This window comes from Notechis scutatus, chromosome 2 (assembly GCF_049901735.1).
Source record: "Notechis scutatus isolate UNSWTSFEM ecotype Mainland chromosome 2, rNotScu1.2, whole genome shotgun sequence".
NCBI lineage: Eukaryota > Metazoa > Chordata > Lepidosauria > Squamata > Elapidae > Notechis > Notechis scutatus.
This window is the reverse complement of record NC_142010.1, coordinates 20,063,356-20,135,444: the sequence shown is the minus strand read 5'-3', so window position 1 is coordinate 20,135,444 and position 72,089 is coordinate 20,063,356. Positions and strand designations below refer to the sequence as shown.

The following is a 72,089-nucleotide window of genomic DNA, read 5'->3' as shown; positions in this document are numbered from 1 at the left end:
TGTTATAGAAATGGCTTGTACATACTTTTCTGTAAAAAAAGCAAAAAGTTGTGGTTGTACTGTTATCTTCTACTGTGTCAAAGAGAGTCGGAAATTGATGCCTTTTTCTTTTTTTCAACTAGGTCTTTTTTTCAACTATTTTTACATTTTCTTTGCATTTTATATTTTGAAAACCTATTAAAAATCATATATGATAAAATTCAGCAGGAATTTTTGGAAATCCAACTGGGAACAGTATTTTGGATTGCTCTTGTATAGTCATGGCTTGGATATTTCAATCCTTCATTTTGGAAGATTGGCTTCCAGAGTTTGATGTTATTATTACCTGTTTCTTCTTCCTGTACACAATCATATCTACAGCTAGGACGATCATATCCATTGCTAGGATGGGCCTGCTCACCACGTTTACCGCCTGCCATTGTTCTTGGATTTGTATCACCTGGAATTACAAAGGGGGCTATCAACAGAAGAAAGGTCAAAAAGGTTACAGAAGATGGAAACTGCTACTAATTTCAAGGAACCTCTTTTTAGATATAGGACACAGTCTTTTAAGAAGTGTGCAACACAAAATAATAGCTAACAGTGGTGTCCCCCCAAGGCAGGACCCACACTCTTTATACTCTATATAAATGACCTTTGCAATCACCTTATAAGCAATTGCGTCTTCTTCGCGGATGACGTAAAACTATTCAACACCACCAACAATCCTACTGTCCTTCAAAGCAACCTTGATTATGTTCCTGAATGGTCAAACAATGGGCAAGTCCAAATCTCAACCAACAAATGCTCAGTCCTACACATTGGTAAAAAAAAAAAAATCAGCACACCAAATACAAACTAGGTGGATATGACCTCATTGATGACCCTCACTCTGTCAAGGACCTCTGAGTACTCATATCTAATGACCTAAGCGCCAGAGTTCACTGTAACAACATTGCCAAAAAGGCATTAAGAGTTGTAAATCTAATCTTACGAAGCTTCTCCTCTAGAAATATTGAATCGCTAACTAGGGCATACAAAACCTTTGCTAGACCAATACTCAAATACAGCTCATCTGTCTGGAATCCGCACTGCATATAGGACATAAAGACAATTGAGCGAGTCCAGAAATATTTCACAAGAAGAATATACACTCCTCTGCTCACAACAGAATACCCTACACCACCAGGCTTGAAATTTTGGGGTTGGACCACCTTGAACTACGCCGCCTACGGTTGGACTTAAGCGTAGTACACAACATTATCTGCTACAATGTCCTACCAGTCGATGACTACTTCAGCTTCAACCGCAACAATACAAGAGATACAATACGCAACAGATAAAAACTCAATGTTAACCGCTCCAAACTTGATTGCAGGAAGTACGACTTCAGCAACAGAGTGGTCAACGCCTGGAATGCACTACCTGACTGTTGTTACATCCTCAAATCCCCACTCCTTTAAGCTTAAAACTATCCACTATTGACCTCACCCCATTCCTAAGAGGGCTGTATCGTGCATAAGTGTCTACCTCCCTGACCTATTGTCCCCATTTATTCGTACCTGTTTATTTATTCCCATTTATTCGTACCTATTTCCTGTATTCTTACTCATGGTTATACTTATACCTATTGTCTTGTAAGCAATTGACAAATCAAATAAATAAATAAATTCTGGGGGTTGAAGTCCACAAGTCTTAAAGTTGCCAAGTTTGGAGAGACGGCTGGTCTGTGGCTGCCCAACTCCCTTTTCCTGCCGCTCAGAGGCCTCCGCTCTCACCGCCCGGGCTCCGCTCAGGTGTCCGGCTGGGGCTCTGCGCGCCTCTGCGGCTGTCCGTTCAAGGGGTCGAGGTTCTCTTTAAGTATCCATGGACCGAAAGGTGCCAGGAGGAGGAAGAAGAAACCCGGGAGCCGCTGCGCCTGAGCCTCCGGTGCCGCTGCTGCCGTTGCAAAGCGCCGCCGTGGCTCTTCCTTTTTGCCTTTCCCTTCCCGAGGCAACGCGGGACTGGAGCCGAGCCGGCTGTAGCAACTCCTGACTCAGGGGGCCTCCGAGGGGAGGGGAAGGAGGAGAAGAAGGGGGGGAAGGGGGGGGGCGATTCCCCCAAAAATAGGAATTCCGATTTTAATCGGAAGAATATCATGTCTGGTCAGAGAAACACATCTCCTGACATACAAGAAAGTAGGTAGAGATTCCATTCCCTGAGTCGTAATAATTTCTACAGGGGAAAAAAAAACATGGAGACCCAAGCACGAGTTCATACATTCCGTGTAATTTTTCTCTATGCACCAAAACTTTTTATACGTTTATTACTCACTTCAGGGACTCGCCGACTATCTCCACTATCCACGGCTTGTCCCGAATCTTCTGAAAACCGAATGAACTGATGCCAACACTTTTCGGATGGACACGTGAAAAGAGCGGCAAGGCCACTTTTCAGCAATTCTATCCATCCCAAATCCTGCAACCCGCAGACAGAAACGTTTCACTATCCTGAGCTGCTTTACTAGAAAGCAGGCAGCAGAGTCCTTTCTTCAATAATACGGTAATTCCACTCCTCCGAAAGGCGCAACCACCCGCTTCCCCCCCACACTTCGGAGCCGAACAGCGGGGTCACTTTCCCAACGGGGCCGAAGTAGCCCCACGGATAACTCCCAATGCTGGGAGGCTCCCAAGGGCGCGAAGCAGCTTCCCGCCCAAACCCCGAATACTTAGCAATTTTCAAGCCCAGCCGCCCTCATTGCTCTGAACCGCACCAACTAACCTTCGGGTTACCAGACAAAAAATTCCCGTGAAGCTGCGTTACAGCAGCCTTTTAAAGTGCCGGTTTTCCAGTTACTGAAACAGGACTGGAGCAGCGGACGATACAAAACAAACATGAGGGAAAAGAGCTGGCCTATCCACTGCTTGTAGGCGTTTCCCCTGTTTTGTCCAAAAAAGGAGTTCCTTTGCGGCTGCGACTGTGATAGGATAAAGTTGAGAACCTATTTTGAATTCTGAACATAAACTTCTAAACTTAGGCCTGTCCCTTTAAAAGCTGAATTTCTCTGGTGAATGCAGGCTCTTGATTCTGGGGTGAGTTTTGCAGGGTTTTTTGGGTGGGGTGGGGTGGGTGGGTTTGTGAGTATATTGAGTGCATATTAGAAGAAAGTTGTTTTTATTATCTGCCGTTTATTTTATTTTTATTGTTTGAAGTGTGTGTGTGAGTTTTGCCTATTACAGCCTGGCTTATTCCTGGAAATTTCCAGGACCCATCACAAAAGATCTCCTGCCATCTCAGTGCATTCTTGGTTGGGCAGGAAATGAACTAAATGTCAGTTTTTCTTGTTACAGAAGAAGCAGCACAAAAGCTCTGGGAGTCAGTCAGGTGCCAATTCTTCTGATGCCAGCAGTGAGAAGTGCTGCTTTTAAAAGTTCCCTTGCAAGGATTTCAAATACAACCTGGGAGGATCCATTCCAGGTATTGCTGACTAGCCAAAGATTTGGGAGGTTGGACTAGATGACCTAGAAGTCCCTTCCAACTCTGATTATCTGTATCTATCTGTATTTGTCACAAGTGGAGATTGTTACCTCGGTCAGTTTCATGGAAGGTTCTTGGAATTTTTGCTTTTTACAAAAAAAAAAAAAACCTTTGTAGAATTATTATTTTCAAGCAACCTTGAGGTTGGACTTTTGCTGCTGTTGCTTCTTTTACATTCTTTTAGGTTGCAAATGCGGGTGGGTAGGGCAGGCTGGGGAACAAAATTCTTTTCAGAAGCAAGCAATTAAAAATGCTGGCTCATAAAATAGCATTTTTTAATTTCCTCTTTGCAGATTCCATGGAGGTAAGGGATGTCCTCTTTTTCCTTTGCTCTTAAGTACCGACTGGTGGGTAAATCACATTATTGCATTTGATTTTCACTATTATGCAGTAACACGCCAATACCTCATTCTGCTTATGCATTTGCCCAAATACACAAGTAGTGTTTCCATCCTACTTGTATTAATACTTGTATTAATTCAACTAATTACAAGGCAGTTTGGGATATTAAAAACAAATGTGGGAAGCCCCCCTCCTAGAAGAATGAAATATTTTGGGAAATATTAAAAAGGCAAATTATTATATTTCCCCAAAGGAAGAAATGGAAAAACATGCTCACTCTTTCTTAATAGCCGCTCTCCCCCAACAGATATTCTGTGCCCATTAAGCAAGACTGGGCCAGCCTATCTACAGACCATAAATATTAACAATAGATTATGTCTTATAGAGTATGAACAATAGATAACCTATAGGATACAGAAAATGATTGCCACATAATATCAATTTTGAAATATTTAATTCACTATCAAATGTATTGAAGAAAAGTTTAATTAGTTTTAACATAGACATTGTTCTGATATTTGCTTGTATGACTTTCTGTCTTTTGATTCTGTGTATTTGTATATTTTAACTTTTTGTATTTAATAAAGTTTTTTTTAAATCTAAACAAAAAAAAGAAAGACTGGGCCAGCCTATCTACAGACCCCTCACATCCTAAACATAAATTGTTTCAACTTCTACCCTCAAAACCACTGGGCACTGCACACCAGTCCACTGGAGAAGGAAATGCCAACCCACTCCAGTATCTTTGCCAAGAAAACCCCACGGACAATAGCAAAAGTCAAAAAGGTATGACGCCAGAAAATGAGCCCCTCAGGTCAGAAGGTGTCCAATATGCTAGTGGGTTTGAGCAGAGGGCAGTTACACATAACTCCAGAAAGAGTGAAGCGTTTGAGCCAAAGCCGAAAAGATGCTCAGCTATGGATGTGTCTGGTGGTAAGAGGTTGGCAACTGGTTCATATTTATGACGGTCGCAGTGTCATGTGATCATCTTTTGCAACTTTCTGACTAGCAGAGTCAATGGGGAAGCCAGATTCACTTAACAACCATGTTACTAACTCAATACCTGCAGTGATTCACTTAACAATTGTGGCAAGAAAAGTTGTAAAATGGGGCAAAACTCACTTAACCACCATCTCACTTAGCAACAGAAATTTTGGGCACAATGGTGGTCCTAAGTGAAAGACTTACCTGTAGACTAGCCTTAGATCAATTATTAGTGGAGCATGGGGAGATTGTATGCATACTACAGAAAGCTGCCTGCGTGTTTCATGAACGCTTAGTTACACAACAACTGAAGTTAGCTGCAATAATTCCTTTCCTTAACCAGGGACTTGAATTTGGAGGCAGCATTACCTCCGTCTGCATCTGCCTTGGGTTTTCAGGAAAGCCCCAACTTCGGTCTGGATCTTTGCTCTGGGGCCAGTTCTGCACACTCTGATGATGACTCAGCATCTGCTCAGCAAGGTCCCTCCAGTCACCCACTTCCTACATTGTCACTTCTAAAAATAAAATGGCTGGGCCAAAAGGCATTCAGCTGTGGCTATGCCTGGTGGTGAAAGGAAATGATGATGTAAAGAACAATATTGCAAAGAAATACAGGAAACAATAGAATGGGAAAGATCAGAGACTGCCCAAGAAAATTGGAGATATCAAGGGAATTCAAAGATGGGCATGATAAAGGACAAAAATGGTAGGGAGCTAATAGAAGCAGAAGAGATACTGACAGAGGAATGTCAGCATTAGAATGGTAGAGGAGTTGTCATATTATATGATGGTCAGAAATTTTTGTACAAAAATTTCTATATATAAATTTATTATTATTTTGTTTTTCACTTCTGTTTTATGGCAATTGGAATGCCATGTCCAAATACACTATTCAATATATTTATATATAAACAATACAAAATATATTAAAAAAGAAGAAGAGGTGGCAAGAATATACAGAACTATGCAAGAAAGATCTTTATGACCATGGTAATCCCGATGGTGTGACCTTGAGACAGACATCCTAGAGAACAAAGTCAAGTGGGCCTTAGGAAGCATATGCCACCCAATTTGGAAAAACCCACCACGGCCACAGGATTGGAAAAGGTCAGTTGGCATTCCAATTCCAAATAAGGGCAATGCCAAAGAATATCCACACTACTCTACAACTGCACTGATTTCACATGCTGGCAAGGTTATGCTCAAAATCCTATGAGCTGGGCTTCAGCAGTATGTGAACTGAGAACTACCAGAAGTACACGCTGGGTTTCTAAGAGGCAAAAGAACTAGAGATCAAATTGCCAACACTCCCTGGGTTATGGAGAAAGCGAGGGAGTTCCAGAAAAACATCTACTTCTGCTTCAGTCACTACTCTACTCTAAAGCCTTTGATTGTGTGGATCATAGCAAACTATGGCAAGTTCTTAAAGAAATGGGAATACCAAACCACCTTATCTGGAAGACGAACAGGTGAAAGACACAATGATAGCATAGGCAAAAAAAAATGGATATAATATAGAACTTATATAACTGGCAAAAACTTTAGGAAAGCAACTATAAATTGACGATGGCAACCACGTATAAAGAAAACTTGTATAAAATGTTTTATATGTGGCACCTACCACCAGCAAGGCTAGCAAAAATGTTCAAAAATATGTCTACCAAATGTTGGAAATGTAATCAAAAACCAGGCAATTGTGGTGGACGTGCCCAAAAGCAAAAAAAATTCGGACGAAAGTACGTACTTGGATAGAAAAAATGTTAAGACATCATATACTGTAGATTGTAAGCCAGAATTATTTTTGTTAAAAGGCATAATACCAGAAAAATATGATAAAGGGAATGTATATTTGATATTGCATATTTTAACAGCAGCAAGGATTGTATTTGCACAACATTGGAAAAGTGAGGAAACACCTACGGAATTAAGAAAATTAATTAAGAAAATATTGGACCGTGCAGAAGTGGATAGATTAACACTGAAGATAAAAGAAAAAGAAAACAGAATATTTTCGAACTTGGGACTTGTTTTATCAATGGCTGGGTAAAAGAGGTAAAATTTGGAACTTAATAAGTATTACTATGGCACCTACCACTGGCAATATATATGAACACTGCTATCATGTCACCCCTAGTCCTTCTTTTAATTAAACTAGACATACCCAATTTCTGCAACCATTTTTAATATGTTTTAGCTTCCAGTCTCCTAATCATCTTTGTTGCTCTTCTCTACACTCTTTCTAGAATCTCAACATCTTTTTTACATCGTGGCGATCAAAGCTGTATGCAGTACCCCAAGTGTGGCCTTACCAAGGCATTATAAAGTGGAACTAACACTTCAGTATCTTGATATTATCCCTCTGTTAATGTTGCTTGGGATTGTATTGGCTTTTTTTGGTCACTACAGCACACTGCTGGCTCATATTTAAGCTATTGTCCACTAGGACTCCAAGATCCCTCTCACAGTTACTGCTACTGGGCCCAGTTTCACATAATCTATACCTGCATGCCAGACTGGATGAATCTCAGGCCAGAATTAAGATTGCCAGGAGAAAAATCAACAACCTTAGATATGAAGACAATACCACTCTAATGGCAGAAAATGAAGAGGAACTCAAGAGTCTTTTGATGAGGGTGAAAGAGGAGAATGCAAAAGTTGGCTTGAAGCTCAGTATTAAATAACGAAGATCATGGCATCCTGTTCCATCACTTCCTAGCAAATAAAAGTGAAAGAATTGGAAGCAGTAACAAGTTTTATTTTGGGGAACTCCCAAGTTCACTGCAGACAGGGACTACAGCCGTGAAACTAAAAGATGCTTGCTCCTTGGGAGGAAAGCTATGACAAACCTAGGCACATATTGAAAAGCAGAGACATCACCTTGCTGACAAAGATCTGTATAGTCAAAGCTATTGTTTTCCCAGTAGTAATTTATGGCTGTGAGAGTTGGACATAAGGAAGGCTGAGCGCCAAGAATTAATGCTTTCAAATTGTGGTGTTGGGGAAGACTCTTGAGAGTCCCTTGGACTGTAAGATCAAATCAATCAATGCTGAAGAAAATCAACCCTGCTGACTGTTTTTTAGAAGGACAAATACTAAAGCTGAAGCTCAAATAAACACTTTGTCCACCTAATGAGAAGAGAGGACTCACTGGCAAAGACCCTGAAGGCAAAAAGAGAAGGGGATGGCAGAGGGCAAGATAGATAGAGTCATTGACGCAATGAACATTAATTTGGGCAAACTCCAGGAGACAGTGGAGGACAGGAGGGCCTGGCATGCTATGGTCCATTGGGTCACGAAGAATGGTTACAGGAACTGGGCTTGGCTAGTCTAGTAAAGAGAAGGACCAGGGGAGACATGATAGCAGTCTTCCAATATCTGACACAGAGAGGAAGGGGTCAAGCTATTTTCTAAAGCTAGAGATTTAACCTGGAAACAAGGAGAAACTTTCTGACAGTGGGAACAATCAATCCATGGAAGAGCTTGCCCTCGGAAGTTGTGGGAGCTTCATCCCTGGATGCTTTCAAGAAGAGATTGGACTGCCATTTGTCAGAAATGGTGTAGGGTCTCCCGCTTGGGCGGGGGGTTGGACTAGATGACTTACAAGGTCCCTTCCAACTCTGATTATCTGAACAACAATGACAACAGAAAACTAAGAAGGATGGGAGCCTGTAAATCAGGGGTGTCAAACTCGATTTGAGGGCCGCATCAGGGTTGTGTTTGACCTCAGGGGGAGGCGGGCGTGACCAGGGTGGCCAGCAGTTTGCTAGTAGTTTGTTTTGCTAGCACTCTGCCAGCAAAAACAGAGCTCATGTGTGACCCTCCCAGGCTCCGTTTTCAGCCAGGACAGCCTCCTGCAGCCCTCTGTCAGTGAAAATGGAGTTTGGGGGGGGGGGGACAGGTGGCCCTTCCAAGCTCCATTTTCGCTGGCAGAGGCAGCAGGGCGGGTCTTTCGCTGTTTCCAGGGCAGCCTCGCAGGCCAGATCTAAGCACCCCGTGAACCCGGCCTGCGGGCCTTGAGTTTGGCACCCCTGCTGTAAATTAATCTGGACTGAGTAATGGAAAAGCTTCATATATATATATACCAACATACACAAACACCCATCGACAAACAGCAGAGAGAGAACCGTGTTTCCTGAAATACTTGCAAGAAATTAGGTCCAGATTCATTTCCCAAGTCACATGTTCCCATTTTAGTGGAAGAAGACTAAAAGATATATAGAAAGGACATCATTATTTCTGTGTAATTTTTCCCTATAAACGGAAACCTTTTCTTTTTCATTCACTTCAATGACTCATGTTCTATCTCCTCTATCCAGAGTTTGTCCTAATCTCCTCAAATCCTCTCCTTGGACCTTTAGAGAAATGTAGCAGAACATGTACCACTATTACTATTAAGCACTATATCTGTCACCTATAGAGTTTCAAAGGAAAATTGAGAGAAATATAGATTGCACTAATACGCTGCTTAATGATTGCTGCTTAATGATTCCATTAAACACGGCTTTTGAAAAAGATTTTGCTATTCGTGCTAATAAAGAAGTATACCAACAGTTTCACTCTTTGACAGGAGTGAGAAGTATTGAAAGGCTATTTTTTAAATTAGTACCAGTAATACAGAGCCTCTTTCAGCAATGCTATTTCCTCAAGCCCTGCTATTTATCAATCAATCAATCTTTATATTTAAATATTAAATATTTATGAATAAATATGTATTTATTTATATGCCAGCCATCTCACTGTAAGTAATTCTGAGCCTCTATCCTGTCAAGAACGTAAGGCGTTTCCGGGAGGGATAAGCAAAGAATGCTTGGAGTGTACGCATAGAGTACACAAGTCATCCTTGGGTTATGACCATTTCATTTACAATTACGGCAGGGGTGGGATTCAAATTTTTTAACAACCGGTTCTGTGGGCGTGGCTTAGTTGTTGGGCGTGGCTTGGTGGTCATGTGACTGGGTGGGCATGGCTTGGTGGTCATGTGACTGGCTGGGCGTGGCCAACTCAATATCACTCACATCGAGGCATGCATCTCCTCGCCTGGCCTCTCATGACTGTGGGGATGCTGCAACAGTTGTAAGTGTGAAAAATGGTCATAAGTCACCTTTTTCAGTGCCACTGTAACTTTGAATGGTCACTCCACACAAGCAAAGTACCAGCAAAGGAGGGGGAAAAAACTCCAGAGAAGTTCCTGAGACAGGAAGTCTAGTCCTGCCAAGAATATAATAAGGATTAACAGAGAGGCAGTTTCTGTAAGCAACTCCAGAATGTTTCCTTCCTACCTTCCTTACAGGATTAGGCCAGTAACTTCTTCTAACAACCACTTCTCCGAACTGCTTAGAATGTTAACAACCGGTTCTAGTGAATAGGTGTGAACTGGTAGAATCCCACCCCTGAATTACGGGTGTCATACCCACCACACCTGCATGGTTGTGTGATCAATGTTTGGGTACTCGGAAGCCCACCTGCATTTACAATTGGACACGGTTGCTCCAACTCTCCAGAAAATATTCTCTAACCATGTTTTAAAATGTTGTATTTCCAGGACTCCAGGCAGAAATTATTACACAGGAATAGGGTTTTTCTCTGAATGAGATGGAGGACAGTGATACGGAATCCCAATTTCCAAAGGATTGCACCTTAGAGAAATAGATAACAGAATGGCAGAGCTGGATGGGACCTTAGAGGTCTACTAGTCCAACCTCCTGCTCAGGCAGGAAAACCCTGTATCATTTCAGACAAATGATCGTCCAATCTCTTTTAAAAAACTTCCAGTGTTGAAGCATCCACAACTTCTGGAGGCAAGTTTTTCCACTCAGGAAATTTCTCCTTAGTTCTAGATTGTTTCTTTCCTTGATTAGTTTCCATTCATTTTTTCTTGTCAGGCCTTCAGGTGCTTTGGAGAATAGGTGGACTCCCTCTTCTTTGTGATAACCCGATAACATAACAGGGATAAAAGGATCGTCGGAGTATTCCGTGTACAAGCAGTGCTCCGCTTAGGAACATTCTGACAGGCTGTTTTTTTGTAAGTCCTTTTTTTTTTTTTTTGCAACTTCAACATGGGGGGGGGGGGAGAGGAGGAAGCCGGCGTTTCAACTCTCCAAGGAGTAATTGCAGGCGCTAGGGACCGGGCGGGGCGGGTCAAGGCAGGAGCTCAGAAAGTTCCATACTGAAATCTATATTGTTGCACGCAAGAGAAACAGGTCTCCTGAATGACTTGCAAGAAATTAAGTGCAGGTTCCTTTTTCAAGTTGTGGAAAGGGAACTTCACGAAGACAGTAGTGTCACAAAAACAGGAAAAGCCCAAGGGGAACATCAGGTCAGCCATAAAACAATCTTACATAGGAAAAGGAATCAAATAAAAAAGGTATTAAAGAATCCCTATAGACAAAAGCCTAAGTAATTAAGAAAACTAGACAAATAAGGAAAGGAAACAAAAAGATAATTTAGAAAACCCTTACAAACACAGGACATACCAAATAAGCAAAACAAACAGACAAAAGACACAAAATATAAATTACAAAAGGGACAGACAGGAGATTGCACAGAACAAATATGAAAAACTATCTTAAAGCTAAAAGAGATTAGAGAAAACCAATAATACAATCTAGCCACCCCCGCGAAGTTTGCCTTCCGCACCCCCCAGAGTTTGCCCTCCGGTGGGAATTAAAGACAAACTCAAACAGGATTTGAAACATTAAGCACAAATACATTCACACAAAATCAACTTACAAAGGGAGAAAAGGGTATAAAAAAACCCAGGGACTTACCATAAAACTGTGCAAATACATTCAACGTATCATAAAGATTCTAAAACAGAAGGTTTCTATGATAAACTGACTGATTTAGATAAGATTTTGACAGGTACTGATGAAAAGGTGATTAAAAAATTGTATGGATATTTATTAGAAATTAAACTAGAAGAAGAACAAGTTAAAGAAACTATGATTGCTTGGGGGAAGAATTTTGGATATGGGATTGATCTAGAGAAATGGCAGAAATTATGGTCTCAAAATTATAAAATAACAATGTCAACAGCATATAATTTTTTTTTGTACAAGATGTTTTACAGGTGGCATTTTCCCCCGACAAGAATAGCAAGAATGTTCAAGAATAAATCTGAAAAATGTTGGAAATGTCATCAGACACCTGGCTCACATTACCATATGTGGTGGACTTGTGCGGATGCTAAAAAATACTGGACTAAAATCCAGAGTTGGAAGGGATCTTATAGGTCATCTAATCCAACCCCCGCCCAAGCAGGAGATCCTACACCATTTATGACAAATGGCAGTCCAATCTCTTCTTGAAGGTCTCTAGTGATGGCACTCCCACAACTTCAAGCACGTTCAGATAGAGTCGCTTCCGGAACTTCCGGTTTGAAGGGCTTCGGCGACAGACAGAAATCTGCGATCGTGCGCGGTTTCTGTCTGGGCTCGCCGCTGGAGCGCCCTGAGCTGGCTGGTTCGGGGCTAAGCCACCCTGTAGAGGTGGTGAAGAAGGGGGAGACCGCCAGCAGGGTTGAGGAGAGCCGCATCTCTCCTCTTCAGCTGGCCATTACTCCCTTTCCTGAAGGCCGTTGCAGCAGTGGTCAGAAATGGCCACCACAAAGGAGAACTCGACCGGAAAAGAATGTGCAGGAGGAAGATAAGAAGTGAAAGTTTTGGCTGACTGGGTTAAATTGTAAAAGCAACAACTAAGGTACCCTGGAATTTAAACTTACAAAAAATAACATCGCTCCCAAAGAAGAGTTGGAAGCAGCGAAGGAAAGTGAAAAGGGAAAGGTTTGGCTTTTTTTCCCTTCTCTCTCCTTCCCTATACTGACAACTAAGAGACTTAAATAAGTAATTGGAAAAATCCGCTTTGGCATCAATAGGAAATTAAGCTGAAAATAAAACAAAATGCCAAAGGGATAATAAAGATTTCTAGACATTAAAAATTTTCTTTTTCATAAGCAGGAAGGGAGAGAAAAAGAATAAGGGCAGGATCTGGAAGAGGGAGGAGACTGCCTGGAATTAAAAAGAATCTACAGTAAAACTTCAACAAGACTTTTAAAAGATACATTTTAACTGAAACTTTGCAACTAAATAGCAACCCCAGGAAGAGAAAGTGAAAAAAGAGAGCAAAAAAGAAACAGCTTGCGTGTATTTGGATTATTTGGTGATCTTTGGATTCTTGGTTATTATATTTGAATGACTAAAATCAATCCGGTGGTTGTTTAAAAATTTATACAATGGCACCACTTGGATGAATTGAAAATGGAACTTAAAAAGTACAAAGAAGATGCACAAGAAGGGAAGGGTTCTTTTGGCTTCATTTTTCAATTCTTAGAAATGGAGATTTGGAACTATGAGAAACAACAAGAAAAGACTGCAAAACAAGAAGACTGGGACAAAGAAGAAGCCATCTTTAATGAACAAGCAATTTTATGTGGGGAAGAAAAAGGAAAGGGGGGAAAGAGAATGGAGAATTTAAGACTTAAAAAAACAACCAAAGAAAAGAAAAATAATTTGAAAAATAAGTATAATACTGGAAAGCAACAGAAAAGGGGAATACAGAAGAGAGAAATAGAGGTAGAGAGACAAGGGGGTAAAAAGGGGAGAGAAGAAGAGAGGGAAGAAGGAAAGGAAAAGAAGTTATAAAGGACCGGAGCAAGATATAGAGAAACAGGACCTATTTAGAGATAATGGCTGAAAATCTAACTGAAAAAGGGATTCTGTAAAGGTACATAAGATTGTATTGTTATATTAGTAATAGAAATAACTTTAGAAAATTAGAAACAACGTATGATTAAAATGAGGGATAAAATAGTTAGTGTAATTTAGTGAAATGTTTGTGAATAAAATAAGTGAAATAAAATAAATGAGAAAATTGAATTAGGAAGAAATGGGAACATTTTAATTAGTTAATGTTTTATAAAATATAAGTGAGGGGGGGGAATTAACTATGGAAAGCTTATAATTGTTCCCATAGAAGTATGATATTTAATTGAAAAGTAATGTTAAAGATGTTAAGACTTTAATGAATATCAATATTAATGATAGAATTGAATTGGTATGAAATGTTGTTTTAATTACGGTATATACATTTATAATTTTTTCTTTTTTTAAGAATACAGTGTGTATTTTAAGAATGTACCAAGCAGAATCCGAATGGAAGTTATGTATTATATTGAATGTTACAACTTTAGGGAAAAGATATAAAGGCGTCATACTCCAATCAGTAACTACAGGAGAAATTTTGTTTAATGAGAAAAGATAATAGATAATTGAAACAGGACAAAAAATATAAATACAATGATTTGAATTGAGATGAGATAATTAAAATAAAATTGAGAAAATTAAAAGAGGGGAGAAGCTATGCAGAAAATGTAAAATATTAATAAGATATGGAATAGAATATAAAAATGAGCATGAACCTGAATTTGTGTCTGTACAAAGAAATGTAACCCAGGATTATGCTGCTTTCAAAAAGATGTTTTATTGGTATTTTTTTTCTCTTTGTGAAAACTCAAATAAAATTTACAAAAAAAAAAAAAAAAAAAGCCAAGTAACTCGGTCTCTTTCTTTGAGGGATGCAAACCATCTCTTTTGCACAGTTTTTCATTGGACCTGTTAAGCCTGGATTCCCCAACGGGTGTTAAGGAAAACAAACTAAACAGAACCTGCAGCGAAGTCAGATAGGAAGACAGGTAAATGTGTGAGATAAGTTTTCTAGTTAACACACAGTAAAAATACAGATACGCTTGTGCTATCAAAAATATAGTTTATTCCATTTAAGAATTATAGCATAGTCAAAATAAACGGTCCATTAGTCATATATCAATTTCAGTCAAATCTTGTCGGGGATACTCTATTTGCAAAGTCCGTGTTGAATAGCCAATGTCAGTTCACTTACAATATATCAGTCCAATCTTTATCTTCTCTCCATTGAGAAAATCAACACTCCTTTTTCTCTCCCCGTTCCAGCAATAATGCAGTCATCAATCCATCCAGTAATTAGGGATCAGTAAGCCAGAGAGAGCGAGCTGCAATTGCTTCGCTTCTTATATTGTGCTTTTACAACCACACCCTTAATTACATTCTTGCAGTTAAAGTTACACACACTTTAACTAACAAACCATGATACCATATTTATTATTTTTACCCAAACCAGTTAGGGTAAACAATGTTATCCCTAACAGGACCAGCTGCAGACAATGTGACTAATATAACCAAAGCCTTCCCTTTTACACCACTCTTTTAACCACACATTAAACCCCACTTTACAGTGGCCTTTTCCTTTTTGTTCCTTCTATACTGGTAAAACCTTGGAAAAGATAAACCTATAGCGTACTAATTTCCTGCCCCAAAGCTTTGGAAATCATTCTGCACAGAAAGTATATCTTTTTGGGACAGATCATCCATGCCGAGACGTACAGTGGCATCCACATCCTTACTGGCATTCTTGATTATCTTAAAAATACACCTCTTGCCTCTGCTGGCAGTAGCACCTGGCAGACAGATGAGCTCTTTCAAAACCTCCGTATTCTTTCCTAAATTTACATCCCTTACGATTAAATCACCAATCAGAAGATGGCTTCTCTTTTTGGATATTTTGCTCTTCTTGCATGACTGATGTGTAATACCTGATTCACAGCTCTCCCCCATCCAAAATAACTTCTTTGTCTCGGACCACTATCTCCTGCCAATTTGAGTTATCATCGTCATCACAGCCAGCCACCTTAGTATCCCCATTAAGGTCATCAAGGGCACTTTATCTGTTATGTAGGGGCATAGCGAAAGCTTTGTGTTTGTGGTTCACCGCTCTCACTCTGCCAGGTCCTACGGATGTCCATACTGCTTTTCCCCTGCACGATCTTTGTGGTAGAGAGGGCTGATAGAGGGGCAGCTCAATAGAACTGAATGGCTGGGCTGGACACCTAATTTCTGCCTGAAGAGCACAGACTACAGCAGTGGTGGTGAACCTATGGCACACATGACAGGTGGCACGCAGAGCCCTCTCTCTGGGCATGTGCGCCATTGCCCCAGATCAGCATTACCATGCATGCATGTGTGCCTCCCACTGGCCAGCTGGTGTTCGGGTCTCTGCCATGCATGCACGGGGGCGTGACGCATGCAGGGGGCATGGTGCATGCACGTGGGTGCACATGCATTGCATTTTGGAGGTACACGCACGCTTTGGGCACTCAGTGTCAAAAAGGTTCGCCATCACTGGACTAGAGACTCTAGATAAGTAATCTTGCCATGTAGACTAGCAATTTGTTTACAAATAGGGTAAGTGTCCAATTTGAAAAGAGTCCCACGAAAGACAGCTACAAAAAAAGTATTGCACTGAAGTAAGCCAGATGTTCTAAAGTAAAACAGAATCTATAAATAAAATAGAATCACAAGGAAATATTGATTTCCCTGCAACCAAGTGTTGGAGAGAGGTGGGAAAGACAGAGGAGGAAAAGAATTAATGGGCATATTGATATATTAGGGAGGGAAAAATGAGGTTGGTGGGAGAAGCTAGCGTTCATACATAGGTCTTCAATCCTCTTTTTTTCATGCTAAAGACAGCTCATGTTTCAAAGATTATGTTCTTTCGTTTAGAAATAGAATTGTACCATCTTTAAGACAAACAGACTTATTTTGAAATCGACAGACTTATTCTTAGAAATGTAACAGTGGGGGTTAGGGTTCAGCTCAATCTTGACTTTTGGTGACTGCATGAATGAGCTGTTGCAATTGCACAACATTATTAGTCAGGGGTTGGGTTCTGACTTTAGGGCCAGTTTTTATTTTCAGATTACAGGATGAAACAATGGTGGAATTCAAAAAAATTTACTACAAAAAAAGTATTGCACTGAAGTAAGCCAGATGTTCTAAAATAAAATAGAATCTATAAATAAAATAGAATCACAAGGAAATATTGATTTCCCTGCAACCAAGTGTTGGAGAGAGGTGGGAAAGACAGAGGAGGAGAAGAATTAATGGACATATTGATATATTAGGGAGGGAAAAATGAGGTTGGTGGGTCATTTTTTTAAATGAGCATGAACCTGAATTTGTGTCTGTACTAAGAAATGTAACCCGGGATTATGCTACTTTCAACAAAGATGTTTTATTTGTATTTTTTTTCTCTTTGTGAAAACTCAAATAAAATTTACAAAAAAAAAAAAAAAAAAAAGATAGAGTCGTTTCCGAAATCATAAGTCCACTTTTCCGAAGTTGCAAAGGCGCAGCACTAAGAAAGCCATCCGCCCCGGTCGCCCCGTCCGAAACACCGAGAAAGTTTGCTCAACGGAAAATTTGCTCAAATTTGCTCAAAGCATTTGCCCTACGGGAAGATCCCAACGCCGGGAGACCCCAAGAGCGCAAAGCAGCCCCCCACCCACCCCAAAGCCCCAAATACCTGGGGAACTCCAACTTCAGCCGCCCTCGCTGCTCCGCGCCGCTTTGAACACTTCAGGCAGGCCGGCCGGCGAAGAATCTGACGCGCAGAGCTGCCCAGCGGCCGCCTCTTAAGGTGGAGTCGAAGGCTGGCCTGACGGATTGTGCCTGGCGGGAGGGAGGAGGGAAAAAAAGTTAGAGGGGGGGGAGCTGCCGTCATTTTTGCTATGTTTCGTTACTTTGAATCATCTCACACACACCCCTCCGCTCCTCCTTTTTCGCCCCGGTCTTGGCGTTTAATCCTTGGCTGGTTTAAAAAATAAGAGGGTAAAGGAAAGATTCCTTCAAAGGAAAGATTTAGGCTATAGATCAGTGTTTCTCAGCCTTGACAACTTTAAGACCCATGGACTAGAATTCCTATGGGGAATTCTGGGAGTTTAAGTCCACGGTTCTTCAGGTTGCCACGATTGACAAACATTGCTGTGGGAAGCCTCCCACCCCACCCTCGCCTCAGAAGAATGAAATATTTTGGGGGGGGAAAGGCAGAATATTATATTTCCCTAAATGAGAAATGGAGAAACATGTTTTTAAGAGGCAGGAAGCCACCCCCAAGTCTTTCTTAATAGCCTACAGCAAATGCCAGCTCTTAAAGACTTTATTGAAAGAGGAAGACAACAACTATCCAGATAGCTCTATTCATAAGCAAAGCAAATACTGCAGGCAGAAATCCATTCCAAGACAGGATATTTTGAAACTCCTTGCAGACAGCTAACAAAGGCAGAATGGTAGGATTAGAAAGCAGCCCCTCACCCAAGATCCAACATGGGATGAAAGCCATTGAGCCACAATAGGAATGGCCCGAAAACACAAGCCCCTTCATTGCACCACTTCCAGAGCAGTCCAAACTCAGATTAGCTCAGACAAGCACCTAGGATTTGCATTTCCCCTTTTGCTTATAGAGCCAGCTATGACTTCTACAGAACCCCGACATCACCCCCATAGGAAGCTCCCAACAGTCAATAGAATATTAAAGGACATGTTCCTGCACAGGAAGAGGAAGCTCACATACAAAGCCCAAAGGTATAAAAATCCACCCACTCTTTCTGTTAGCTGCACAGAATCACATGTGGTTCTGCTTCATCAGATGTAACAGATAACCAGAGTTGGAAGGGACCTTGTAGGTCATCTAGTCCAACCCCCCACCCAAGCGGGAGACCCTACACCATTTCTGACAAATGGCAGTCCAATCTCTTCTTGAAGGTCTCTAGTGATGGCGCTCCCACAACTTCCGAAGGCAAAGCTGTTCCATTGGTTGACTGTTCTCACTGTCAGAAAGTTTCTCCTTATTTCCAGGTTGAATCTCTCCTTGTTCAGTTTCCAAGGAGCAAAACGTAAATCACCCAACCGGTAGTTACACCGGTTGAATCACACCCCTGCTTCCTTGATTCGTGTTTCTTGCATTGCCGGAGACAAATGTGTTAAAATCTTCACTGACTCTACATATGTTTTTGTTGTTTGCCGTGCTCTAGGTGCCTTAGAGAACCTGAGAAAACTCTTCCCCCCAGACTGCAAGATCGCTCGCACAGATCTGGTTGTTTCACTTTGGGATGCACTTCTTTTAAAAATCATCAAGGGCGCAAAGGGAGGGCCTTTTAGTGGAATGATTTATAGCAGGGTTGTCTCGACCTTGGCAGCTTTAAGACCTGTGGACTTCAATTCCCAGAATTCCCCAGCCAGCCATGTTGGAATTCTGGGACTAGAAATCCACAGGTCTTAATGTTACCGAGGTTGAGAAACACTGAGTTATACGGTAGTACAGGTATAATCCTCGAGTTATGACCATAACTGAGCCCCAAATTTATTTTGCTAAATGAGAAATTTGTTAAGTGAGTCTTCTCCCATTTTATGACCTTTCTTGCCACATTTGTTAATTGAATCACTGCATTTGTTAACTTAGTAACACGGTCGTTAAGTAGATCTGTGTGTCAGAAGGTCACCAAAGGGGATCAGGTGACCCCGGGACACTGCAACCGTCATAAATATGAGTCACTTGCCAAGCATCTGAATTTTGATCATATGACCACGGAGATGCTGCAAGTATCGTAGGGGTGAAAAACGGTCATAAGTCACCTTTTGCAGTGCCGTTATTAACTTTGAATGGTCACTAAATGAACTGTTGTAAGTTGAGGATTACCTGTATAAATCATTCCTCTGAAGCTGCCTACCATTGCGGGCTTGATGATTTTTAACCCAGCTAAGTCCAAACGAGGCACGCCTAGGCTAGGAAGAAAAGGGGGCAGGGGCAGAAACACAGCCTTGGAAAAATGAGATCATTGGTATAATTGTTAATGTCAATCTTTCTCTTCTTTCTTTCCCCCTTGTCTCTTGAAAGTCTCTAACTTTCTCTGCCTCTAGCCTGGAGCTATTTTCTATCCCCCCTCCAGTCTGTTGTTGTCTTTCTCCTCTTCCCTCCCTCTTGAGTTTTTCACTGAGAAAGAAGGGAATAGACTAAATTAATATTTTGGCCTGGGCTTAGAGCAAGGGCCTTCAAACTTGGCAGGCTTAAGACTTGTGGACTTCAACTCCCAGAATTCCTGAGCTAACATGACTGGAGGAGGAATTCTGGGAGTTGAAGTCCACAAGACTTAAAGCTGTCAAGTTTGAAGACCTGAATAGTTTTCCCTATAAGTTGACACTGTGGGATTTTTCTAAATTTTCTTGACCTATGATGCGGTGATATCCCATCAAACATGAATTGCCAGTGGCAATCACACCATCTTCTATTAATTTTATACGTCCCTCATTTTTACCAACCGTAGCTGGGGTGCTATCATTAGCTATACGAGATACGCTGGGAAAAATGAAACAAAATTGCTGTAATGTAATTTTTACTGCTTCAAGACAATCCGTAGAGTGGCCAGGGGTCCAACAGGAATGATTGGGAAATGATGGGGATAGACCAAGAAATTTAGCTGTGTCTTATTTGGAACTCTCGATTTCTGTTCATCTTGGATACCAGCATTTGCCACCTGACTAAACATTTTGAGACTCTTGATTGCTAAAGATGATCTCTAGCCCACTGCTACACCTAGACCACACCTAGAGTACTGCATCCAGTTTTGGTCACCACACTATAAAAAAGATGTTGAGACTTAGAAGAAGTACAGAGAAGAGCAACCAGGATTATTAGGGGACCGGAGGCTAAAACAACAACGAATGGTTGCAGGAACTGGGCTTGCTAGTCTAGTAAAGAGAAGGACCAAGGGAGACATGATAGCGGTCTTCCAATATTTGAGGGGCTGCCACAGGCAGGAAGGGGTCAAGCTATTTTCCAAAGCACCCGAAGGCCAGGAAAAGAAAAATGGATGGAAACTGAACAAGGAGAGATTTAACCTGGAAATAAGGAGAAACTTTCTGACAGTGAGAACAATCAACCAATGGAACAGCTTGTCCTCGGAAGTTGTGAGAGCGCCATCACTTGAGACTTTCAAGAAGAGATTGGACTGCCATTTGTCAGAAATGGTGTAGGGCAGGGGTGGGCAAACTACGGCCCGCAGGCCACATCCGGCCCATTGGTCTTTTTAATCCGGCCCGCCGAAGATTGGTACAGAAACTTCCCGCAAGAAGGTGAAGACCTCGCTCCTGAAGCATTACCTCCCTATAAAGCCATCACCCGCACCAGAAACCACTTTTAAAGCTGCTGTTACATCAGTAACCGTGAGTAAACCTGAGCCCAAAAAACAAGCCCAAAAACGCTAGATTCTGAAGCCGGTGGAGACCATATATTCCTGCTAACAGATCCGGAGCCCTCCTCTCCTTCCCCAGAGAAACAAAGCCCTCTCCTTCACTCGGAGCCTGCCTACAGAGAACAAATAACCTACCTTCATTTGAATCTCTCACACAGCTGATAGAAGTTGTCTTCCACACCAGACAATGCATTTCTTTTAATATCCCCCACGTAGTTTTCACATCTGTTAGCTGGCAGAAAAAAGAAATAAACAAGGAGGGAGGAAAAAGCCCCGAGGCTCGTACCCGAAGAGGGCCCCTCCATCCGAACTAAGAAGAGACTTGGCGTGGCTAGATCAAAGCTGTGGCTGAAGTAAAAGGAAAGGAGCGATCTTGCAACAGCGTGCTTAATCCTAGTGGAAAATCACTCCAATTTCTGCAGTGGAATTTTCCTTGGAAAGTGGAACTCTAAGGAGGAAAATAGCTGCGATTAACGATCTGGAGTTACTACTGGATTTAGTTGGAAGTAAATGACAGATCGGATAAGTTAACCCAAGCCACGTGACTGTATTTTCTTCTACTACTCAACTTGAAGAGCTTAAGAAAGTTTTACACTATTTCAAAAACCCTTTGAGCATCGTATTACAGCCTTTTGTTTACAGAGTAATAGCAATCTACTATTACAAAGAGCAATAATTTCCTCTCAGTCAACAACAGCATTAACCCTTTCCTTGCAGACTCTTAATACTACCTCATTACTTTAATCAAACACTGATTAACTCATTACCTCAAAATTTACAACTTTTCTACCTCATCACCTATATCAACGGTTAGATAATCAATTTCTATAAAATATTTTATTAATGGTTCAATTGATTTATTGTCCTAATTGATTAGTGTGACTAGAGTGTTTAGTGCAAATAGTGTGATTACTGACTAGTTGAAAAGATCAAGATTCATGTAATTTAATTGAATAGTAAAATCAATGATTTAGTGAATTTAAATGAACAGTATGATTAATGATTAGTGTAATTAACTGATTAGTGTTTAGAGTATTTAATTGATTAGGCTGATTGTTGCCCAGGAATATTATCTGACTAGAGAGATTACTGCAATTGAGTGGTTGGTGTGATATTAGCTATATAGATTACCTAAAACTGTTTCTTTAATTAATTCAATCAACATACTATTTTACCATGTCAAAAAAAAATCCAATGCCAAACCACAACCTAAAGAGAAGATAATCCCCACCAATGAACCACAAGACTCCTGCACATGCCTTAAATGCTACAAAAATCTAAAGGATAATGAAAACTCCATCAAATGTTCTCTGTGTAAGAAATACACTCATCATGACTGCTTGGGATTAACCAAGCAATTTATTCAATACCTGGAATCATCCAATGAGTTTCCATATTACTGCAAATCATGCAAACCCAAACTGGATCTGTTGGAAAGAATTGATACCATTGAAACCATAGTAGCATCCCTGGACGCCGTAAAAGAAAGAATATCCAACCTTGAAAAAAAAGAAACAACGCAAAAACCTGAACTTCCAATAGCTACAAACCACATCTCTACCCAACAACCACAACCCAATCCAAAACCCAATCTACAAAAAAACACAACCCAGACAAATATTGATATCCCAATCCTCATCAGAGAAGCTGTTGAGCGTGAATGGAAACGTCCAAACGCCATCTTATTTGGTCTAGAGGTCACCAATAACAATGATGACATCACAACTGTCCGAAACATCATCAGGGATTATCAAGCATCAACCATCTCCGCTGATGAAATACTTGACATTTCACGCATTGGCCGAGAGCTCAATAACAGAGACGGCTCTGTGGCCCCACGCCTGTGCAGAGTCATTTGCAAAAATGAATCAAGCAAACGTAAATTCATTTATACTATAAACTCACTCGCCAAAACCAACACCAACCATAAGAACCTCTGTTGTCGCCCTGACCTAACCATACAGCAACGTGCCTGCTCCCGTGTACTCCGCATTGAACTCAAAAACCATCTAGACAATGGAGAGAAGGACCTGTACATTGACTACCATGCTGACTGTATCAAAAGTAAGCCACGCAACCCAATACTCAGCTTTTACCCTCAACCACAACCCTACCTCAACCGATCCACCATCACCCAAGACTAGGCATGCACGCCCCAACTACCTCAATTCCAACTACTGCCGGCCTTAAATGCAAACTACTCAATGCAAGAAGCCTCGTGAATAAAATACCTGAATTTCTCATCCTACTAAATATGGCTAACTTCAACATTATATTTGTCTGTGAAACATGGCTCAATGCATCTCTCCCCGACTCCATTACCACAGTAAGAGACTATCATGTTTACCGATCAGATCGTGAAAATCGTCGAGGAGGTGGTGTTGCTATCTTCTATAAAAATCCTTACATCTAAAAAATATCCAAGTTACCCAGGAGCTTGCTCTTCCTGAGACCATCATCTGTGAACTATCCTTAAATATCACAATTCGATTCTTACTATGTTACAGAGCACCTGATTATGACATCGAACATGTAAACAAGCTAAATACATTACTAACATGGGCTGCATCCTGCCCATACCCTTTTATCTTTCTTGGTGATTTCAATCTACCTCATATTGACTGGACCCTAAATGATTGTACAACTGAAATCATACACACAACCTTCTACAATGCTATTACAAATCTGGGACTGGAACAACTAGTAACCAACAACACTAGACTAAACAACTGCCTCGATCTCATCTTCTGCAATAGTTTGAATTTAATTTACGGAATACAAACTAAAGAACCCTTTTCAGCAGTGACCACAATATGATTGACTTTTGTCTCAACATACGCCCACACAAAAATCACCACAATGATGTAATCCCCAATTGTAACTTCAAAAAAGGCAACTATGATCTTATAGACAACGATCTCTCATCCCTTGACTGGCAATCTCTATTCACTGGATGCAATACTATTGAAGACCATTACAACATATTTTTACTTGAAGTCAAAAGAGTCATCAAACTATATGTACCAACAACAACTCCCAAAACAAAACAAAAAAGCAGATTACCCATAACAATAAGGAAACTTCAATCCAAAAAGAGATCACTCTGGCGGAAAAACAAATCTGGTCACGTTGCCAATTTCAAAAGCCGATACAAAAATTTATGCCACCAGATAAAGACTGAATGCACCAATTATCACATTAAACAAGAGGAAAACCTTCTAAGCACCAATTCCACCCGTGCTTTTTACAATTTTGTAAACAACAAACTAAAAGACTCAAGGTCCATCCCACCCTTGATAGGACCTGATGGTAAAGACTGCAACTGTGACGACACCATTAAAGCCAACATCTTTAACACATTCTTCGGCTCAGTATTTGTAAACAGCAATGGATCATGCCCAGTATTTCCTAGCCGTACCACAGATAACAACAATGATCTAATACATATCGATTTTACAGAAGACAATGTTGAAAAAGCACTATGCAATCTAAAACCATCTCTATCTATTGGACCGGATGGAATATGTGCCTACTTCTTAAAAAGCTATCCACTGCCATAGCCAAACCTCTAAGCATAATCTTTGAAAAATCTTTCAGGACCAGCTCCTTGCCTAACCTATGGTCACAAGCCACAGTCATCCCCATCTTCAAAAAGGGAGACCCAAGCCTAGTTGAAAATTACAGACCAATCTCCTTATGCTGCGTCACCTGTAAAGTCATGGAATCAATTATTAACCAATCCATTATCCTCCACTTAGAGACAAATAACCTACTCTCCAATAAACAATGTGGTTTCAGAAAAAAACTATCCTGTAATCTGCAACTCTTACACTGCAAAAACATATGGACGACACAACTCGACCAGGGCAAAGCAATAGACGCAATCTACATAGACTTCTGTAAAGCCTTTGATTCAGTGGTACACGACAAACTACTCCTAAAAATAAAATCCTATGGTATCTCTGGACAACTGAATAACTGGATAGAAGCATTCCTGTCAAACAGACAACAAATGGTCAAAATTGGGAGCGTCCTATCAAATTCTGTACCTGTCAATAGTGGTGTCCCCCAAGGCAGTGTTCTAGGACCAACTCTCTTCATACTCTACATAAATGACCTCTGTGATCATATTAAGAGCAATTGCGTTCTTTTTCGCTGATGATGTAAAGCTGTTCAATACCACAGACAATACTGCTACCCTACAAAAAGATCTTGACTATGTATCAGAATGGTCAAACAAATGGCAACTTCAAATCTCAACAAATAAATGCTCTGTCTTACATATTGGCAAAAAAAAATCAGAAAATAAAATACAAGCTGAATAGTCAAGATGTTGTTGATGACCCAAGCTCTGTAAAGGACCTTGGAATACTCACCTCTAATGATCTAAGTGCTAGAGCCCACTGCAACTACATAGCCAAAAAGGCATTAAGAGTTGTTAACCTAATCCTACGTAGCTTTTTCTCTGGTAATATCACACTACTAACCAGAGCATACAAAACATTTGCTAGACCAATACTCGAATACAGTTCATCAGTCTGGAACCCACATTACGTATCCGATATTAGCACAATTGAGAAAGTCCAGAAATATTTCACAAGAAGAGTTCTCCACTCCTCTACTCGTTGTAGAATACCTTATGCCACCAGGCTTGAAATTCTAGAACTAGAAAACCTTGAATTACGCCGTCTTCGGTCTGATTTAAGCATGGTATATAAAATCATACATTGCAATGTCCTACCTGTCAATGAATACTTCAGCTTCAACCATAACAACACAAGAGCACACAATAGATACAAACTCAAAGTTAACCGCACCAAACTTGATTGCAGGAAATACGACTTCAGCAATAGAGTGGTCAATGTCTGGAATACTCTACCCGACTCTGTAGTTTCTTCCCCAAACCCCAAAAACTTTAACCTTAGACTGTCTACTATTGACCTCACCCTTTCCTAAGAGGTCTGTAGGGGGCATGCATAAGAGCTCCAACGTGCCTACCGTCCCTGTCCTATTGTTTCTCTTATTCTTCTTTTATTTTTCTTATATGTACCCATTTCATGTATTCACAACTATGTATACACTTATACTTATTATCTTGTAAACAATTGGCAAATCAAATCAAATAAATAAATAAATAAATAAATAAATAAATAGAATTAAGGTTTGATGTGAATGATTGAATGATTGCATTCATTTGATTTTGACTTGTAATGACAGGCATTTCAACACCAGGTGGCGCATTAAGCGCAGTGACTTGATTTTGCAGAGCCCGAGCCATTTCCAATTATCGCTCTAGATCAGAACCCATCTGCAGCAATATAAAAGAAAAGAAAAGTCGATAGTGAGTGCCGGGTGTTTAATAAAGAATGGACGCCTAAATACTTTTTTACTGAAGTCCGGTCAAAGGCTGTATGTCTTATTTGCCAAGAAACCATTGCGGTTTTAAAAGAATACAACATCAGCCGTCACTTTTCCACCAAGCATGCTAATTACGCCAGCAACCTTTCAATGCAAGAACGTATGGCTACCGCTCATAGGTTGGTAGCTAGCTTGCAGACTCAGCAAAACACCTTTTTTTCCGAGCAACTTCCACCCAAGAAGCAAGCACGAAGGCAAGTTATTTACTGGCATTCAAACTAGCAAAAGCCAGCAAGCCTTTCTCCGAAGGGGAGTTTCTTAAAGAGTGCATGGTAGAGACAGCAAGTATTTTATGTCCTGAGAGCAAGAACAAATTTGAAAAAATTAGCTTATCACGCAGGTCAGTGACTTGCCGTGTTGAAATAATTGACAAACACTTAAGTAGCAATCTAAACAAAAAAGCGGAGTTATTTACATTATATTCTTTGGCGCTGGACGAAAGCAATGACATAAAGGACACCGCTCAGCTTTTAATTTTTATCAGAGGGATTAATGAAAATTTCGAGATAACGGATGAGTTTTTGGCTATGGAATCCCTGAAAGGAAACACACACGGGGAGTCGATTTATTTAACAGCATGTCAGCGGTCATACAGAGGCACAAGTTGCCTTGGAGTACACTCGCCAACGTTACCACAGATGGATCACCAAATCTGACAGGAAAAAACATCGGGATGCTCAAAAAAATCCAGGACAGGGTGAGAGAGAACAACCCTGAGCAGGAGGTAATTTTCCTACACTGCATAATTCACCAGGAAGCACTGTGTAAATCCGTGTTGCAGCTTGACCACGTAGTGAAGCCAGTTGTGAAACTCGTTAACTTTATTCGAGCGAGGGGACTTCATCACCGTCAGTTTATTCATTTTCTTGAAGAAACTGACGCTGATCACAGGGACTTGCTTTACCATTCTAATGTCCGCTGGTTAAGTTTGGGGAAAGTATGTCAACGTGTGTGGGAGCTCAAACAGGAGATTATTTCATTTTTGGAGCTACTTGAGAACACTGACAATTTTCCTGAGCTGAATGACACAGATTGGCTTTGTGATTTAGCTTTTACTGTGGACATACTGACACACATGAATGAGCTGAATGTGAAACTACAAGGGAAAAACCAGTTTGTGCATGAAATGCAAGCAAATGTCAGAGACTTCAAAACCAGGCTAGTTTTATTTTCGAAGCAAATGTCAGACAAGTCATTTGCTCATTTCCCCACACTGGCTACATTTTTTTTTTTTTTTGAAACAAATTTTATTGATTTTGAAGACAAACAAACCATCGTTAACCTTTAAATACATAAAACCTCCATTATTAACTTTACAAGTCAAATAAAATATTATTTTATACAGCATCATTCTATTTTTCACCATTTCAATATCATCTTCATTCCTCTCTGTCTTGTTTAACATTATTCTCATCCAACATTCCTCCGAGGTTTTATTAATTCTCAAAGAAAACATAGACATACAAAACACAGAAACATAAAAACTTCTTTTAAGAAAGTAGTTTGGCCCCAGATTACCTCTCTTTGTATGGACTTCAATTAAATTCGTGCTCATCTTATATACCATTACCTAGCTTATTTACCATTCTATATCTTCTATATAACTTCTCCCCGCTTTTTACTCTTCTTATTTCTATTTTATTTAATCCCACACTGGCTACATTAAAAGCAACATGTGAAAAAATATAGGAAATCACTGGATGACCTGCATGAAGAATTCTGCCGTGGGTTTTGTGATTTTGGAAAAATTGACTGGGCACTTCAGCTGGTGTCATGTCCCTTCTCACAAGACCCGAAAACGGTGCCACAGGAGTTGCAGTTGGAACTGATTGATCTCCAATGTGACATGGTGTTAAAGGAGAAGTTCAACTCCCTGAAACTGGATGAGTTTTATGCTTCATTAAGTGCAGCCAAATTTACAAACATCCAGAAGATAGCACAGAGGATGCTGGTGTTGTTTGGCTCTACATATGTGTGTGAACAGACTTTTAGTGTGATGAACACCAACAAAGCACCCCACAGATCCCAGATGAGTGACGAACACCTCAGATCTGTTCTGAGAATTGCCACAACAGAATTACCACCAGACTTCGATGCACTGGCAAAAATGAGTGATCAACAACACTGTTCTCATTAAAAGGTATGTTAATACTTTAATGCTTTTTTCTGTTTATGTTTGATATGTACTGTTAACAAATGCAGTTTTTTATATGTATCGTATCTTGTGCTGACCCGGCCCGCCTGTCAAATTTTAAAAGTCAATGAGGCCCCCGAGCCAAAAAGTTTGCCCACCCCTAGTGTAGGGTCTCCCGCTTGGGCAGAGGGGTTGGGCTAGAAGGGACCTGAAAGGTCCCTTCCAACTAGGGGTTGGATTCTACCAGTTCGCACCTATTCGCTAGAACCGGTTAGAAGAAATTACTGGCCTAATCCTGTAAGGAAGGCAGGAAGGAAACATTCTGGTGTTGCTTACAGAAACTGTCTCTCCGTTAACCCTTATTGCATTCTTGGCAGGACTAGACTTCCTATCTCAGGAACTTCTCTGGAGTTTTTCCCCCCTCCTTTGCTGATACTTTGCTTGTGTGGAGTGACCATTCAAAGTTACAATGGCACTGAAAAAAGTGACTTATGACCATTTTTCACACTTACAACTGTTTGCAGCATCCCCACAGTCATGAGAGGCCAGGCGAGGAGATGCGTGCCTCGATGTGAGTGATATTGTGTTGGCCACACCCAGCCAATAACATGACCACCAAGCCACACCCACCAACTTCTCAACGCCCACAGAACCAGTTGTTAAAAAATTTGAATCCCACCCCTGCTTCCAACTCTGATTATCTGTTATCTGTTGTAGAGACAAACCCTGTTCTTTGGCTCTGGAACTGTGGCTGCTACTGACGTTCCTATTCAAAAAAACAAAAGACTCGGTAATGAGTTTTCTATTAACTTATTGTTGTTGCTTCTCATGAGCAAATTTTGTTCCTCTCCTCAAATGTCAACCATCTATGTATCAGTATTCAGCTGCTTTTTTGAAGCAGAGCTTCTACTTATTCCAAATATGATCTTGAAGCGTTTTACAACTTTGAAACCCGCAGCTCGGCTTCCTGAGATTACAGGTGAAATTAATTGCCAACATAACTGTTTGCAAACCATCAACCTGGCAGAGAAATCTTGTTGAGATCTTATTAATAGGTTTCTAGGAAAGGTTGTAGAATGGGGCAGAACTCACTTAACGACTGTCTTGCTTAGCAATGGAAATTCAGGGCTCAGTGATGGTCTGAAGTCAAGGACTACCTGTAGGCCAGTCACTTGGATCAGTTAGTGGAGCATAGGAAGGTTGTATGGATATTACAGAAAGCTGCCTGCATGCAGGCTTAATTACATAATGATGGGATGAGATAGAATGGCATGACATGGCATGGCATGGGAGCAGGAATATTTGGCCAAGTGTGATTAGACACACAAGGAATTTGTGTCCAGTGCAGAAGCTCTAAATGTGAAATATAAAAAAAAAATCACACACACACACACACAAACCCACGTAGTCCTCAACTTACGACCACAATTGAGCCCAACATTTAGGTTGAGAAATTTGTTGAGTGAGTTTTGTCCCATTTTACGATTTTCCTTACCACATTTGTTAGGTGAATTAGTTACACCGTTGTTAAGTGAATCTGGTTTTCCCATTGACTTTGCTTGTCAGAAGGTTGCAAAAGGAGATCACGTGATCGTCATAAATGTGAATCAGTTGACAAGCATCCGAATGTAAATCACACGACCATGGGGATTCCACAACAGTCCTAAGTGTGAAAAATGTCACTTTTTTCAGTGCTTTGTAACTCTGAAGGGTCATCAAACAAACTGTTGTAGGTTGAGGACCACCTGCATATACTTACAGAAAAATATAACAAAAGTAGCTAGAAGAGTTTATTTGAATTTGGAGGCGGCAGTACCTCTGTCCGCTTATGCCTTGGATTTTGAAGGAAGTCCCAGCTTGAGTCTGGTCTTTGCCTTTTCCCCCTTCTGGGGAAGTAGCAGTAATTGTATTACATATTTGGCACAGGAAGCATTTTCCAATCATGCTTATTATAACCTGGCATGTCGCAGCCCTCAGAAACTGTAGTGTTGTGGAGGAATTAGCTTCCTGAGTTGGCGCAGAAAGAAGATTCTTTGTTGTGCTTTTTTGATGAAGTTTTTGATGTTAGCTGTCCATTTTAGGTCTTGTGATATGATAGAACCTAGAAATTTGAAGGTCTCTACTGTTGATATTGTGTTGCCTAGTATTGTAAGAGATGGTAGTATGGGAGGGTTTCTCCTAAAGTCTACCACCATTTCTACGATTTTGAGTGTGTTCAGTTCCAGATTGTTCCGCTTACACCACGAGGCAAGTTGTACAACCTCCTGCCTGTATGCGGATTCGTCGTTGTCTCAAATGAGACCAATCATTGTTGCGTCATCAGCAAACTTCACTATTTTAACAGATGGATCGTTTGAGATGCAGTCATTGGTATATAGGGAGAAGAGAAGTGGAGAAAGCACAGAGCCTTGGAGGACCCTTGTGCTGATTGTAGAGGTATCCGATGTGATTCTGCCTAGCTTCACCTGCTGCTTCCTGTCAGGAAGCTTATGATTAACTATGCTTATAGGGATATCAGCATACTTAAAGGCATGTACACAGTGCTCTGCTGACAAACAGATTACATTTCGAGAGATTCCAGGTCCTCATGGCCATTCTTATGCTGGCTGTTTGTCCACCACGAGCCTCTCTGGGGATGTTTCGGGGAAATGCTGCTGGAGGATCCAGATATGGCTCAACTTGGGTTTTTTCTCCTCCACCTGATCAATTGTCCCAAAGGAGCTTTTTCAAGAGGCAACGGGTCTCTCTGGTTGTCTTTGAAGATGTTTCGCTTCTCATCCAAGAAGCTTCTTCAGCTCTGACTGGATGATCCTTCCTTTCCCCACCTTCCGGAGCTGAAGAAGCTTCTTGGATGAGAAGTGAAAAGTCTTCAAAGAAAACCAGAAAGTCCAGTTGCCTCTTGAAAAAACACCTTTGGGACAATCATAACCTGGGTGACTGAGCATATAGACACCTGATCAATTGTGGACTCCGTGGCCGGTTGGCGTTCAAAGAAAGTGGGCTCCTCCCCAATTCAGTGACCCTCTCCCCTCTCGGGACGTTTGGATCTGATTTCAGGCAGGTCTGTGCCCATCTCCAGCCTGCTCATTCCATTGGTCTCACAACCTCAGGCCTGGGAGGCTTGTGTGAAGGTGTTGCCTACAGCTCATCCTAAGCTGACCCTTTTTCACTTTCTCCCATCTTCTGGCACCTATGGGTAGGTGTTGCAGACAAGTTTCTTTGCATTGTACTGAAGGTTTCAGCTCTGTTCAGCTCTGTTCCTGCAGCCTGCAAATTTCCCCCTCCTCCCCTTTGCTTTTATATGTCTATGTATGCATTTATTCACCTCAGCAAGTGCCTCTGGGCTGTAAACAAGCCTACAGTAAAACAAAATGCTCATCATACCATAATATAAACATTAAAACACAGCAGGAAAGGGGAATGATACAGTTCATGACTGTGAGGGACAATCTGGAGACAAGTCTATCCGCCCACTTGGGGCCAACGGGCTGGACACAGAACCAAGTCCTTGGGGCCTTACGAAAGACCAGCAGAATCAAGGCCATCCTGAATTCCAGAGAGAGGATATTCCAGAGGCCAGGGGTTTATGGCAGAATGTCAGCTAGTCCCCACCAGCTGACATTCCTTGGCTGATGGGATCCGGAGCTTGCCCATCCTACCAGACCTATTGAATGGGTAAAAACTGGGAGAGTCCCAGGCCGTGGAAGATTTAAAACTGACCTCCGGCATCTTGAATTGCACTCTGGCAACCAATAAAGGTTATATGTACTACTGAGCAACCAGCACTATTTAATACCCGTGCATTGCACTAGTGCATTTCTTCCTTCCGTTTTATAAGATGGTGGGACCTGAGATATTAAAACAGGCCCAAAAACTAGAATGGATCTTGTATGTTTTGTCACATGCCCTATTTTCCAGTGTCTTCCTTGCTTCTTTTGATATGTGATGCCTGCTTGGGTTCTCCTGAAAACATTTCCAGATTTAACTTCCGGTTTTGTCGGCTTCGCGAGCGGCAGGGATTTGCGAAGCTGCGCGATCCCTGCCACGCTAGCCGCTTTTGGGGCTCCGACCCAGACGGGTACGGAGCTAGGCTGCCCTGCAGGGGCAGCTGAAGGTAGGGGATCCGGAGAGGGGTTTGGGGGTGTTGCAGACCCCCTCCCCGGCCGGTAGAACCCCCTTTTCCCAGGACGGTGCAGCGGCGGTCTGTAATGGCCGCCACAAAGAAGCTGGCAGCCGGGTAAGAATGCGCAGGAGGAAGTGGAGAAAGTGCTTGAAAGGAGAAAGTTTTTCTTGGCTCCTAGGACTCTAAGACATATTTAATAAAATTCCTGAAAAGTATGACTTTCTAAATAATACCTGTCAGAAGAGGAAAAAAGCGGCAGTTTGATGGTGCTGAAAGGATAGCTTACCCTCTTTTCCTACGGAATAAATAACTGGATATTAAGAAACCTATTTTTTTAGGTGAAAATTGGTTTTAAGCGATGAGTGGGAAGAGAGAGGATTAAAAAGAAAATATTTGTATGCTAAGACTTTGTTGGAGGAGATGCCTTAAGGATTTGAAGACTAGAATATATTGCAATAAGATTTTAAACAGATTTGGACTTTCTTTCTCTTTGATTGATATTACCCCAGAAGGAGAAAGTGAGAACTCTGCCTTGGTTTGGACTGACTGATAACTTTGGGACTGCTTTATTTTCTTTATTTTCTTTGGAATATTCTGGTTGTTGTAAGAAGAAAGAAGGGGAAAAGAAAAGATTTATAATGGCTTTTTCTGTTGAGGAACTAAGAAAAGAATATGAACAAGCAAAAAAAATGGTAAAGATGGTGTGGAAGAAGCTTTCCTTTTTTTAGAAATGGCGCTTACTAACTATCAACAAACATTACAACAGATGAAGACAGCAGAGGAACAAGAAAGAAAGGAAGGAGCCATTTTTTAATGAATCTCAGAATTTGATCAAGAAAGAAGGAAGAGAGAAAAGAAGAGAACTAAAGGACTTAAGATCTAAAAAAACATTTAAGAAAGGGAAAAATAAGGTGCAAAATCAATATGATGATAGTAAACAAAAGGGACGACAGTAAACGACAGAGAAGGGAAGCCAGTAAGGCAGAGGCTAGAAGAAGGGGGGGTAGAAAGGTTTGTTGGGAGAAGAAAGAAAGGGAAAAGGTGGAGAAAAGCTACAATGTTTTGAAATTAAATGAAAAAAAGGAATTTTTTATGGATAATGGATAAAGTATAATTTTTTCAAAAAGATTTTGCAAGGTACATAAGATGAGATGGTAGTATTGTAATGGTTTAAGAGTTGATAAGAGATTAAAATGTTAAAATGTTTAATAATGATTGGCTTTAAAATTTAATAATAGGGGAGGTTTAGAATACTGTTTTAATTAAAGAGTTTAATAAGATTATGGTATTGATGTTATTATAAAATTTTTATTATAGTATTTGTTTTTAATATTTGGATTTATTGTCTAATTATGTATTTAATTATTTTGGATGTACTAGTTAGATAGAATGTACCAAGCAAAATCGGATTGGGTATTGGATGTTATCTTAAAGGTTAATTTGATTAATTTAGGGGGGAGATAGAAAGGCATCATACTCTGATTAATGATTTCAGGAGAAACTTATTTTCTTCTTTTTTATAAGGAATGAGACAAAGGGACGATAAAAAATGGACAAAAGATACAAATATAATGATTCAAACTAAGATGATTAATTAAGATAGAATTAAGAAGAGTGAAATATGTGGAGAAGTTAATATAGTAGACTTAGAATGGTAAATAAAATAAGTAATGATATGTAAGATGAGCATGAAGATAATTGAAGTCCATGAAGAGAGAGATACCTGGGTCCAAGTTACTTTCCAAAAATATTTTTTTTATGTTTTGTGTGTTGTGTGTATATGTTTTTTTGGGGGGGAGAATTAGTAAAAGCTTGCAGAAATATAGAATGAGAATAATGGTAACTAAGTCAGAAAGAAATAGATGAAATAATAATAATGATATTGAATAAGAGTAAAGAGAAGTAAAGAGAAATTGAATAAGAGGTTTTTGTATGTTATATGGAAATGGTTTAAAACAGAATCATAATTTATCTGACTTGTTAAATTTACAATGAAAAAAGGTTTAAACATGTAATGAATAATGATAATTTGTGTGTTTTAAAAATTAATAAAACTTGTTTAAAAAAAAAAAAAACATTTCCAGATTTAACTGATGAAAATATACAGACTTTACACAGAGGGTAGTTTATCAGAAGATTGGTGAGGAGGTATTTATTAATTTATTGAACAAATTTATATAGCTGCCAAACTCACACACAGGTGACTCCAGGCAGCTTATAACATTTCACATTTTTAAGACTGTGATAAAAAAAATCCATTACAAAAATCATACCCCACCCATCATGGTAACACTACCATCAATACCACTACTACTAGCCATTGGATCTGCTTCATTTCCATTTGTGGCCATCAGTCCAACTAACAAAGTCCCATTCTAGGGTCTTTCGGAAAAACAGAAAAGATGGGGACCTCAGGGGGAATGATGTTCCATGAAACAGGGGGCCACCACTGAGAAGGTCCCTTATGACAATCCCTAATCGATGGAACTCATAACGTTCCCTGTTTTTAATATAATCATTCCATCTTTAGGTGAACAGTGTATGGTCTGGGTACAAATATCTTTGTTAAACAATGATCAAAATTACAACATCCTTCATTAAATTAATATTGATTCTGCCATTTTTAATATAATATTCTACATATTAATTCTACAATATTAACATAACATTTAACATACTAGTCATAATATTGACCTGTCTTTTAACTTATCCTCTTTATTTTGTTTCCCTATTTCTAACTTCCATTTTTATTATTTAACCATTGATAAAATAGATCCCATAGTAGTGAAGCAGTTGAAAAAGAGCATATAAAGCACTTTTCATATAAAGCATATAAACTATAAAGCACTTTTTCTTTAGCATAGGTCAACAAGTCATATTTAGCAAAGGTCCCAGCTTCCCGTAACATTGTGCAAACCCACAATATTGCTGAACTCAGGAACTTGAACTAACCACGTTACTGTAGACAAGGGTGAACATGGAAAATAACTGATGGTGTAAGATAACTGAATAATCAAAAATATACTTGTTATTTCCTCTTTATACTTCCCTTATAGAAATGTATGCATAATATTGTCCTTATTTGGTTAAATGTAGTAAGAGTAACGCCCAGGTCTACGCTGAGGTCATAATGGGTATAAAAATATTGTCTCAGGAAGAGCTGGGGGTTCAGAATTTGCCATGTTAATGCTCTGAACGCTTTGCGCTAATAAAGCCTGTATTCTCCAACCTTTCGTGGTCTTGTGTCCTGAATTGGAAGCAAGAATTGCTGCAACAGTAGTATCGTATTCAGTTTGCTCTTTCTCCTTGTCAAGGTTAATCTCTTCATTTACGCACATTCTAATATTTTCCTAATCACATTCTCATCTGTAGGTATCTAAGTAGCAAATCAGCGCTTACATTCCAGTTATTTGCCCATGACGACGTGTTTGTTGATTGATGTTCTCTGTTCCTGGTACGCGCTTTCAACCTATGTGAGGCCTAGCCTGTACCGAAGTTGTAGAAACTAATTTATTACTGCACTCGGCAATCTTACTTTTCCTGATTCCCTCTTATTACTGCCATAAGCCCCCAACTTCAATTTTCTGTCTTCTGGACTCAGCTTCCCCTCCCTTCTCTCATCTCTCCCCACTCCCCCTTTCTCTCTCCCAATGCCGGTGCAGCCAATGTCGGCCTCTTATTGCAAAACAGAGGGTGAGATCACTGGTAGAAACTGAAATGCAAAGAGAAGATAAGCAACAGCAGTCAAGCAATTTCTGAGACTGCCTCATTCTGTTCAAGAGCATTATCACCATCAAGAGTAACAGCTAACTAATGTGTAGAAGCTACCCACAAGCAACAGAGCTCCAAGTTTCTGACCCAAATTTGGCACTATGACTTCATGGCCCTCCTATGATCAGGAGACAGCAAGAATTGATTATAAGTGGCTGGCACATGAGTCCGGAAGGAAATAGAAAGTCCAAGGCTTTCTCAGTTCGGAAGTTAACTGAAGATCTCTCCTCCTTTGTTTAGCATGCAAATAGGCTAGCTCAGAATGAGCTCTAAACTTCTAGCCTTTGCTTAATAAGAAAGAGAAATCAAAGTATGTCATAAACTCCTCGAAAGAACACCGGGGCTTCTTCCGCGTGGTCATTAGACTGACTCCCAACCTCTTAAGCCGGTAAGTTAAGCCACATCCTATTAGCAATCAGCGTCTACAGAATACCAGTGAATTTGGGGAGGTGGGTATGGATATGATTCTTTTTCAGGATCTCTTAGGAACATTTTTTTTGCAAATGTAGCGGTGTTCATTGCTGCATCTCCCAGCACTGGCTGTGGCATCATCATGCAAAAACGCACAGTCTTCCCCTTTTCCCCTGACTTTCAACCTACAATACAACAGAAGCAGAAATTAGGCAGTGGGGAGTATTTCCCACATAGCAGCTCCAAAGAGTTCCCGAGTTTACAGTTCATCTAGCTCAGAGTTCCCCAAACTTTCCGGGTTGGTGGCCCAGAGCGGGTTAAGCGGGGGGGCGGAGAGGGAAATGGATGACTTTGTGGGAGAGGCAGACGGATGTGTGTGCGCATGGACGCCCGCAACATTTGCAGCAAAACTCACGCGAGTGCGGCTGCGACTGTCCGCGATGACTCTTGTGTGAGGGTATGCAAGCACCCGCAATGACACTCCCATGAGTGGGGCTACAAGTGCCCGCAATAAGTCTCACTTTAGTGGGGTCACAAGCACCCACAATGAAGGCCTCGTTGCGGACTCTTGTGGCCCCACTTGCATTAGCCTTGTTGTTGCACAAGTGGGCTGCGACTGCCAACAATGCTCGTTAGTGTTCCCGAGCACGCATGTAGATGCGTGCGCCCTGGCTACCCACTCACACAGGCTGGTGGCGATAAGGCCAGGGGCCAGTAGTGGGCTGCCACCCACCATTTGGGGACCACTGATCTAGCTGAGCCTTGCCTTCACAAATATGAGAATTCGTGAATTCATCTATTGGGAAGTGTTAATTGTACAATATATCTGTGTTTTAGATGATTAGCGGACTGGAGGCTAAAACATATAGAGAAAAGTTGCAGGAACTGGGTATGTATACTTTAATGAAAAGAAGGACTAGGAGTGACATAATAGAATTCTTCCAATATCTAAAGCAGTGGTCGCCAACCAGTGGCCCGGGGACCACAGGTGGTCCTCGAGAAAATTTGGGTGGTCCGCAGAGAAATGTCCCCCCCCAAAGCAATTAATCCAGGCTGCTCGGGAACACAAGGCTGCGCCACCCACATGGCCTGCCTACCCGCTGGCCCCCACGCTTTGGCCAAGCGGAAAACTTACCTTGAGTTGAGCCACGCGAGCTGGAACTGGAAGGGAAGACCAACAGCGGGAGAGGGAAATCCGCCCCGGGGTGGCTTGCTGACATTGGTGGGAAAGTCGGTCCCATATTCCACAGCTGCAGTAGTCACAGGACTGGCCCTTTGGTCATCCCGGAGCAGCTCCTCCAGTCCATGGCAGGCCGGTGCACCCAGGTGGAGGAGCAGCTGCTCTGGGATAACCAAAGGGCCAGTCCTGTGACTACTGCAGCTCTGGAATATGGGATTGACCTTCCCACCAATGTCAGCAAGTCAAAATTCATATTAGTGGTTTCGCGGGATTTAAAATTATGAGTTTGGTGGACCCTGAGGTCCCAAAGGTTGGCGACCCCTGGTCTAAACGGCTGCCACAAAGATGAAGGGGTCAACCTATTTTGCAAAGCACCAGAAGGCAAGACAAGAAGCAAGACAAGTAATTGAGGGGAGAAGCAACCTAGAACTAAAGAGAAATTTCCTGACAGAACGATTAATTAGCGGAACAACTTGCCTCCAGAAGTTGTGGATGCTCCAACACCGGAGGTTTTTAAGGAAAGACTGGACCACCATTTGCCTGAAATATTATAGGGTCTCCTGCTTGAGCAGGGGGTTGGACTAGAAGACCTCCAAGGTCCCTTCCAACCCTGTTACTCTGTTATTCCAATGAGCTCAGCATTCTGGACTCTAAGCGGAATTCTGAACATGGTATTTGCACAGGTAGTTCTCAACTTACAACCACAGTTGTGACTAGAATTTCCATTGCTAAGCAAGGCAACTGTTAAGCCCCATTGCTCCTGATTTTATGACCTTTTTTTTCTACAAGCGGATCACTGCGGTTGTTAATCAAATCACGTGACAGAATCCGGCTCCCCCCCTCGACTTGGCTTGTTGGAAACCCATCGGGAAGGTCGCAAATGGGGATCACGTGACCCCAGAATGCTGCAACATCCGTTGGCTGTTTTGCCAGGAGACCTGGGCCCCTCAGGGTGATATGGAGCCCATCAAGTGGTTGGTTTAATTGCTGTCGCTTTGTGTTGGGGGTTTATTGAGTTTTGTATTGTAATTGGGGTTTTATTTCTGTAAGCAGCCCAGTGTCAGTATGAGTTGGGCGGCCATATACATTTTCCAAATAAATAAAAATAATGAATAAACACATGGCGGTTGCCAATTGACCAAAGTCTGATCATGGGGAAGCCATGATGGCTGTATTTAGAATAGAATAGAATAGAATAGAATAGAATAGAATAGAATAGAATAGAATAGAATAGAATAGAACAACAGAGTTAGAAGGGACCCTGGAGGTTTTCTAGTCCAAACCCCTGCCTAGGCAGGAGACCCTACACCAGTTCAGACAAATGGTTATCCAACATCTTCTTAAAAACCTCCAGTGTTGGAGCATTCACAACTTTTGGAGACAAGTTTTTCCATTGATTAATTGCTCTAACTGTCAGGAAATGTCTCCTTAGTTCTAGGTTGCTTCTCTCCTTGATTAGTTTCCCCCCATTGCTTCTTGTCCTGCCCTCAGGTGCTTTGGAGAATAGCTTGACTCCCTCTTCTTTGTGGCAGCCCCTGAAATATTGGAAGACTGCTATCATGTCTCCCCTAGTCCTTTTTTTATTAGACTAAACATATCCAGTTCCTGCAACCATTGTTTATATGTTTCATCCTCCAGTCCCCTAATCATCTTTGTTGCTCTTCTCTGCACTCTTTTTAGAGTCTCAACATCTTTTTTACATCGTGGTGACTAAAACTGAATGCAGTATTCCAAGTGTGGCCTTACCAAGGCCTTATAAAGTGGTATTATTCTTCATCAGTATAAATCAGTTTTGCTGGAATGGTTTCTCTAACGTACAAAACCACTCCTCTTTTCTTACAGTGAGTCAGAGAAGTAAATATTTTCCCTAATTTTGATTGTGCCAATAATTGTTCGTGTTGTTTTTTAATGTGTACTTCTTGTAGACAAATTATATCAAATTTTAGCTTCTCTAATTTGTGAAAAGTTTTTCTTCTTTTGGTAGCTGAATTCAGTCCATTTATATTCATGGAAATCAGTTTTTTTTTCCTCCATGGTTATATTAATTAATGGCTATAATTAATGGCTATAAGTTGAGAACTACCCACATTACATTTTGAGTTATATTAGTAGGGCCAAAACATTTTATAGAGGGCAACTCCTGAATGCTGGAAGCCAGGAGGCTCTTTCTAAGATTAGATCTGAGCTGGGGAGAGCCTCAGTGGAGGCCTTTAGCTTTCAGCTCTTGCCAACTGAAAAGGAAAGAGGAAGACTTACGTTGCATTTGCTCCGTCAAGCCACTTCCAGGATTGATCTGGTTCTCTCTTGAGGCCGATCCAAAAGACGTGGTTTCTTGTGAGCATCGTCACAAAATCCTTTAAAAACAAAAGCTATGCATCTTACAAGCTTGCATATCTTTTGACCTGTAATCTAACCTTAATACACCATAGCTAGACACTCCTGCAGGGAAGGGCAAAATTAGAGACCTGCATCTTGTAAAACTTTTTTGAAGTAATTTTTAAACATTTTGTAAAAGGTAAAATCTTCCTACAGCTAAACATCTCCTGTTTTTACTGTTGGGTGTCCTGATTTTATTTCCACCCCTGGTGTTCACATTGTGAAGCATTAGGAAAATCTTACCAGAAAGAAGCAGATGGCATAGACCTATTTCAATGAAGTTTAGAGTGATATTGATTTTTTTTAATTTTCAGAAAGCAAGCTTTGTGAAACTGGCATCCTTTGGAAGGTGGAGGTTTAAAAGTATCCTGAAGCATTTGGATAGAAAGGCACCTAGGGGAGGGGAAGAAGGCGGAGCCTCCTCGCTGACGGACCGTAGATCACGACTCTCTGAGGCTATGGTCCGTGCTCTTTTGTTGGAGAGCCCCGATCATTACAATTAGGGGCTGAAGCTGCCTTGGAGGGGCGGCAGAATAAGGGGAAGCCACAAGCCAGGTTGAGGGGAGCCGCATCTCCCCCCCCGGGCTTGGTCTTTTTCCCCCCGAAGACGACTGCAGTGGTGGTTTAAAATGGCCACTCTGAAGAGGAGGACTCAGCTGGATTAAGATTTGTGCAGGAGGGAAGAAAGAGGTGGATAACATCTGAACTGGGACAATTGGGTGATACAACTAAACAAAAGTACCCAGGGATTAAGGTAACATGGAATTTTTAAGAAAAGAAAAGTAAGCGGCGAAATTACAAAGGGACAGGAAAAAAAAAAAGAAAATATTTTTGACAGCTAAGCGGGGCTTTGAACCGGGAAAGGAAGAAGCCAGAACTAAAGATTTAACTAAATTGGACTAAAATATTTTGGGAATAAACAGGCATAAAATAAAGCTGGACTTAAGATTGTCAAAAAATAATAATAATAAAGTTTACAAATTGGAGACTGGACTGTAGTGGAATATTGAGGTTCGAAAAACCCTAAATAAAAAAATAGGGGAAAAAGGTGAAGACTTTGTATAATGGAGAGTGCCACCTTTTGACAAAAACTCGAGCTCAAACAAAAGGGAAAGCATCCTGTTTCTGGATATAACATTAAAGAAATATTGAAACAAAGTAAGAATCTTAGAAAGTGAAAGCAGAACCAGAATAAAGAAAAAAGCACGGAAAGACTGGCTGTGGGATTGATTGATGTTTTTGGTATAGATCCTGGGCTGGAATAATTGAGAACTTTAGAAAATTGAAAGAAGAAGGAAAGTAAAAGTGGTTTTTTTGTGGACTTTAACAATCATAAAATATAAGAATGTATAATGATGATATCTCTTCGGGAATTAAAAATGGAACTTAAAAACATGAGAGAATTACTACAGGAAAGAGGTGAATCACTTTGGTCTGTGTTAGAAAAAATGGAAATGGCGATTGAAGAACAAGAAGAAAGAGCTTCAGAGGAGGAGGAGTCGACTCAAAGAACACAAAGAACACTACAAAGATGTGGGGAAAGAAGGAAGGTTAAAAAGTTGAGATTTAAGAAGGCAATCAAAAGGGGAAATACCTGTGAAGTCAGGAAAGGCAGAAAGACCCAGCAGAAAAGGGGAAAGGAAGATATTAAGAGGAGAGGGATATAAACTGGAATGAGAAAAGATATGGGGAAAAGAGGGGGAGGAGAAGCAGTAAGAAACAGGTGCATGAAATAAAGAAATACAGAAAGAGTAAAATGTTGAAAAGAAATTGTTTTTTTAGAGATAATGGTTGATGAATTAAAAAGGGGATTCTGTGGGGGTAATAAGGGGTAATAACAATATTTCTGCAATTAAAAATATTTAGAAAATAAGGTAATATAGATACTGATAACTCTTATTAAAGATCAAGGGGGGGAAATATGCTGCAGAATCCAAATGAAAAGATGTAATTATTATTATTGTAACTTCTTAAAAATAATGGTTTATTGGGAATCAAGATGAGGGAATAAAGGTATATTTTAATCATTGAGGTGTCACACTCAAAGCAGTAAAAGGGGGGAAACCTATACTTGTTTTTTTTTTAGTGTTAAAATTTGTATTAATCTAGAATTTATAAAAAGAATGTGTAATGGAAAGGGAATATGACAGACTAAAGAACCAACTAAATTAATAAGTTAATATAGACTATTAAAAGCAAGGAGAGACATTGGTAACTTTTTTTTTATTATCATTATCATCATTATTATTATTATTAGGCAAACACATATTGTTTATCTTTATTTTTAAAATAAATATTAAAGGATTATATTTGAAATAATTGAAATGAAACAAAAAGATGTTTCCATTGAGATTAATGAAAGAGCCTAGAATTAATGTGTTTGTTTCTCTCCTTACTGAAAATTTGGAATGGAAAAGGTAGTAATAGAATTAAGTATGCATATATGAATGTATAATTGCTGTCATATTTGTATGTAAAGGTGATGACCCGGAAACAAGTTGTCAACTAAAAAGAGATTTTTGTTTTTAATGTGAAAAACTGAACAAAATTTGTAAATAAAAAAAAAAAGAAATGCACCTAGGGAGATGATATGTTTATTCTAATGGTATCAGGGGAAACTCATTTAACTTTTCCATGTTGTAGGACAGGGGTGTCAAACTCGATTTCCTTGCGGGCCACATCAGGGCTGTATTTCACCTTGGGGGGGCTAGGGGGGGCGTGGCCAGCTTGGCGTCACTCGTGTTAGGGGAAGCTGTGGTGGCCGGAGAGCTCTGCCAGGGAAAACGGATTCAGAAGCTCCATTTTCGCTGGCACAGGCACCACGGGCCGGTCTTTTGCTGTTTCCAAGTCGGCCCCACAGGCCAGATCTAAGCACCCTGCTGGCCGGATTCAGCCCACGGGCCTTGAGTTTGACACCCATGTAGTAGAAGATCTATGCACCATCAATGAAGCAACATTATTTCTAGGAAATAATTTATGGTAGCCAAAACCAATTACATTACTCACCATTTCCTCGTCTGTAATTTTGGCCAGGGAAGCATTGTGCAAAATACAGAAGTTCTGGCTATCCTCCCAGTTCTTTTCCTCTCTTGAAAGTTTGTAGCAGTGTCCCTGATGTCCAATCCAATCAGGTGGACATGTAACAGGTGGGCATGTAAGAAGAGGTGGATATTTTATCGCATCCTTTTGGTGATTTGATGGCACTGATCTTCCTAGAACAGAGAAAAATGGAAAGAATAGATATTAATTTATCCAGTTCTGTTCCTATAGGTAGGATGGGACCAACTTGCTGAATTACAACCTCCTAGTGAGTTCTAAAGTCTGGATAAGAAGCCCCATGTTCTAGCACAGTGGTGGCTAACCTTTTGGGGCTCTTGTGCCAAAAAATATGTGCATGCTTGCACGCTCGCGCTCACGTGCCAGCATCCAGAAGGCAATGCGCGCCCCCCCACACCCCCTATGCATGCACATGTAATCCCCACCTACCCCCACCACCCCCTTACCTGCACTGACCTTACAGCTGATTTTCAGCCAGTTGGAGGCTTTTTTCGGCCTCCCAAAGTCTTGAGGAAGGCTTCTGCAGGCTGAAAACTAGCCCCATTTCATCACTTCTGGTATTTTTGGAAAAACAGGAAGTGATGAAACAGGGCTAGTTTCCGGCCTGCAAAGCCTGTAGAAGCTTTCCTCAAGCCTTTGGGAGGCGGAAAAAGGCCTCAAACTGGCAGAAAATCAGCTGTGAGGTGTGCACATGCCTAGTGAGGTAAGTTTGCCTGCAGCTCGCGTGCCAGCACAAATGGCTCTGCATGCCACCCGTGGCAAGTGTGCCATAGGTTCGCCATCACGGTTTTAGCACAACAGTCTCCAAGCGTTCTGGCTTTGCGGACTGGCGTGGGGGGTGCTTCCACACAAGTGGTGGGCAAACACGCCTGCAGCTCCATTTGCACAAGTGGTGGGCTGCTCGCACAAATGTAGCTGCACACGCTCGCCCACTCCTTCCATAAGTGGAGCTGTGCGCATGCACTCACCCGCTGCTTCTGTAGCCCGGTTTTGAACGGGCCACGGCCCAGGGGTTAGGAACCCCTGCTCTAGCAGTTATAATAACCTCCGTCCTGTAACCCTCAGATTAATAGAGGCTGTGGACCTGAGTAGTGATTTGCATGCTGGATTTGAATCCGAGAAACCACATGTAAATCCAATTACTCAGCCATAAATCTTCTTTGTGGGATTTTCCAATAATTTGGTCGACCTATCGTATATTTGGTCCACCTACTTCACAACTGCTGCTTCGGGCAGGAAAATGCTAAATAAAGAAATGCATGTTTGTTTTATTTTTTGATATTTGCCTCTACTGCTACAGTCAGCTGGCAAAAAAGGACCCCAATGTTTGCTGTTTGCAATTCATTTTCCTAATAAGTCCCTTAAACCATTATTTCTGCTCTTCTCACTAGTGCCAAATGGCTATTTCCTCCCTCTGGCTATCTCATTCTGGAGAAATCTCACAAAACAAGACTCAGTGATTCTTTCAAGCAAACACAGATTTTTTTTTTTCTCCAAACAAAGGAAACGAGGTTTCCTGACTAGAGAAAGTGCAGTGACTAAAACCCAGGACAAGGCCAACTCTTATGTTTCTGACCTAACTGCAGAGGTCATTCGGCTTCATGGAGTCACCTTAAGAAACTTTTCATGGGAGCAATAGATCTGGATTCCTTACCCTGGTAACAAAGCAGACAGATGAGGATCAAAATGATGAGGATGAGGATGACATGGGAAATGACAGGTACAATTTTTACATTTCTCCATTTATTACAAGTCCATTGGAATGTCTGGTCACTTCCTGCTAACAAAAAAGAGAGAAAAACAAGACATATCAACATTCATCTGCTACACCAAAGGAAGACTGGGGGGGGGGGGGATCTGGAAACACTTGGTTTTCCTTGAACTGAAATCCCCAAATAAAATTCTATGCACACTTCTAAATTGCTAAGGTTTTCTTGCTTTTTGTTTTGCCTTTGTTTTTAAATTTCCAAACTTAATAGTTCTCCTCTTGAGTCAACCAAAATGTCACTCTAAGTCTGATGAAAATAAACTAATACAGTCCAATGTTCTCATTGAGAAAATAAAACTTTGGCTGAGGGGTGGATATCTCTTGCAGTACCCAATCTGGGCCGGTCACCCCAACCGCAGGTGTGGTCTTACAAAGGCTTTATAGAGTGGAATTAGTACCTCCCTTGATCTTGATTGTATCCCTCTGTTAATGCAACTTAGGATTGCATTAGCTTTTTTGGCGGCTGTTGCACACTGCTGGCTCATATTTAGCTGGTTGTCCACTAAGACTCCAAGATCCATCCATCCTCCCTCCCTTCGTTTTCCTTCTGTTGGAAGTTTCAATTCCCCCCTCTTCTAGGAAAACAGCCCCCACCCTTTGTCAAGTAGGGGTATTAAAATAGCTGGAGCCAGCTTACTTTTCACAACAAAAGGAAAGAGAAAATTACAGGCATGAGATACAGAGGGGAAAAAAACCCTACAAACTAGCTAAGATCCTTTCCCATAGAGATCAAATAGATGGCAAGCTAAAAAAAAAAACAACTCGTGAAAAGCAAATCAAAAGGCCTAACAGGAAACTCAGGATATTGCAACCTAATGCAACAAACAGCTACTATAAAACAATTACCAAGATCCTAGAAAGAGATCCCAATATCAAAAGACAGGAACTCATCACACACACACACACACACACACACACAAATCAAAGACTTCAAAAGTTCACACTTACAAAATCAAAAGATCTGAAGGTATTAAAAAACGGTTTCTCTACTCACAAGATTAGATTAATCCTAGGAACTGTGCTGCTGTGAGATTTCTTACCTGCCTTCCTATTTAATAAACTGATTCTGACTTTCAACGCAGCTGACCAAATCATTTTGCATTTCTCCCAGCCGGGAAATTTGAATCTACAAAAGGAAAGAACTTTGCCTATTCCTTAAAGGGCAAGGGTTCTTTTTTCCTTTCCTCCCTCCCTTCCTTCCTTCCTACCTACCTACAGTACCTACCTACCTATGGTCCCTGGAACAAATCTATTTCCCCTCTTCTCCTTTCTGCAGCATCCTGGACAAGGGACATGCCCAGACATATACATACTAAAATCTACCTATTGCTGAACTTTCAGAGCTGACTTCCCTCTCTCTCTCTCTCATTCTGAGACTTAATGTACATTTGATGAAAATGACTTGTTAAAACTTACTGGGATTCCTCCCCGCTGTGGTCTCATTTGCTCCTTTATTCCATTTATTTTATAGCCGTCCCCTGCAGCAGAGAGACTGCGAATGCCTGGTCCCCTGCCTCGTGAAGCACAATCCAACTGGCAAGGTCCAGGAAGAGGGCTTTCTCTCCACCCAATGGCGAGGGGGGGCCCATCCTCCGGGTTTGCTCAAATGTTGGGATATAATAAAATACCTCGGAAACGATGCCCTTCACGTCTCGACTCTTAACCACTACACCAAAGCGGCTCTCTCTTGTTCTTACATAATACAGTACATAGTCAGTTAAAAGCACATAATCACAAAGTGTTCTTACTTTTCCGTGGCGTTTCTGCACTGGAACTCTCTGCAAAGGGATCGCAGGAAGAGCCGCGGCTGCTTTCCCCGGCCAAGAGAAAAGGCATAGCGACACCTCGATCACACCGCTCGCTCAGTCCGCAAAGAAGACTTCCAGTTCAAAGAAGACTTCCAGAAGCTTCCTCATTTTACTACGAACTAAGCCTTCCTCCTCCTCTTCTTGATTGGCTGGAAAGATGGGCACACTGATTCTCCAAGCGAATCATGGTCTGACTTTAAGAAGTGGATTCATTCATTCATTCATTCATTCTTTTATTTTTTATTTATTTATTTATTTTATTTGTCAATCGCTTACAAGATAATAGGTATAAGTATATACATAGTTATGAATACATGAAATGGGTACATATAAGAAAAATAAAAGAAACAATAGGACTGGGATGGTAGGCACGTTGGTGTGCTTATGCACGCCCCCTACAGACCTCTTAGGAAAGGGGTGAGCTCAATAGTAGACAGTCTAAGGCTAAAGTTTTTGGGGTTTGGGGAAGAAACCACAGGGTCAGGTATTGAGCTGGAAGGGACTTTGGAGGTCTTCTAGTCCAGTCCCCTACTCAAGCAGGAGATCCTATACCCTTTCAAACAAGTGGCTGTGCAGTCTCTTAAAATCCTCTAGCAAAGAAGCACCCACAACGTCTGAAGGCAAAGCTGTTCCACTGGTTAATTGTCCTGTCAGAAAGTTTCTCCTGAATTCCAGGTTGCTTCTCTCCTTGATTAGTTTCCATCCATGGTTTCTTGTCTTGTCCTCCGGTGCTTTGGAGAATGATTTGACCCCTTCTCTTAAGCCACGTTACTTAAGTCTTCATCCCCAAGGAATTTATAGGTTACAGCAAAACAGGAGTGACATGGAGGTGTTGCACATAATATTCCACAATTTATCCCCCATTTAGGATTACATTTTGGAGCTACCAAACAAATGCCTTTGGCTAAAGAGTTGCTGAAGAGTTCTTTGTTTTGCTCTCTCCGTATGGGTTTGCTTTGCCAGACAGGATATACAGTAAGTACACTTTTGGCTCCAGTTATTTTGGACACTGTTCTCCAAAGCTCTGTTGTTGGGACAAAGAGGTCGGGTGAGGAGTGAGATAGTAAAGAAATGATTCATTAAAATTCTAAGTTCCTGCCTGGGTCTTCGCTATAGTTTTTTTTCCTGCTGAATTTATGACTAGGGAACTATCTGAACCCAATTTCTAGTCAGTAATTCAGGAGTTGTGTTTCTCCTGTGATGTGTGAGGACTGGTATTTGTGGGTGTTGCTATATGGAAAGTTTTTCAATTAACCTACCCTTCAGATTCCGTGATAGGCTCTCATCCTTCTCAGTTGAAGATCAGTTTGGATTCTCAACTGAATTCAACCCTTTTGACATAAGGTGAATAAGGGAAAGTCCTTGACTTCCAACCATTCATTTAAAAACCTTTCAAAGTTACAACCGTACTGAAAAAGGCAATTGATGACCACTTTTCATACTTACAATCATTACAGTATCCTCATGGTCACATGATTAAACCATGTTCCTAATTTAATAAATCCAACTTAACAACTATGACAGGAAAAGTCATAAAATGGGGCAAACTCACTTAATAAATGTTTCACTTAGCAGCAGAAATTTTGGGCACGATTGTGGTCGTAACTCGATGACTACCTATATAGATGTGCAGCAGGAAATCCCCCACGATAACATTAGGAAGATTTCACTGTCTTATACTAAATACAGCAAATGTCATCTTATACCAAAAAGGACAAATGTAACCAACCAAATGTAAACACCGACCTTTTGAAAGAAATCACAGAGACTGACATATTGTAGACAACAAACAGTTTGTATAAAGTTCTGGACTAACTTACTTGGAGCATTTGATTTGGACCTCTGTCCCAAGTGTGCGGCTTTCTGTTCCTGCCAAAATAAACAGCTAAAAGCGGGGTGGGCTGCTGGGGGTTCAGGAGAGCCCCTCGCTAAGATTCTGTGCAGTTCAGAGAACCCCCAAATCCCACTCCTGGCTGGCCCTGGCCACCCCACCCCAATGATCCCCCCCTTCCAAAAGTCCCCACGTGGCCCGTTTTGAATGCAGGCAAGTGCAGGGCATGCATGGAGGCTCAGAAGGCAAAAAACAGAAGTTCAGGAAGGCCGGAAATGGGCTCGTTTCTGGCTTCCAGAGATCCTCCGGAGCCCGGGAGGCCATTTTCACCCTCCTGGAGGCTCAAGAAAGCCTGGGAAGGCAAAAATGCCTCCCCCCCAGGAGGTGCAGGAGGCAGACTAAACCACACCCACCCAGCAACCGGGCAGAGAACCCTTTGCTAAATTTTTTGAAGCCCACCCGATTGAAAGTTGCCTTCCTCGTTCTAGCGTGACTTAATGGGCCCTTCAGGAAAACAGAACCCAGCTGAGACCCCGGCTAACAGTTTTGACTCGAGGCTGCTGGGGACAGTCTGAGTGCAAACTGAGTGTAACACAAGGGACACACAATGGACTTTTGTGTCCTGTGAGCGGAGGGGCTGAGCCACAAGTCGCTCTGGTGATGGTTCAAAAGATTATGCTCTTCACCCTTTCGTCTGTGGGACCCATCTACTTCCGAAGGGACGAGGGTGACCTGACTCCAGTCTTGTGTCCTTTAGGGGAGGAAAACCATTGGGGAGCAGAGTGGGAGTACGAGACGCACAGCCACACAGGCTCTTCCACCTGTAACATCTCCTCCCATTGGAGAAGGAGCTATAATCAGCTCAGGTATTACTGGGTTTGTGAGCACGGGGAGGACGGGTGGTAGCCTCAGGGGCTCCCCACTTTGTGAGAAGATCAACTAAGCTTCAGATAATGGGGAAACAGCAGGAAACGCATGCAGAACTGAAAACGGCCGGCAGTCTCCATCACAGGAGCAGTGGGACTGTTTCTTCCCTGACTCCTGAGGACAAGCTTATTTAAAGAAAAATCCCTGCAGGGTCGGGATGCCAGCAATCTTTCAGTTCAACTTGGAATGGGTAAGAAAGAAACTGTGGTTTGTTTAAATATAGAAACTGGCAGAGCTTTTTGGATAATTATGGTAAACAAGATTGTCTAGACTGGGGAACTTTTGTCAGCTGAAACTTTTGTATTTTGGGGGAGGTGATAAGAATATAGTAAAGTAAAAGAAAGGGCGACAAATACGTTAGGCACAACTTTGGGATGAAAAGTGTCCCTGCTATACAGAAGCCAGGTATAACGTGGCCTTGTGACCTTTTCCTGGAAATCTCTCCAAAAAGCAAAATTAATCCTATTCAAAACTGAATAGGCCTCCACTAATAAAAGAAATAATTGAATTCCACCAGCGGGGCTGTGATAGAATAAGAGATTTTTATTTGGTTACATTGTCAATGTTAGGGCGCCCCTCTGTTGGTGTTTGTGCAGATTTGAATCCACTGACATAGAACTAATGGATTTGAGTCATTGCATGACTGCTTCTGCTATTAGGCCCGATATGGGCGATTTGATTAGGGTATCTTGTATTTGCTTATAGATCTATAATCTATAAGCAAATCTATAAGCAAATACAAGCTACCCTGATGGCATCACCCATATCAGGTCTAATAGCAGAAGCAGTCATGCAACGACTCAAATCCATAGTGCACCCACAATCCAACCCAAATCCTGGACATGCTACATCGATGACACTTTTGTCATCATCAAACATTCTCAAATTGAAGAAACACACCACCTACTCAATAACATATTCTCTGGGATCAAATTCACATACCAAGCTACAGATATTTGCCATTATTGCAAACTTCCAGTGGCTATAGTTGTTTTCAGGGCACATATAACCAATCTATTGGAACTTCATTTTTCTACTACCAGCCCCATTTAAGCATCATTTTCTTATTAACCAGATAAGTGTATGGGAAAGAAAACAACTAGTTAATGAAGCTAGAATTTCGCCTACTGAATGTTCCGATAGAGGTGAGCCTTATGTTACATTATAAGTTGAGAGGAAATATTGCAGGTATTTGCTCCATGTAGAAATTCTGGTTCTTGATGGGATGTGCACTGGAGAAACTGACTTTTGATTAAGTGATTAAGAAGAAGAAATGGAGGAAAATTGATTTGATGTTGAGTAAATCTATGTATTTATTAGTAAGTTATTTTTAAAATATGCCATTTGTTTACATGACAGGTTTGTAAATAGAAAGCCACCATCCATTGTACTTTGGTTGATCTAAAAAAACCAAGGGTGTCTAAACTTTTGGCTTCTCTGGGCCACATTGAGTGAAGAGGAATTGTCTTGGGCCGAATGTAAAATATATAATATACTTAGTGTGCAGTATATAAATAACAAACTTTCCTTATTTTTATTAGAGCATTTACAAAAGAGGCCTGACAAAGACTGAGGGGTGGGATTCTACCAGTTCTCACCTATTCACTAAAACCGGTTGTTAACATTCTAAGCAGTTCAGAGAACCGGTTGTTAGAAGAAATTACTGGCCTAATCCTGTAAGGAAGGCCGGAAGGAAACATTCTGGTGTTGCTTACAGAAACTGCCTCTCCGTTAACCCTTATTACATTCTTGGCAGGACTAGACTTCCTGTCTCAGGAACATCTCTGGAGTTTTTTTCCCCTCCTTTGCTGGTACTTTGCTTGTGTGGAGGGACCATTCAAAGTTACAATGGCACTGAAAAAAGTGACTTATGACCATTTTTCACACTTAGGACCGTTGCAGCATCCCCACAGTCATGAGAGGCCAGGCGAGGAGATGCGTGCCTCGATGTGAGTGATATTGAGTTGGACACACCCAGCCAATAACATGACCACCAAGCCACATCCACCCGGTCACATGACCACCAAGCCACGCCCACCAACTAAGCCACCCCCACAGAACTGATTGTTAAAAAATTGAATCCCACCCCTGGTTATAGAGCAGCCTATTTACAGCCTGTTCAGAAAACTAAATGGGCCTCTAGTACTAGAAAATGTGCATCTCAAAGTGAAACAGCCACATGTAAGTGAGCAAGCTGGCAGCCTGAGGTGAAGAATCCTCTCAGCTTCCATCAGGCACCTGGAGCAAAGCAAACAAAAACATTCATAGAGTCAGCGAAGATATTAACAGTTTTGTCTCTGGCAATACATCAAACATGAATTAAGGCAGTGAATTCAACTGCTTGGGCTTCCAAAGAAGATGGCAAAGGTTTCGCCCAGCAGATAAAAATATAAAAAAGTAGCCCTTGTTAAATGGATTCCATCTCTCAGAAAGGAGGACCCATCCAAAGAGTCCAAAGTCAGGATTTTGGTAAGATCTCAGCGAGGTTTCTCTGCCAGGTTAATGATTTGAAAACAGTTACTGGTATGTTGGCAACTTCTCTCACCTGGAGTCACCTGTAAACTGCTTCAAAGGTACATTTGGAGTAGCTAGACCCCTGCTTCCAAAGCAGCTAAACACTGGTGTATAAAGGCTTGACATTCGAGGAGAGGAACACAACATGGTCATAAGAAACAGAGTTAATGGGAAACCCATTACCAAATCTTTTGTCTTTTGAACAGGAAAGACAATGATTGCTCTGGTTAAGATCTGATCATAATTGCCCTGACCAATATCTGATCACGGTCACTCTGATATAAATCTGATCAGCAACCGTTTAAAGTTACAATGCCCTCAAGAAGCCACTTATGGCCATTGTAAAAACCTTCTGGCAGAGGTGGTATTCAGCCAATTCGCACCAGTTCTGGCGACCCGGTAGCAAGAATTTGGCGTGGGTTACGGAACCGGTAGCGACTTCTGGCTGGCCATGCCCCCGAACTGGTATGGTCGCCTGACAGTTGTTCGCCCCTTCCGGCTGCTCGATGCTGAACACTTGCTCATCTTTTCCAGATGCTTGATGCTCGCCCCGCCCACTACACCTGCCGCCACCAGGGGCCAAGAGGGCAGCGGTGGTTCACACATGCAGCCCCTCCTCCCAGGAGAGCACCAAAGGCAGCCACAACAGGGCGAAAGGCAGGAGCGAGAACCGCCACTGCCAGGGCCGAGGGGGAGTCGGCAGTTCTCGCTCCTTTCTCTTGCCCTGTTGTGGGTCCACTGCTGCTCTTCTGGGGCAGCAAGGCTGTACAGGAGCTGACTCCACGTGGGAGGAACATCTGTCCGACACCACAGTAAGAGGTGCTCCGAAAGGGAAGGTGGGGACTCCCAGGGCCGCTTCCCATAGCTGCAGTGACAATACTGCCCCCGCCGCCATTGCCGCTGCTGCTGCCCATGTGCCCCAAAAGGGAGGCCAGGAACTCCTGAGGCTTCCCATAGCCGCGCCGCCGCCATCCCACCCTGCACCTGCCGCCGCCATCGTCCATGTGCTTCGAAAGGGAGGGCGGATGGATGTTCTGGGGCTGCTGCTTTCTTCGTTGTCCCGCCGCTCGCTGCTCTGGAGTTCGCCTGATAAGTTCTTCCCAGACCAGGTGTGTGTGTGTGTGTGTGTTTGTATGTGTGTATGTGTGTCATGAGAGAGAGTTTGGTGTGTGTGTGTGAGATAGAGACAAGTGTTGTGAATCAATAAAAGTAACTAAGCCCAAATGCAAAGCAGGTTTTGAAAGCCTGCACACTTGATTGGTCCTTAAACAACGAACAAGGATTGGTCCATAACAAACCCCTGATTGGCCAATATTAGGACACTTCTTATTGGTTATTAGTTGAACTTGTTGCACTTATTATTGGTTAATAGGGTAGCAGCCAACCCTATAAAAGGGTTACTGCTGCCCATAGCCTTGCTCTGTTATGTTCTATTTACTATTATTAAAGAGTTGAAGTCACTGGTCAGATGTCTGGTCTCCATTATTCTCCAAACATAACACTGGCGACGAGGGTGGGATACGGAGACCGAAGAGCTGACTGATCTACAGAGCAACCAACAGAGCACGTGGTCGAACACGCACTATCAACGGCAACATGGCCAGCGGTGCCGTACCACCCGCTCCATTCGATCCAGAAACCGAAGACTGGGAGTCATACATGGATAGGTTCCAGATGTTTCTGGAGACCAACAACTTGAAAGAGGCAACAGCCAGCAAAAAAAGAGCTGTATTTCTAACCCACTGCGGGCCTACTGTGTTTAAAATGGCAAAATCACTTGCCAAGCCAGCCGAAGTAAAAGCGATGGACTGGGACGTCCTCGAGCCTTTGCTACGGGCCCACTACGCGCCCACCGTGCCAACCTTAGTCAGAAGGCACGAATTTTACCAGAGGGTCCAGCGGAAAGGCGAAAGCCTTGCCAACTACGTCGCAGACCTCCGAAACCTTGGAGGCCTCTGCGGATTCTCTAACTTAGAAGAAGCCCTCCGAGACCGCCTAGTTCTGGGCCTAGAAGACTGCACAATCCAGAGCAAAATCATGGCTAAGGGGGACATCAGCCTCACCGATGCCCTTAAAGAAGCCACTGCAGCGGAAGCAACCAAAAGGTCGGCAGCCCGAATGCGCCGCACCAGCGCACCGCTACATCCACTCGCCAATGATACCTCGCCTCGCTCAGAGAGACACCCGGTATCGACTCACCACGAAGACCTAGAATCCCCGTCAGAAAGTGATGAGGAAGAGGTCAACCGACTCCGAACTGAACAAGACCAGTTCACACAACGCTCACTTCGACCTTGTGCAGGATGTGGAGCGAATCACCCACGATCCAGCTGCAAATTCCTCGACGCAATCTGCCGCGTTTGCGGGAAAAGAGGTCACATCGCAAAGGTTTGCAGAAGCAAACAAAATTCCAACTCCAAACCCCGACAGGCCGAATACCAGTCTTCAGGATTCCTCGGCACACCCCGAGACAAACTGAATCACCAATGGGGAAGCCACTCCTACAGAAAGAAACCGTCCACCACTTCCACCAGGCGAGAAGAACCCAGGCGGGAAGAGACCCACCAGACAATTACCATAGGCCACGCTACATCCCTAGATGCCGGGAAAATCAGAGTGAAGGTCGCTATCGAAAACAAACCTTGTGTGATGGAGGTGGACTCAGGATCATCCCTCTCGATGGTGTCCTGGAAGACGCTCCAACAGCTCGTTCCGACGATTCGCCGCCAAGACCTAAACCCTCAAAGGGTTATACTCAAAGATTACCAGGGTAACCGAATTCCCATTGTCGGGTCCCGCCGATTCCAGGTCTCTTTCAAGGACCGCACCGTCGCACTGCCACTGACTGTGTTGACCGTGACCGGCCTAGTCTTTTAGGCCTGCAATGGTTCAGACCGCTCGGAATCACTGTAGCCGGAGTCCACCGTGCCGAGAGCAACGATTGGGAGGAAGCCCTCATGCAAGAATTCCAAGACGTTTCCGAACGGACTAGGCAAGTACAAGGGGACCCCGATCTCATTTAACTTGAACCCTGAGGTAGCACCCATCCGCCTTAAGCCGCGTCGGGTGCCGTTCGCCCTGAAACCTAAAATCGACGAACAACTCGATAAGCTAATAGCACAGGGCGTGCTGGAACCCACCGACCACGCCCGGTGGGAAACCCCAATAGTGACGCCTATCAAGCCTGATGGGTCACTGAGAATTTGCGGAGACTACCGGGCCACCCTAAACCACGCACTTCAGCAAAGTGCATATCCAGTGCCGGTAGTGCAACACCTGCTCCATTCCCTGGGTGGCGGGAAAGTTTTCGCTAAATTAGACCTAGCGCAGGCGTATCAGCAATTGCCTGTAGATCCGGCCACCGCAGAGGCGCAAACTATCATCATGCATAGGGGCGCATTTAAATGCAACCGGGTCCAGTTCGGGGTGAGCGTCGCTCCAGGAATCTTTCAGAGCTTAATGGAAAGGCTGTTACAAGGAATAAGAGGGGTCATACCGTATTTCGATGATGTACTCATCGCCGCCCCTAACAGAGACATTCTAGAAAAACGACTCCGAATGGTCTTACAAAGGTTCCAAGACGCCGGCCTCAAAGTCAAAAAAAATAAATGCCAGTTATGTACCGAAAGGGTGGAGTTCTTAGGATACCTCCTGGACAGTCAGGGAATCCACCCCACTGAGGACAAATTAAAGGCAATTAAGAAGGCCCCCACTCCAAGGAACAAGGCAGATCTACAGGCGTTCCTTGGACTTATCAATTTCTATAACGTCTTTTTACCCAATAAAGCAACGGTAGCTGAACCATTACATAGACTCTTAGACAAAAAAGCAACGTGGGTTTGGGGACAACGGGAACAATACGCTTTCCAACAAGTAAAGAAATTGCTAACTTCTGAGTCTGTACTTATGCAGTACAACGAAACTCTGCCGTTAACTATTACCTGTGACGCCTCACCTTTTGGGGTTGGAGCAATCCTGGCCCACGTCTTACCGAACGGAGCAGAAGCTCCCGTCGCGTTTTTTTCGCGAACTTTAGCTAAAGCTGAAAGAAATTATAGTCAGCTTGATAAAGAAGCTTTAGCTATTGTGGCTGCAGTTAAAAGGTTTCATGAATATGTGTATGGGCGTGCGTTTACAATAATTACTGATCATAAACCACTACTGGGGATTATTGCGGGTAATAAACCAACCCCGTATATATTATCCCCCAGAATGACCCGCTGGTCTGAATTCTTGGCGGCGTACAACTACACCTTGCAACACCGCCCGGGGAAATCAATTCTCCACGCTGATGCATTGAGCAGAACACCACTCCCAGAATCGGTTGAAGATCCAGCCCCAACCATCACAACGTTGCAAATTGAGGCTCTACACGCGCCGCCATTGACGGCGAGAGACATTGCCCTCGAAATGAAACGAGATCCGGTCCTGCAACACATCCTACGCTGGGTTGAGCGTGGGTGGCCAACAGAACAACTATCATCTGAATGGGCGCCTTTCAAAGTCCCCCAAACTGAACTGTTTTCCCAAAAGGGCTGCATCTTGTGGGGCGATAGAGTCATAATCCCGGACAAACTGCAACGAACTGTTTTAGCGGTATTGCACGACGGACATCCGGGCATCGTGCGAATGAAAGCACTCGCACGGAGCTACGCCTGGTGGCCGGGAATTGACAAAAGGATCGAGGCCTGGGTCGCTACTTGTCAACGTTGCCAAGACGTCAGCAACGCCCCACCTAAAGCAAGCCCAACGGAATGGGAAGCTCCGAGGGGACCATGGTCCCGTATTCATCTTGACTTTGCGGGGCCTACAAAAGGGCACACTTTCCTGATTACAGTCGACGCCTACTCAAATTGGCTTGAGATCCATAGAATGAACACAACTACAACGGACTCAGTTATCAACAAATTAAACAGACTATTTGCCACACATGGGTTTCCGGACGTTCTGGTTTCGGATAACGGCCCACAGTTCACAGCATTACCATTTGAACAATATCTTGCTGACCGGGGCATCCGCCATGCGCTAACCTCGCCCGCGCACCCTGCGGCGAACGGACGTGCAGAGCGCATGGTACAGTTTGTAAAAAAGACCCTCCACAAAATGGAATTCGCGACATTGATGAAAAATCAATCGAATTTTATTGTTGCAGCACATCACGCCCACAGCGTTACCAACAAAACGCCCGCCGAACTTCTCATGGGGCGGAAACTACGATCACACCTTGACCGGCTCCACCCCGCATACGCACCGAAAAGCCTTTCGGCTCCAGCAGCAAATGCCGGGAATTTAAGGTAGGCGATTTAATTTTTGCCAAAAACTTCTCCGGCGACCCTTTATGGATACCCGCAACCGTCACCCACCTCACAGGGCCTAGATCTTACCGCCTGCTAACAGATGATGGGAGGGTGTGGAAACGCCACATAGACCAACTCCGTTCCAGATTACCACCCAGCGCCCATGGCTCCCCGGGTTCACTAACTGAAGGGGGAGGAAATATCGAGGGAATTGACTTTGATATGACAGATAGCAGGCCAACGGAAACCCTACGGCCCAGCGAAGTACCGGGAATTGAAGCAGGGAGGGAGTTGACTTTTCCATGGGACTTGAACACGGGGGAAGCCGAACTGCGGAACCCCGAAGAAACACTGATTGGCGGAGACAACTACAACGAAAACAGCACGGAATCACCGTGCAGCGAAACAGAACTAAATAGAGATCATCCAAATGCTCCACCGGAACCGGACTTTAGGCCAAACCCGGTGGAGCCACGGAAATCATCCAGACAGACCAAACGGCCTGTCTATCTTGAAGATTTTGTTACAGCTCCCCTCAAACGGAACCCAAGGGGGAGGGGTGTTGTGAATCAATAAAAGTAACTAAGCCCAAATGCAAAGCAGGTTTTGAAAGCCTGCACACTTGATTGGTCCTTAAACAACGAACAAGGATTGGTCCATAACAAACCCCTGATTGGCCAATATTAGGACACTTCTTATTGGTTATTAGTTGAACTTGTTGCACTTATTATTGGTTAATAGGGTAGCAGCCAACCCTATAAAAGGGTTACTGCTGCCCATAGCCTTGCTCTGTTCTGTTCTATCTACTGTTATTAAAGAGTTTGAAGTCACTGGTCAGATGTCTGGTCTGCATTATTCCCCAAACATAACAACAAGGAAGGAAGGAAGGAAGGAAGGAAGGAAGGAAGGAAGGAAGGAAGGAAGGAAGGAAGGAAGGAAGGAAGGAAGGAAGGAAGGAAGGAAGGAAAGAAAGAGCAAGAAAGGAAGAAATAGCAAGTAAGAGGAAGGGAGAGAAAGAAATAAGGAGGAAAAAAGAAAGAGAAAGAAAGAAAAATAGGACGAAAGAAAGAAAGAGCAAGAAAGAAAGGAAGGGGGAGAGAGAAGGAAAGAAAGAAAAAGAGAAAGAAAAAATAGGAAGGAAGATGGGAGACCAAACACCAAACACACCCACCTGGTCACATGGCCACCAAGCCACGCCCACCAAATAAGCCACGCCCACAGAACTGGTAGTAAAAGAATTTGAATCCCACCACTGCCTTCTGCCCCCACACACAATAGCCACAGCAGATTGCATTTCCAACTGGTTGCCAAAGGCCCTGTGATCATGTGATTGCCATTGGAATATTCTCTGCTGGCTTCCCCAAAAAGTCAGAGAGAAGCTGGCAGGGAAGGTCACAGATGGAGGGGTGAGGAAACCCTTCATAGGACTCTAGGAACAGAGCTCCAAAAGAGACTCCAAGTGTGGCTTTGTCTTTTTGGAGATTATTTTGGCCGCTTGGCCTCTGAGCTTTGGTGGGGACGCATCTTATTTGAGTAAAGGCGAAGAAGCAGAATTTGATTTTCTGAGATGAAACACAATGAACAGGGAATCAGCTGAAGAGATATTTCCCACTGCATCAATATCCCTGCCTACTGAATCATTATTTAGCAACACAACTCCAAAGTTTCCACCAAAACCTAGCACTATGACATCCTGGCTCCTCTATGGTCAGCAGACGTCAAGACCTGACCTTGATTGCCTGGCCCATGACTCATGGATGCGAATAGTGTGGTGGTCTCTCATGGAAAGAAGACACAACGCAAGGTTGTCCCGGGATGAGAGCCCAGAGCGAACTCCGAAACCCTCTTTTATTAGAAGCAATTTTTGTTATCATCCTATCACGAACGCATTACACCACACAATATGCACTGATCATTCACATAAAGCGTACAAGGCTGCAAAATTCAAGCTTGTTACAGTTCTGGTTTAGAAATGGCAACAATTTGTCCTTGTTCCTTGCTCCGTGTTCCAGCCAACCTCCGCAAGACTCCGTTGTCCTAGCACGTACACAAAGAACAAAGAATCACAGATCCCACAGAATAGGAAGTCTGAAACTTTCTTCCCTTTGAAACTATATGAAGATCCCTGCTTTTCCTCCTTCAGAAAGCAAGTGTGAAAAACCAGCAGGCCAGTTCAGATTGAGCTCTGAACTCCTAGACTTTTCTTTTTATAAGAAAGAAAAATCAAACTATGTCCTTAATTCCTCAAAATAATACCAGGACTTCTTCCGCATTGTCACTACACCTACTCTTAATCCCCTAAGGCAATCTCAGGGGTTACTTAGAAGGACCCCAAATATGTTAACACAATCAATGTTCAGTGGCTATTGAATGCTGGTAAAGGGAGGGAGTTGGGGTGGTGAGATGAGGAACGTAGGATTTTCTTACGGGATTCTTTGGATCAAATCTTTTTGCAGAGGAAGCGGTGTTCAGTGGTACATCTCCCTGAGTTGGCCGAGTCGCCATCATTCAAATACGCACAGTCTCCTCCATTTCCCGTGACTACCATCCTGCAAGAGGCAGAAATGAGGAAGTGGGGAGTATTTCCCACCTAGCAGCACCAAAGGGGTCCTGAGTTTACAGTTCATCTAGCTGAGCCTTGCCTTGCCTCTCCTCAAGGATGATTCTGCAGATTGTTCCATAACTCACCCATTTGGAAATGTACAAGCAATCCTTGATTTCCAACCACAATTTGGACTGGAGTTTCCATTGCTAAGCAGAGGAGTTCTTAAGTGAGTTGTGCTCCATTTTATAATCTTTTTTTTTTTTTTTTGCCATGGTTGTTAAGTGAATTACTGAAGCTTTTACATGAATCAAATGATTTTAAGAGTATCTAGCTTTCCTTGTTGGCTCCTTCTGACTCCAGGATGCTGCAAATTGTAACTACTTTTAGCCAGCAGATGTGGGGTCCCCAGGGTAGTATAGAAGCCATCAACTGGTTGGTTTGATTTTTGAGGTAGAGGTTTATTGGGTTTAGTATTGTTTTATTTCTGTAAAGTGCCCAGACTCACCATGAGGAGTAGCCACATAATTTTTCCAAGTAATTAGATACATGCGGATTGCCAAGCATCCAAATCTTGATCAGGTGATCATGGGGATGCGGTGATGGTTTTAACTGCAAGGATCAATCATAAGTTTTTTTCCACTTCCACTGTAACTCTGAGCAGTCAGAAAATGAATGGCTGTAAGTAGAGGGGTTAGGGTTAGGGTTTTTGCATTTTGAGTTACATTAGAATGGCCAAATCTTTTTAAAGGGCAAATCCTGAATACTGGCAGCCAGGAGGCTCTTTCTAAGATCAATTTGCACAGTCAGTGGAAATATTTTACTTTCAGCTCTTGCTAACTGAGAGGAAAAGAGAAAGACTCACATTGCATTTTCTCCATCTAGCCACTTCCAGGGCTGACCTGGTTCTCTCTTTAGGCCAATCCAGAACACATGGTCTCTTGTGAACATCTTCACGATAGCCTTAAAAAAATTGTGCATGTTAGAATGTTGTATTGTTAAATTCCCAGCTAAATTTCTGATCTGACACACAGGCTGAAAGAACTAAAAATATATTTAAAACAGTAATCTAATCCTAATTAACATAGTTAGTAATTCCTTTAGCAAGGGGCAAAATGGCAGATCCATAGTTTTACAAAGTAAATATTAAACCTTTAGTAGAATGTAAAACTTCTTGAATGATTATCCTTGAATGATTGTTGGCATTTATCTACATTTTTTACTTTGGGGTTCCTGATTCTATCTCTGCCTCTGAAATTCACATCTTCAAAGCATTTGGGGATAGTTATCAGATGATTCCAAGATTCTAAGGAGGAGAAAATGAAAGAAATAGATGGCAGTGACATTTGGACCAATGTTTTTTTTGGATTTTAAATTTTCTGTATCAAAAGATTTTGCTTTGTGAAACTGACAGATTTTGGAACCTGGAGAAGATTCAAAGGATCTTGAAGCTTTTGTTCAGAAAGGCATCTAAGGAGATTTGTTTTAGTAATATCAAGAAAAAATCATTTATCTTTTTCATCTTGTAGATGTAGAAGAACATGCACCATTAATGAAGCAACATTATTTCTAGGAACTGATTTATGATGGCCAAAACAGTTACATTGCTCACCATTTCCTCCTGTGTGATTTTGGCTAGGGAAGCAGTATGTGAAATACAGACATTTTGGCTTTCCTTCCAATTTTTTTCCTCTCCTGAAAGTTTGTAGCAGTGTCTTTGATGTGCAATCCAGTCTGGTGGACATTCAATGGCATCCTGTTGGTGGTTTAATGGCATTAATGTTCCTAGAACAGAGAAAGATGGAAAGAATAGACACTAATTTATCCAGTCCTGTTCTTATGGCTAGGATGGGACCCTCCTGCTGAATTAGAACCTGATAGTTCTAAGAAAACCCAATCTGGTTATAAAAGCCCCATGTTCTAACAGCTTCTGTCCTGCAATTCTCAGATTAATAGAGACTATGGATCTGAGCAGTGATTTGCATGGTGGATTTCAATCCAAGAAACCAGATGCAAATCCATTTATTCAGCCATGCATCCCTTTTTTGTGGGATTTTCTGTTAATTTGGTCAATCTGTCTCACATTTGATCCACCTACTTCACTTTTAGTGTTTCTGGTAGAAAATCACTAAATAAAGAAATGCATGTTTATTCATTTTACTTCTCAAACACCAAGATTTCTTCCAAACATAGGAACTGAAATTTCCTGTACTGGATGAAGTAGAGTTGGCAAGGTCAGCTCTATGTTTCTGATCTAAGTGACAGAGGTCCTTCAGCTTCATTAAGTCATGTTAGAAAAAAGTTTGCAAGGGAAAAGTATTAGGGTCCATATTCCTTACCCAGGAAAAAGAGGACAAGGCCGAAGATCAGGAAAGAAATGATCATTCCAATGATTGCCTTTGTAGGTTTACAGTGAGCTGGCCCAAATCTCTTTCTGATTAATTTGACAGGAGCTGCACAGAAAAAAAGAAGAAGAGGAACAAAATTCATCAGCATTCATCTGCTATACCAAAGGAACGTACAGAAAAATCTGGATGATTGTTTTTCTTTAGTTGAAATCCCTAAATAAAATATTATATACATTTCTAAGCTGATAAGGTTTTCTTGATTTTTGTTTTTTCAATTTCAAAATCCAATATTTTTCCCCTTGAGTCAACTAAAATGTCAGTCTTAATCTGATGAAAAGAAACTGAGCTACAATGTTTTCATTCAGCAAATAAAACTGCTAAAGAGTTTTTGCCTCTAATCCATCCATCCTTCCTTCCTTCCTTCCTTCCTTCCTCCCTCCCTCCCTCCCTCCTTCTTCCTCAGTGTCTATGGTGGATCTGGAGGCCTTCTTGTAAATAAAGCCGCAGACTATATTTGCATTTCATTTGCTTCAGTTAAAAGACTGTAACATAAAATAAAGTCGGGTCTGGTGAAGCAGGATTGGGCCTGCTGCAGATCCTGTCAGCCAAAGAGTGTGGACTGGCAGGAACTAGAAGATAAGCCTTCTCTGCTGTAGCCCCTGCCTTGTGGACTATTCTCCCTCAGAGGTTAGAATGGCCCCAACCCTGTTGGCCTTTACCAGGCATTAAAAACCTGGCTAGGTACTTGGCCCTGGAGCTCGGAATGGGTGAAGGGCCCCTTTCCTTGCCTTTACTGTTAGTTGATTAGCTTGACTGCTGTTTGTATTTATTTTCTGGATGTTTTATTCTTTTTGTTTTAATAGTTCTGTAACTTTAGAATTATAAGCCACCCAAAATCATTTGATTGAGTAGGGCAGCTATTGAAATTAAATAAATTAATAAAATGAACAGTGCAGCAGAAAAACTACATGGATGTCTGCACAAAGGGTGGGATAAAGCCGGCCTGACATTCACACAGTCACACAACTGCACACAGTCAGCTTGGAAATGTCCAGTGTTATACTACAAAAATTAGAAATGGTGACGCTGACTAAAGAAGAACAAAGAGAACCAGAAGGGGAGGAGTTAAATAAAGAGGAAACCAGCTTTAAAGAACAAGTGGAACAACGAACATTAAACAAGGGGAAAAAGGAATTAAAGCTAAAACTTTGAGGTTTGATGTGATAATTAAAGGGGGAATTGTTTGGAAAGTTAAACAAGTAAAAAGGAAACAGCAGAAAAGGGAATTACAGAAGAAAGATCAAGAGAGGGAGGGAGACAAAAATTGGAGTAGAAACGGAAGCAAATAATAAAAGAAAAAAGGGGGATTAAGAGAAAGGACCAAAAAATGATGGGAAGCAGAAAACAAACAAAAATGAAAAGAAATTATATGGTCAGGAGGATGAGAGACAATGAGTAGAAGAAGAACAGGAAGGGGGATTCTGCAAGCTAATGTATTGTGATATATAAGAATATAGATTTAAAAATAGGAAAGATGGGAACTGATACTCTTTTTTTTCTTTTAAAGATTATTGTTAAATCAGATATAAATATAATTGGAATAGATGTGGAAATGGGAATTTATTATAAGGATATTAACTGATATTTAATAAAGTGATGACTAAAGTTAAAACAAATTATGAGAATTGTAATGGAAATTAATTCTATAATTAATTGAACAGATTAATATTTTTGAAATAATAGATGATTAGAATGTGATTGAGAAAAAGAATACCATGCGGAATCTGACTTAAAATATATATATGCATATGTGATATGTAGTAGTTAGAAGATTATTGTTATTAATCTAGAATGTGATAATTAAAAATGACTATATTATGGTAAATTTTCATAACGAATTAAAGGGGAATTAATAGAGGGAATATATAAGGGGTGGCAAACTCAAATTGACAATTAAAGGGGACAACTTTTGAATTATTAGAATTAGAATCAAATTTAATGAGTAATGAATGGAATAACAGTATGTGACAAAATTACAAATGTGATAAATAAAATTAAATATGTGTAATGAGATAATATTGTAAAATAAGACATGAGAATATTTAAAGAAAAATGAAATAACTGGAATTGGATAAAATAAGTGTCATGAATATAAGATTATTTGAGAATTTAAAGGAAATGGAATAAGTAATAATAGGATATGAATTTGAATATGAAATATGAATATGTAAGTAAGGTCATGTTTGTATTGAAATGTAAAAACCTGGAATCACATTGTTCACCAAAAGAGATGTTTTTTTAAAATATAAAAATAAAAAAATTTTTTTTTAAAAAAAGATAAACTGCACACAGTCCAGGAAACAAATTTTCCTCTCCTCCTTTTTGGAGCACCCTGGACAAGGAACATGCCCAGAGCGTTCAAAATAATGTATTTTTTGCATGTTCGGAGCATACTTTAGTGTTCGGAGCATGTTCAGAGCAGACTTCCTGCTCTCTCCTGTATCCCACTCACTACTGTTGAGGTATTCCCCGTTAGGAGAATGAGTGCACTCAGGGGAACATAGTGAGAGTGGTGTTGAATAACACACAACCAGCACACAGATACACTGAATAGTAAAATGTAAGTTTTACTTCCAGTAAATGGGCAAACAAAATCCAACAAACAGTCCAAATCATACACGGTTAAAACAGCTAGTATTCAAAACAATCAGTCCAGGGAAAATCCAAAAACGAAGTTATTTTCTTTATCAGTATCTTAAACGAAATTCAGTAAACGGAATTTGTGAACAGTTGCAAGACTCACAGCAATCCAAGCAGAACGACGATGAGGCAAAAAGCAATAGTGAAAATGCAAGATGAACAAACCAGGTTTCTGCCTCCATCTTATGGCCGTTGGAGGAACCTCAGCCAATCACAATTACAGCATTCTCTTAAAGATACAAGAGTGTTAAATGACTATCCTGGTTTTTATATATTGCCAACCCACTGTTAGGTGACTATCATTCCTAACAACTACAATACATTTATTGTAAACTACATCTTAAAGCTTACTAGGATGACTTCCACGGTCTAAAATCACATTTGCTTCTTTATTTCTGTCCCATGAAACATTAAAATTCAGCAAGAGTTTTTCAAAGTTTTCATATAAACTTAACTTCAGTGGCTCGCTCAAGTGCTATACCCATGGAAGGAGGATTGGCTGAAACGGATTGGCTGTGGGGAAGACATATAATTTATGACTCACCTGGCAGCAATTACATTTATAAGTTTTATAAGTAGTACAAGTTTTCAAAGTTTTTCATATACCGTATTTGCCGGCGTATAAGACGACTTTTTGCCCTAAAAAACATGCCTCCAAGTGGGGGGTCGTCTTATACGCCGGTAAATACATTGTCACTCGGTGCAAGAGCGACGGGGCGGAGCTCCGCAACTGCGAAGCCCCTTCAAGCCCAGCCGGAGTCTCTCTTCCTCCTCCTCCCACCCACCCTCCGCCCGGCTCGGGCGCATGGAGGCCAATCTGGAGGTGGGGTGGGGTGGAGCGGGAGGGTCTCTGGCGGGGCCGCGCCCAGCCAGCCCGAGCCGCGTAATGGCCCAGGGAGTGGGGGGAGAAGGTGGTGGGGGTGGACTGTGGCGCCCCTCCTTCTGGGCAGCGGGCGGGCGGCAATTTGCTCCTCCCGCTTCTCCCTCCCTCTTTGAAAGACCGGGAGGGCTGTGCTTGGGGCGGGGGGGATGTCCTCAGGAAGTTCCTGATGGGACCCCGCTGGGCAGGGCCACCCAGCTCCCGAGCTGCTTTCCAGGGTCCCCTTGGGAAGAAAAGGGTCCGGTGGGCGGTGGAAGAAGCGAGCGCCCTCCTCCGCCCCCTGTCCCGTCCGTCCCTCCTCTTGTCCCCTCCCCTCCCCGCTTAAGAGAAAGATCTGCCTCCCTGCACCGAGCTTCCACCGGCGCCGCGTCTCCCGGCCAGCGCGCGCTTGCGACTTGGGAACCGGCCAAGCGACTTTAAAACCGGCGGAGGCCAGAGATAGCGGAATTACCCTCCACACCACACACACACACACACACACAGAGAGAGAGAGAGAGAGAGAGAGAGAGTGAGTTGGCAGCTGTCCATCCCCCACCCTTGGAGTCGATGGCACGCACGCGGGGCTGTCACAAAGAAAGGGAGAGGAATTGAGTGCCAGCCTGAGAAAGCGAAGCTGCCTCTCTAAAGCATTTTGGTGGCTTTGTAAGTTTGGGGAAAGGGGTTGGGGGTGTCAATCAAGAATTATATCCAGAATACCCCAAGTGTTACAACTTACCGTATTTGCCGGCGTATGAGACGACTTTTTTGCCTTGAAAAGCATGCCTCCAAGTGGGGGTCGTCTTATACGGCAGTATATAACAAAACTATATTTTGAGTGGAAATGTTGGGGGCTCGTCTTATACGCCCAGTCGTCTTATACGCGGCAAACACGGTAATGCAAACACAAGCAGTGTCTTAAACCTTAAAAGAGCTGATTTTAACAAACTCAGTGATAACCTGAGAAAAATTCCAAGGATGAAAATCCTAAAGGGGAAAACAACTCAAGAAGTGAGGGAAACTCTGAAAAATATAATCATAAAAGCCCAGACCGACACAATTCCACTGGAAAAAAAAACAAGAAATCCAAGAAGAAACAGCATGGTTGCAAAAAGATCTCTCAGATAAACTGAAAGACAGAAAGGACAAGTACAAAAAATGGAAAGAAGGACACATAACTAAGGCAGAATACAGTGGAACCTCGGATCACGACCGTAATTCATTCCAGGACTTTGGTTGCAACCTGATTTGATCATGACCAGAAGTGAGACTTACTGCGCATGTGCCTAAAATTCTGTGCATGAAAAGCAGGGAAAATCACCGCAGCTGGGAAAATCCCCGCGGCTGAATTTGATCAGCACCTGAGGATCTGTTTGCAACCAGAAGCAACAATTTCCCCAAATTTTTGGTAGTCACCCGATTAGGTCGCGAACAAAAGCGTTCGTGACCCAAGGTTCCACTGTATCAGCAGATAGCCTGAATCTGCAAAGATGAAGTCAGAAAAGCTAAGGCTCAGAATGAATAAAGATGTGCAACAAAAGTCGAATATAATAAAAGAAGTTTCTTTCAACATATAAATAACAAGAAAAAAGCCAAGGAAACAGTTGATCCACTAAAGAGCGAAGATGGCAAGGAAGTAACAGGCAGTAGAAACAAAGTAAAGCTGCTTAACTCATTCTTTGCATTGGTCTTCATGCAAAAAGAAACTATAGCTCAACCTACCAAAAAAAAATAACCGAAAAAAAACCACTAGAAATAAAATTTAAAATAAGCATGAAAATGATAAGAGGACGCCTGTCTGATCTTTTTTTTAAAAAAAAAATTATTCAGTTTTTTACATAAAAACAAAAATCTCTTTTTAGTGGACAACATATTTCCGGGTCATCACCTTTACATACAAATATGACAGCAATTATACATTCATATATGCATACTTAATTCTATTATTACCTTTTCCATTCCAAATTTTCAGTAAGGAGAGAAACAAACACATTAATTCTAGCCTCTTTCATTAATCTCAATGAAAACATCTTTTTGTTTCATTTCAATTTTTTCAAATATAATCCTTTAATATTTATTTTAAAAATAAAGATAAACAATATGTGTTTGCCTAATAATAATAATAATAATAATAATAGGTTGCCAATCTCTCTCCTTTATTTTAATAGTCTATATTGACTTATTAATTTAGTTGGTTCTTTAGTCTGTCATATTCCCTTTCCATTACACATTCTTTTTATAAATTCTAGATTAATACAAGTTTTAACACTAAAGAAAAAAACAAGTATAAGTTTTCCCCCTTTTACTGCTTTGAGTGTGATACCTCAGTGGTTAAAATATACCTTTATTCCCTCATCTTGATTCCCAATAAACCATTATTTTTAGGAAGTTACAATAATAATCATTACATCTTTTCATTTGGATTCTGCAGCTTATTTTTCCCCCTTAATTTTTAATAAGAGTTATCAATATCTATATTACCCTATTTTCTAAATATTTTAATTGCAGAAATATTCTTATTACCCCTTGTCACCCTGCAGAATCCCCTTTTTAATTCATCAACCATATCTCTGAAAAACCAATTTCTTTTCAACATTTTACTATTTTTGTATTCCTTTATTTCATGCACCTGTTTCTTACTGCTTCTCCTCCCCCTCTTTTCCCCATATGTTTTCTCATTCCAGTTTATATCCCTCTCTTTCTTAATATCTTCCTTTCCCCTTTTCTGCTGGGTCTTTCTGCCTTTCCTGACTTCACAGGTATTCCCCCTTCTTAAGTCTCAACTTTTTAACCTTCCTTCTTTCCCCACTTCTTTGTAGCGTTCTTTGTGTTAATTGTCTATTTAAAATGTCTTCTCCTTGAGTCGACTCCTCCTCCTCTGAAGCTCTTTCTTCTTGTTCTTCAATCGCCATTTCCATTTTTTCTAACACAGAACAAAGTGATTCACCTCTTTCCTGTAGTAATTCTCTCATATTTTTAAGTTCCATTTTTAATTCCCGAAGAGATATCATCATTACACACTCTTATATTTTATGATCGTTAAAGTCCACAAAAAAACACTTTTACTTTCCTTCTTTCTTCTTTCAATTTTCTAAAGTTCTCAATTATTCCAGCCCAGGGTCTATACCAAAAACACCAATCAATCCCACAGTCAGTCTTTCCTTGCATTTTTCTTTATTCTAGTTCTGCTTTCACTTTCTAAGATTCTTACTTTGTTTCAATATTTCTTTAATATTATATCCACACAAGTTCATTCAGAAACAGGATGTTTGAGCTCAAGTTTTTGTCAAAAGGTGGCACTCTCCATTATACAAAGTTTTCACCTTTTTCCCTATTTTTATTTAGGGTTTCTCGAACCTCAATATTCCAGCACAGTCCAGTCTCCAATTTGTAAACTTTATTATTATTATTTTTGACAATCTTAAGTCCAGCTTTATTTTATGCCTGTTTATTGCCAAAATATTTTAGTCCAATTTAGTTAAATCTTTAGTTCCGGCTTCTTCCTTTCCCGGTTCAAGCCCCGCTTAGCTGTCAAAATATTTTCTTTTTTTTTTCCTGTCCCTTTGTAATTTCGCCGCTTACTTTTCTTTTTCTTAAAAATTCCATGTTACCTTAATCCCTGGGGTACTTTTGTTTAGTTGTATTACCCAATTGTCCCGGTTCAGATGTTATCCACCTCTTTCTTCCCTCCTGCACAAATCTTTTTTTTTTTAAACAAGTTTTATTTTCAAGACAAACAATACATAAATACACATAAACACAAAACATAAAAGCATAAAAAATCTCTTTTCTGAAAGTTGCTTAGTCCCGGGTTAAAACTCTTGGTACAGACACAAGTTCAGTTTCATATTCATTTTACATACCATTTCATATCTTATTAACATTTTCAATTTTCTATATAACTTCTCCTCTCCTTTAAATTTTCTCAATTTTATTTTATTTATTTTTTTATCTCCTCTCAATTCATATCGTAATATTTATTATTCTTTGTCTGTTCTATTCCAGCCAATCATTTATTTTTCTTCTTTAAAAAAAAGAAGAAATACTTCTCCTGTACACTATATGGAGATGATGCCTTTATCTTTTTCCCTTATATTTATAGTACCTAATATAAAATACATAACATACATTGGGATTCTATCTGGTACATTCTAAAATTATACTATATTATCAAAAATAATACAAATCTATTCATTAATATTAATATTCATTCATATCTTAGACGTTTAACTCATTACTTTTCAATTAAATCACATACTTTTATGAGAGCCCTATTTCCATAATTATCCCCCCCCCCACATCACATATTATAGCTCAATATTTCATTGAAATGTTCCTCCTTTTTCTACTTCAAATCTCATTTCACAAAAAAATTTGCTAGTATACCATGTTCTAATCATTAATTTTAACAATCATTTATATCTTAAATATTTTATCCATTTCAATTGAATATTATGCCTTTGTGGGAACACTTATGCTTTCCACGATTATTACCCCCTACATCACAATCTAAAATCATGTTTCATTACAGTACTCTCTTTTTCTTAACAAAAATTTCACTTATTTATGTTAGATATTTTATCACATTTTAAGCTATATATTACTTCTAATTTTCTATAATTACTTCTAAATACAGATATAAAAATGCAATCTTATGTACCTTTCTAGAATCCCATTAACAATAAGACTTATCCATTATCTCTGAAAATTTTTTGCTTCTTAATATCCTGCTCCCCACCATTAGAGCTTCTCATCCCTTCCTTTCTCCCTTGCTTCTTCTTCTCCTTGTCCTCTTTAACCCCTTGTCTCTCCACCTCCCTTTTATTCTGCTTTCCCCCTTTCTGTTGTTTCTTAACATAATGTCCCTTTTTCACCTTATTCTTCTCTTTTTGGGCTGTTTTTTCAGATCTTAAAGACCTCTTTTCCTTTTTCTCTTGCTTTTTCCCGTCTCCAATCAAAGTCCTTTTTTCATCAAAGATGGCTTCTTCTTCTTTGTCCCCATCATCCTCATTCTGCTTCGCATAAATATAAACCGCCATTTCTAAGTATTGAAAAATAGTGCCAAGTCCATCTTCCCCTCCTTGTTTTTTCTCTTTCATATTTTTGATATATAAGTTCCAATCCATCCACAGGTGATGCCATTGTGTAGAGAAGAAGTTTTTCCAAACAACCACCCAGATGATTTAATCAGAAATAATTTCCAAAGGTTTCAAAATCACCAAACAATCCAAACAGACTGTTTCTTTTAGATACCTTCTTCTTCTTCACTTTTTCTTTCTGAGGTTAAAGTAATCACAAATCCTTTTCAAATATATTTTTGGAAGTTTTTAAACTCTTTGCAATTCTAGGCAATCTTCTCCTTATTTTCAAATTTTGCTCTGATTTTTTTTTTCACTCTCCCTTCCCACTCACAGCCAAAAAGATTTTTTTTTCCCGCTGTCACTTTAGGAAGGAGATTAGAACAAAGAAAAAAAAACTTTCCCCTTTAGGGTATTCGCAGCTTGTGGCTCTCACAAGGAACAATATATCCTTAACAGCTTTCAAGGTTCCAAATCACTTTCTCCCATCTTGTCCCGGTTAAAAGCACCTTTCACTTTCTCCAGCTTTCTCCCTCCTGCACTTGCTTACCCGGCTGCAGCTTTCTTCGTGGCGGCCATTACTGACCGCCGTTCCTCCGCCTCGGGAAAAGGGAGTTTAGCCGGCTGGGGAGGGGGTTTGCGGCACCCCCAAACCCCTTGCTGGATCCCCCCTGTTTTCAGCTGCCTCTACGGGGCAGCTATATACCCCAGATCCAAATGGATCGGGGGAACCTTGGCGGCGAACACAGCAGGGATCGCGCGGTTGCAAATCCCTGCCGCCGCCGAAGGCTAGCAAACCGGAAACCTCCCTCCTGCACAAATCTTAATCCAGCTGAGTCCTCCTCTTTGTGGTGTCCATTTTAAACCACCGCTTCAGTCGTCTTCAGGGGGAAAAAGACCAAGCCCAGGAGGGGAGATGCAGCTCCCCTCAACCTGGCTTGTGGCTTCCCCTTACTCCACCGCCCCTCCAAGGCAGCTTCAGCCCCTAATCGTAATGGTCGGGGCTCTCCAA

General features: G+C 41.5%; 1 protein-coding gene across 3 annotated transcripts; it reads right to left on the bottom strand.

The window, feature by feature from the left end:
• Nucleotides 1-36,129: 36,129 nt before the first annotated feature.
• On the bottom strand, nucleotides 36,130-48,303 carry LOC148131885 (C-type lectin domain family 2 member B-like). Of its 3 annotated transcripts, none has more exons than XM_087953717.1 (5): nucleotides 46,925-48,303; nucleotides 45,063-45,188; nucleotides 43,358-43,563; nucleotides 40,232-40,329; nucleotides 36,130-36,980 (listed from the first exon to the last, which is right to left on the bottom strand). In XM_087953717.1, the coding sequence occupies exons 1-5, from the start codon at nucleotides 47,010-47,012 to the stop codon at nucleotides 36,857-36,859; spliced, it is 642 nt and encodes a 213-aa protein (XP_087809843.1). In that variant the 5' UTR covers nucleotides 47,013-48,303; the 3' UTR covers nucleotides 36,130-36,856. The 3 variants fall into 3 exon arrangements, with proteins under 3 accessions (XP_087809843.1, XP_087809844.1, XP_087809845.1); XM_087953718.1 differs by having other exon boundaries at nucleotides 45,063-45,185; XM_087953719.1 differs by lacking the exon at nucleotides 45,063-45,188.
• Nucleotides 48,304-72,089: the final 23,786 nt, after the last annotated feature.

Coding starts and splice junctions, on each gene's coding strand:
- LOC148131885 (XM_087953717.1), bottom strand. CDS start 47,012: ATGCCTTTTCTCTTGGCCGGGGAAAGCAGCCGCGGCTCTTCCTGCGAT. Junction 45,189..46,924: donor TGCAGAAACGCCACGGAAAA/GTAAGAACACTT, acceptor CTTTTTTGTTAG/CAGGAAGTGACCAGACATTC. Junction 43,564..45,062: donor CTGTCTGCTTTGTTACCAGG/GTAAGGAATCCA, acceptor TCTCTGTTCTAG/GAAGATCAGTGCCATCAAAT.